We start from the raw sequence: 70,938 nt of genomic DNA, 5'->3' as shown, positions 1-70,938 counted from the left end.
TTGCCTTGGCCTTGTTAGCGATTAAAGAAAGCACAGATAATACACAACCGAGCTGAGTTCATGATCTAGACTAAGTGCTTTGACCATCAAAGCAACACTGTTCATTACTATAAACAAAACAATAAAGGGCATAGATTTCTGTTTCCTGTTGCAAGTTATAGGTGAATAACTATCCTTTGGGTTAAAGTAATCAGCATTACTAATGCTAAAAATCAATCCCTCTGTGGCAGATCTTTTGCTACAATGGATAAAAGAAAGTGTTGTGTTAAAACCTGTTTTCTTTCTTTGATTAGTCTGTGTCCTGTATTTCATCTTCCTGATTTCTTTGCTTTAGCATTGTTTAAAAAGGCAAATCCAATTCTTTGTATAAAATTTGCAATCGTTTTGTTTAGGCTGCCAAGGATTTTACATACTTTTTCTATGATCCTTTTTCACTTTAATACAAAACTAATTTTAATGTTAAAAAACTAGCTGGTTATTTAAAAAAACTGTTTTGGAAGGATTTCAAGCGTTACTTTTCTATTAGTACAGTTTCTAGATTTGCAATCCATTTCTATATAATTTGTCAAATACAAAATAAACATGCCGCAAGAGCAGACTTCCGCGGTGTAAATTGTGTACCTGATTTGGGTAGAGAAATGTATTTGGAACTTGGAACTAAGGGTCACATTTCATTTTATTTAGATCTGGATTTATAACGCTAAGCCTATTGATAATAACCTTTCTGTATACTAGCCAATAAACTGGTTCCTTATATGGTATTAATTTTGCGAGCAGTGATATGGCCCTCACAGGAATCTGATAAGGGTTTGTCTATCACACATTAACACATTGTGGGGTAAGTCGCGTTTGGGAAATACACACAATATTACAGCAGGAAAAGAAAAAAATAGAGGGGTTCCGATAGGCTGTTTGATGTCCCCAGATCACTGCATTCGATCATTACGTCCTGCTTGGCAGTCGTATGTAAGCAATGATATAACGCTCATTAGATACAATTTGAAAAATAAGCAGCATTTCCATAAAGATTTTATGGGCACTGGAAAGTTGTAACAACCTCTACCAGCTCACAGCGTTTCCAGCTGACAGGGAAAGAACCTTGGGAGGGCCTCTTCAGCTTAATTTGCCCATGGAAACTAACGTTTGTGTCCTGCTGTTTTCTGTACTCTTCAAAATAACTTGTCTAGGGGAATGTCAAAATGTGGAAAGGAATTTCCGCGTTGTAGGCAAACGCTAAAATATTAAACCACGTGAGGCTCGACAGATCAATAGATCGAGGGGAAATGTACAGAGTACAGTTGACACTGTTATTCTTGTAATATTCTACTAGATGCTTTGAACGCCAAGGGTATGCGCTGCAGGAGTGTATGGCTGAACGCCTGCCTGTTCTGACTGACACAGTCAAGCGTGGTCAGAAAGGAAGCCAAATGACCACTTTAACTGTTTCCTTGGCATTCTTATTGGTTACGGCTGGCTTTATGGCAGAACTGGGTGCCAGAATGAGGCAAGCATTAAGATTTAATGAGCAATATTTATTTTTCAAACGGTTATTTGTACTCATCGGAAAGCCAAAGACAACCGATCCTTTGCTCCTAGGATCTGAGGATCAGCTTTGTGTTTTAAACGAAGACCCATATGCTAAGCGGGAATATAACACCGAATGCTTTAAAAATATTTAAAAATCCCACGCAGCCATAGACCTTGCACAAAAGACCATCATTTCTCCAAGTCAGTTGTATGATTTTAAAATAGCATAAATGAGAGATGATATAAGTGAACCATCATCCAGCTATTTCATTACAAAGTCTATCCAACGCTAGGTCTGCGTGCCTGTCTGTCTGCGCTCTGCCTAGGAGCTCCGCTACAATTACACGACTGTACAGCATTGTCTAATATCCCAGGATTAGTTGTTTTAGTATTTTACTGAGGAAATGGAAAGTACATTTTAACAGATTCACAGTAAATGATTCAAATGAGAAAATTTAAAACATAATTACCCTTATATAAACACAGAGGGTGGGTGGTATGTGGGAATCCATTTTCACTGTTTAGATTTGGATTCTTTGCTGTGACTTCTATCTTTTCATTTGAAATGTTAACCAGATTTAGGGACAAATCCAAGGTGAACCATAGTATTAGCAGAGGCAATCACAATCTTCTGCCACAATGGTATTAGTTATTAATTGATTCTTCGGTGCTCTAGCCAACAACTGTTCATCTCTAGTACATTTCAGACTAGTTTACAGTAATTCACATTTGGTGGTGATGGTAGTCTGGGAATAGCCAATTTCTTAATAATTTAAGGGGACAGGAGCCAGAATCCTTTATAGCGTCAAATGGTGCGTGATAAATAATAACAATTTTTAAAAAGTAGGCAATCAAATTAAATGCCACAGTCCCCAGCCGTAAAAAACAGAGGATTCCTGGCTTTATAAATATCATCACAAACACAGGCAGTGCAACAAGGCGAGCACGTCTTACTTCCGGAAAGCCCAACTGTAGGAAAAGTAGTGATAATAAAAGGTTTATTTATATCCGGCTTCATTTTAGGCAATAATAAACATCAGACTGCCCTGCCACTTTATAACAGTGAATGTGATAATAGAAGAGTATAACGTTTGATAACCCTAAAATAAGGTAGGAAATTGTTTTATACTTGTCAGTGTGCGACTGTATCTCCGCATGCACGTATACCCTATATCTACCTGTAGAGATAGATATGGGTAGATGTAGGTGTGCGTCTATATGGAAATAGATATTACACATTAATATACATATATATTCTAAATACAGAAGTCGACCTGAGACCAGCTCTCTGCATACGAAACCAAACTGGGAGGGGTTGCTGGTAGGGCTTGGGCTTCCATTGGCTGTAAGCATTTGCCGTGGTGCGGGGGTATCTCTAATCATATTCAGCATGTTTTGCACAAGAAATGTCAGCCAGAAAGGGCTATCGGCTCCCTTCGCCAAATTATTCCACAACAATGTCATGCTCAGAGAGCCCGGCTGCAAACTCTTTTTTGGTAGACTCCTTGATCAGCTCAGGCAGAGGGGAAGGAGGAGGAGGAGGCGGAGGAGGAGGAGGCGGCGGCTACTATCCCAACAGTAGTGTCTTTTTGCCACAGGCGGCCGATTTGTCCTATGGGTTGCAAAGCTGCGGACTTTTCCCAGTTTTGAGCAAACGCAATGAAGGTGCTGCTCAAAACATGGTCCCCACTTCTCATGCTTACATGTCAGGGATGGAGGTCTGGCTAGAGCCCCCAAGATCCTGTCGCCTGGAAGAGCCTGAAACCCAGCAGGCTACCTCCTGCTCTTTCTCTCAAAACATTAAAGAGGAGAACTCCTACTGCCTCTATGATTCAGACAAATGTCCTAAAGGTGCAGCTGCCACAGACCTATCTACTTTTCCAAGGCTAAACGCTGAGGTCTGTCCCATGAACAACGCTAGTGGGGTGCCTGTCCCAGGCTACTTCCGCTTGTCTCAAGCTTATGGCACTTCCAAGAGCTACAATGCTGGGCAAGTTGTTGCTTCCCAGTTCACACCGCAGCCCCAAGTTCGTTTTGACGCGGCTCCATCTTTGCCTTCAGTCCCAACAGAAGCGGGGAGGACAGAGACCGAGGAGGCTTCCCCCAACACCTTGGCTTGCGTCTCCCAAAGGGAGGAAGACGCTCAGGCTTCGTCTTCGACCGCAGAAGAACTCTCCCCAGCTCCGTCAGAAAGCAGCAAACACTCTCCTGAGAAAGAACCCATAGGTAAGCAAATAAAACCCGTGCGAGGATGATAGTTACATCACAAATGGAAAGAAGGATTCGAGCAGCCTGCAGAGCTGGCAAGAAGCGCCGCTCAGACTGACCTTCTGAACTTTTTAATATTTGGGCGTGGGGATGTAGTAAAAAATAATGTCCATCCTACAGTTTAAATGTTAAAGACTCCTCTCTGGGCAAACCTTAACCTGCATGCGGTTTAAACATATAGAAAAGGAGAGATCCATCTTCCCAGTTGATGTGAGGGTGCCTAAGAGATAACATAGATGTTTGTAAAGCATCCAAAATAAGCAATAGGCAGTGCCAATAAATAAACCCATTAACGGGGTAAGTTATATTTTACGATCCAGAATGCTTTTCAAAATAACTGGCGCGTTGAAATGTTCTTTCTATGAACTGCTATCAAATTAGACTGATGAATGCTCCACGAATATCCTTCAGCGACTTCAATAGATAACAGGGCTGTTATTATTTATTATTGTGATCCCATAGGCAAAAATAAAACCCTAGTGGGCGATATTGTCAGACTTTTAAGTTGCTGATCATTTTACAATTGATTTTTTTAGATCTAATGCAGTTGGTCTATTAAACAAAAAAAGAAAACCAAACCCATCACCCACTCCACTAACAAATCAATATCTGAATAATAGCAGCAAACACCTACAAAGGGATCTTAGTTTGTTTTTAAAACTGGGTAGAAGCTTCCTAGTTAAGCGGGAAATAAGGCGAAATAGCTCATCTTGTCTTCCAGCTGCAAAGCTCGCTTCTAAAGTTTAAACCCGCAGTTTTGAAAAACAGAAAGAATAAACTAAACTGCAACACAAGGATTGGACGGGGGAGCCATTCAAAAAGCCACTTCCATTAAATTAACTGACCTCTGACGTATCTCTATCACTGTAGGAGCCAACAATTCTTTTCATTAGGAAAACGGAAACACAGAGATTCAGTTTTAATGATCTCCCGGGGCTTTTGGAGGCTAGATTTTTTAAAGGAAACGCCAGCTACTCTAAACAAGAGGCTGAGGTGCCCGCAAAGACTCCCCAAATTAGAACCGTGACCAGGGGGCGCAACTTGAGGAACCCTTTTGCCACTGTCATCTGGTAATGTCCCTTTTTTTACTTCCTTAAAACTAGGCAATTCAAAAGGAGAAAATGCAGCAAACTGGCTAACCGCAAAAAGTGGCAGAAAGAAACGATGCCCCTATACCAAGCACCAAACTCTCGAGCTGGAAAAGGAGTTTCTATTCAATATGTACCTGACTCGTGAGCGTCGCCTAGAGATCAGCCGCACAGTCCACCTAACAGACAGACAAGTTAAAATCTGGTTTCAGAACCGCAGAATGAAACTGAAGAAAATGAACAGAGAGAATAGAATTCGGGAGCTCACAGCCAACTTTAATTTTTCTTGATAAACCTATAAACACATTTTTTTTATGGTTTAAAGAGCCAGTATCATTTTCCTAGGCTTTAGTAATCTGCACCTGTATGGATTAAGGATTTTATACATTCTCAGTATGTCCATAACTTCTTTATAGCTATTTTGGGGGGGAGAGGGGGCAGCCATAATGATGCATAAAATTCCGTGTGTGCCGCCTTTGTTCCTTTATGATTGCCTTGATGTTATTTGCTTCTTTAACCTTGAAACACAGACATGATATCAAGAGCTGCAAATATATTTTTTTCCTCTTGAAAAAGTAAGCAAACCCGGTTAAAGGCGCTTTGCAATTTTAAACGATAAAAGGTGTATGTGGACCGTGTAGAGCTTAATAATGAATAATTGAAGCCTTAACATAGTTCTATGGAATGGGAGTTCAGCTTTTTTACTCCCAAATGGCAAGAGTTCCAATAATTAAATGCAGGCATGCTTTAAAAGACAGGCTTCAAGGGAACCGGTGTTAGGCTCTCTTTTCTTTTCCTTTAACATAACAACCAATATCTGAAGCTTTAAAATTGGCCAGGAAAATGAGACCTCTTCTCTTTAAGGATATAAAAGATCTCGTGTTGCTTATGGACTAAATTATTACACTTACCTCTGAATTTCACCCACTCTGTCTGGTTGTAGATATTGACCATACTGTAGTTTTGCTTAAATATGTGGAATTATTGGATTTTTGTCTATACATGACGTTACCGCTGGTAACGCATGACAAGCACACAACAATCCCCCCGTCTTGAGAAAAAAAAACAGTCCCTTTTGCTAGCTAAGTTCATTGAACATCAGAAGGACTTGCTGAGCCAAAGAGCGAGGGAGAATGTGTCCGTCTATCCTATATACTGTGAAGTTACATGCATTAAAAAGGTCAAACGTGTAGGTGCAAAGAAAAAAAAGAAAAAAAGGGGGAAATATAAATACAGATATGTATAAATGTCTATTATTATAAAAATGACGATACTGGTTTAAGCAAATGCATTCTATCATTATTATAAATGCTAGTTCTAGCTCTATCTAGTACTTACCTTAAATCGAAATAAATTAATATTGTAATGCTGCTGTGAGTGAAAAGACGATGTTTATGTTCTCATAGAAGAATAAAAGACGTGGAATGAATCCTTTTAATTTTACCTCTTTTTGTGACTGTTTATCCTCAGGTTCTACTTTATGTCTTCAAGAACTTTTACAACAGGAATAGTTGCCTAAACACCCTGCAATTACTTTAGGAATCTATTTAAATATTACCTAGACGGTCGTAATTTGTCTGGGCCATATAGCAATGGTGCAGTAAGGTTTGTCGGCTTTTGTTCAGTTTTATGACTTGCTAGTATATCTGGATTGTTGCTGTCTTGGACGAGTGGTTTCAGTTGAGTGAGGAGCTGCATAGACAGAGGAAGCAAATTACTATTTCTTGAGTGTAGCATATTGATTTATTTTTTTATTTTTTTTTGAAAAATAAAACACCTTGAAAAGTGCTGAAGTCTTTCACTCCAAAGGACAGTGAAAAATCTAGCTTTAGCAGATGGCTCAGAAGAAAATCATAAAGGTGAGCACATGTAAATCAGGATATTAAGGTCTTGCTCTTCTTATCAAACAGGTCCTAGCCACTTTTACCCATCAGTATCCTTTGCCTTTCTACCTGTCTGCATGTCGTCAGGCTTATTTAATATGTTTTTTCTTTCCTTGCTGCATGTTAAGTAATAAAGAGTTTGGCACTGGGGGAAACAAAATATAGGGCCTGAATAACGGCTTCCTTCTTTCGGGGGGAGGGGCGGCGGAGATAGACTTAACCCGGGCTTATGGCGAGTCTTTAGCTTTTTATGATGTACCATTACCGCGCACGGCTTTTCTTCATTTTTTCATGTGCATGGAGAATTAGAAGAAAAACTCACAAGAGAATATCCCCTCCCACGCACACATTTTAAAAAATCCTAGCCAGACTGGAGTCGGTGACCAGTGTGGGCTGTGGGAGAGCGACGGGAGGTGGAATGTTTTGGTCACATTTCTGGTTTTATTTTTATAGCGGGATCCTTGCGTAAGGAACACGGCTATGGGGAGCGTAATAATTAGAGCGCTGAGAACTGTTCTGTGGTTTAGGTAGTTTCATGTTGTTGGGGCTCCACCTTTCTCTCTGCAGCACGAAACTGCCTTAATTACTTCAGTTGAAATCATCACCAGGTATGATAGTGCGAGTTGGCTTACTACGGAAAAAATCTTACAGCTGAAGCTATCTGTAGGCGTCAAGTCCCAATGCCATTGTTTCCTATCTGCAACGAAGGTTCATTCACTTCCCAATGAACATTGCAGCCAAGGGGGAAATCTTGGGGAATTCTTCAAGGTTAGCTAGTTCCTGAGTTCTTGCTTATGGATTTTTTAAATATATCTTGTCGTCTGCATTCAAGGTCAGGTGCGCTTTACATTTTGCTCAGCAATTGCTCTGGTTTTTTTTTTTTTTTTGGCTGGATTTTTTAAATGCGTTACAGTTTAATTGCGTGGCAACATTCATATACTCTGTCATCCTGAGTCCTTGCAATGTAGCCTCAATATAAGTAAGCAAAGCTAGCGATTGCAACCAGACCAGAGACGGAGTCTCATTTTTTGTTTAGATATTTTGTCGATGTGTTACTTTTTTTTTTTTTTTTTGCCTGCACACTGTTACGTTATTGTGTCCATCTGAGCCTTGAGTGTACCTAAAATCTAAGTCTGCTTCTACATATGTCCAGGGTTTGATCATACATTACACAAAAGGACTTTACCGGAGGTGAAGGGGTAACCAAAAGTGATTTAAAATCGGCCCAAACCCATTTCCCTGTGGCTCACAAGGCCTCGGTTACGATCATTATTACAGTGTGTCCAGGCGCCGACATTCCATTGAGGCTGAATGAGCAACAGCGACCTCACTGGGCCTTGTGCAGGGGATCTAGGGCTGCGGGCTATTGTGTACATAGACCAAACAGAAATAGGAGCTGCAGCCCTTGTTTAGATCACAGGCACAACATTTATCCTTAACGTACATGCTCAAGATTTCTTCTGGCTGCAAGGACTTGGGAAGTATTTGAAAATTGAATGTCCTTTTTCATCATTCGTTATTAAGCTTTTCAGGGCTCATATAGGCTACAGTTAATATAAATAGTTTGGAAACGGGATTTTCACTGATTATGTAGTTGTGTTATAATTAAATTCTCATAGGAAGGGATGCATTTACAAAGAAAGAGTCAACCTTTAAATTGCAGACATATGACTCTGAGTGTATATATATGTCTATATACATACTGTATGTATGACGATCTATCTAAGTTATAGTGTGTGTACATAGGCTTGCCTCTGCTTTATTTAAAATGTTCAGTGTATAATTCTAATTTCATGAGCACTTATCTAAAGTTCTGTACAAATTTCCATTTTAAAATTTCTGGAACTGGTCAGTTTTCAGTGGAAATAAATTCTTTAAGAGGTGATCCAGAAATTCCCATTCAGTCAAGACTGAAAATTTCTACAGACTATTTGTCCAAATGCCAAAGCCTATATGCAAGCTCTATAGTGCATTAGTAGAAAAATTGCATTTACTATTTCCCTTCAGTTAAAAATAGCAATATCCTTTCTGTTACATTGGGTTTAAAAATCGTGTTTAAACTGCAGCTTTACTGTTCTGATTATACAGGTATGGAGGACAGAACCATTTTTTAAAATTGCTATAGATAAATTGTTTCCCTTTTAAATATCCCGAGATACCATTTACGCAGACCAATTTTATATTAACTTTTCCTGGTGATGACTAGCTGTCTACGTGATTATATTTCTTATAGTTTAAAATTATTTGTGATGCAAACTATATTAAATTAATAATTTCAATACCCTGATTATTAGAACTTAAAATTGATTTTAAAAAATTCGCCATAAAAGGGGGGGGGAAAGGAGAACATACTGAGTGAGTTAATCAGAAACCTGCCTGAAAATAGTGTTATTTATTATGTATTATTATTTTAACTCTAGGTGTCTTTCAGTCTCCTAATGCTCCTTCAATCCTGCAGCGAGCAATTTTCGGAATACAGAGGGTCTTTAAGAATCTGCCATATTATTTCACATTCTGTCTATGTATATCTGTGTGAGCAATCAAAAATGAAACGCTGCAGCTTCAGAACCCAAATTCTAACACAAACATCCAGGACTCCTGGAGTTAAGATTATTTTTCTTACTGGAAAAAGGAAGTTCTGCAATCACATTTCACCCCAGTTGATTCAATAATAAATACAAATGACGTGGAGTTCCGTCTTTCAATAACAGACATAGGTTTGTTTCTCTATTGCAGTATGTCAGTACATGCATGAAAAAAAAAGCTGAAATGAGTACATAGAAATTCATTTGCATTAAAAATATGTTGTAAAAGACGGATTGCCATTCGCTTGGGCAATCTCTAGTTGTTTGGTGTTTTTTTGTTTTTTGTTTTTTGGTTTTCTGACTAATGTATTAAATAATAGTTTCATATAGCTCTTGTGATTTAAAATCAGGATAGAAACTGTTGTTAAAAATTACTTCTCTGTAAGCTTTCTGGTGCAGTTGTTGGAAAAAGTTGAAAAGAAACAAAAACAGAGCGCGCGAGAGAGGCCAAATAGTGATATAAAACTAATGAGAAACATATTTTTGCATGCAGAATATTCACACATGAATTTAATTATTACGCAGTGGCTCTACCGTTTGGTGGTCTCTATACTGAATAATATTTTTCCAATGCAAATAACAGAGATGTTTTCCCCATCCCATTGGTCTCTTTTTCCTTCCAACAACAGGAAATAAGCAGCACACACACGAACAGAAGAAGATAATTAAATCAATTGTCATACTTTCACATTTTTCAGTCATTAGTTTAATTCATAACACTGGACTTGATCTGGGATGCCTATCACTTTTTTTTTTTTGTATAGGACTGTAACCCTCCGCTTAGTTTTGATGCTGTAGTGTGTGCACAGAAGTCAAGGAACGTGCCAGCAAATACCTAGATTTGCACATAAATTTGATTAATCAGAATGCGATACAACATAATACAAGTGCCCTTTTTACAGTACAACTGACAAGAAGGGTGCCTTTCGGCGATGAGGAAGAGAATGCTTTTCCCCCTGCTGCTTTTGTGCATATTTAAGAATTAATCGTCTTGATAAACACTCCTCCCCCTCCTCTCCTTTCCCCTCTCCCCTCTCTTCCTCTCTTGTTCTGGTTTAGCTCCGTTCTAGATATAATATTAGCTACATTTCAGGAAGGCAAGTCTAAAAAGCTCTTCTGTGCAAACAGACGTAAAAGTGGAAATACATTCAAACAATTTGATGGAGAAATAAACTACTGTATTTGTTCTGTTAAAGTCGATTTTACTTCACTCGCTTTAATTATACTTTTCCTGTGATAATTGTGTGTGTGTTTGTGTGTGTGTGGGTAGGTGGGTGCGCGTGCGCGAGGTGTTTTAATATGTCATTGACAATGTTTCGGGGGTGCATATTCATTCAAATTTCCTTTTACATCTTGTAGTAAAAGACAGTTTCCAAACCCGATAAATAATAACAGTGTTCCTAGTACCATTCAAATGCATCGATTAATTCTTGTGTGTCTGGTTAAATGATTTTTTTGGAGATTCTTGTTGTGGTTTTGAATCTGGTGCATTTGGGATTTCAAACTGTTGTCTTTAAATGTGAAAAAAAACCCAGTTGTTCAGAAAAGTCCAAGATCCAAGACTAGTTGGTGGTGTCTATAAAAATACAAATTTAAATATCGATTTAAAATATTTCTATATTCCTCCTCTGGTCTGTGTGGTAAGGAGCTACTCTGTAGATCAGTTTCCGTAAGAGGCTATGATGAATTTGACTCTTCATTGCCAGCTCCAGTTAGCTCGGAACTAAACGGAACAGTATTATTTACAGTTAGTTCCCAAACTAAACACAATAGTATAATTTAACCTTTCCAAGCTCTCGTAAATTTTTACTGCTGTGAAACACAGCGATGCAAATGAATATGTTCATAGCTACTGACTTAATAACATGCCTGTGGCTCCTGAAACAATAACTCCTTATGAAATATAATAAATATATATTTAAATACAGTATACCGCAACTGCTATTTTGCTTTTTTATTACTTCAATTACTGTATAATTTTATGTGAAGGTCTCCGATCACAAGGTTTTTGTTCGAAACACGAACCACTGATGGGATGATTAATTATGATATAAAATAGTCCGCTTAAAAAGGGTAATAATACAAAATCTGATCTTTTAATCTCAGTTGGCCACAATTAAAACAAACTTTATAGTATAACTCAAATATCCCTTTGCATAAAAACATATGGCTTTGCTATAAAAATTATGACTGGAAAACACTGACCCATTAATAGCCTGCGGAGTGATTTATACTTTATTGTTCTGCTACCCTGCCATGTGACTCCGGCAACCAATGGGCTGACAGGCAGCCTTCAACTTATTAGGTGACTGTACTTCTTGCAAGGACCAAGTTGTTACATGAAATCTGCAGTTTCATAATTTCAGCAGGTCCTGCTCTGTGTTTGTTGAATGGCAATGTCGACTTCAGGGACGCTCAGCAATTATTATGTGGACTCTTTCATAATTCACGAGAGTGAAGACCTGGTGCAGTCCAGATATGCCTCTGCTCCACTGGCACCGCCAACGAGACAGCCAGCCCTGAGCGAGCACCCTGAATTCACCCCATGCAGTTTTCAGTCGAAAACTTCAGTCTTTAGCACTTCCTGGAACCCCGTTCACCCTCCGAGCGCTAATAACGTGCCCACTGTGTACCATCCATATGTGCATCACCAGGCACCAATGGCAGCGCCTGACGGCAGGTACATGCGTTCGTGGCTAGAGCCTATGCCGGGCTCATTGTCTTTCCCTGGGTTACCTTCCAGCAGGCATTACGGCATTAAACCTGAACCGCTCGCGGCCAGAAGGGGTGACTGTACCACGTTTGACACTCACACGTTGTCTCTGTCTGATTATGCTTGTGGTTCTCCTCCAGCTGATAGGGATAAGCAACCCAGCGAAGGTGCGTTCTCTGAAAACAATGGAGAAAATGAGACAAACGGAGAAAAACCACAGATTGATCCAAGTAAGTGCAACTGCAAGGGTAATGGACTTCAGGTCTCTGAGCAGGCTGCAGGGAGGTTAGCATCTTGGGCTAACTAAATGACTAGCAGTTGCCGTTGCTCGGGTGTAGTTCGATCTTAATGGGAACTGTGCATGTCTGAACTCTTACAACGTGAATTAGAATGCCTGAACGTCCAGGCACAGCTCGGCCAGGCGTGGGTTCCCCGGGTACGGACTTTTGGGAAATCCTTGGGAAGCATTGGCTTCTTTTGTCACGAGTATCTTGCAAGAAACAGCCCAGGGTGGTTACTGTAAGGATGGAAACAGAAACCTCTTCATTTACTTCATTTTCTTGCTGTAAATCTAACAGAACAATAGGCTCGATGTTAATGCACGAAATAATGAGTATGCAAATAAGGCGAATAAGCAACCGAGGCTTAATTGAGCTAGCTGTATAGTGACTCGCTATCTCCTTGAAACCTTACAGTGGTGACACGGGAGAAGGTCAGAATTAAAAACTGAAATGTTTTCCCGGTGACATTCTAAACCTACTAGTCCTCCCCGGGCGGTGAGGAGGAGGAGGAGGAGGAGGAGGGACAGTCTATTTTAAAATCACATTCTATAAACAATATCAAGGCGAGAGTAGGCGGGGGCTGGGCTTTTACCGCGTGCGATTCTATGTGACCTCTCCATGTGTCTGTATTTTGATTCCATTGTGCCTAACCATCCTGTATGTCTGCTGAAAGGAAAGGAATGTCGTAAACCCTAATGTCAGGGTACCTAGGCTTTTAAAGTCAGGGCACCAAACAGTGATGCGACGTGGCTTCCTTCCTCCCCTGAACTTCTCCTGCTCTTTTATTGTAGATAATCCAGCTGCAAATTGGCTGCACGCAAGATCCACCCGGAAAAAGCGCTGTCCCTACACCAAGCACCAAACGCTGGAACTGGAAAAGGAGTTTTTGTTCAATATGTATCTCACTAGGGACCGTAGATACGAGGTGGCTAGACTCCTTAATTTAACTGAGAGACAAGTGAAAATCTGGTTTCAAAACAGGAGGATGAAAATGAAGAAAATCAACAAAGACCGAGCAAAGGATGAATAATGAGGAAACACAGGTTACTTTTTTTTTTTAAAGAAAATCCTCCCTCCCCTTCTCCAACCCCACCACACAATGCGACTGTGCCCAGGCCTCTTTTTTTTTTTCATGACAAATTCTAATGGTTAATGTACCTTGTAACAGTAGCATTCAAATATCGGTTTGCCAGTGCTACTGCGGAGGTACCGTAATACTTTCAATTTTATAATAGGAAAGAAAAACGGGGCATTAGCGCGGAAGGCTGTTTGTGGGCTTGTATAATTCTACCTGTTCTTCACTTACAAAGAAACAAAACAAAACACAAAAAAACCTACCTTTTCGTAATGCACAACTATTTGCGGACTGTAGAGTTTAGACTGCGTAGTTAATTTAATTTGCCCTTTGCGCGGCAGAGAGAGGTCTGCTGTAATACTTGAACGCTGTGTTTTATTGTGGTAATTATGTTCGTGACTCAACTTATGTGCTTGGGTGCTGTACCAGATGTGATTGTGAAAGCTAGAATTCAATTTGAACTCAGGTTGTTTATTATAAAAGTTGCATAGAGTATAGCTCTGTAGTGTAATAAGTCTTTTCTGTATAACTAGACAGTAAATCTTTGATTGTAACAACTATCTATCCCCAACTTATATAGAGAGATATCTATATATATACCAATTTAAACAAACAAAATCATAATAAAAAATCGCTGGGATATCTAAGAATTATGGTTCTCAAACTATTACCAAGCAGGTCATTTTAGTATGAAAAGTTGATATATATAGTACTGTCTTTGTCAGCTGTATATATACTCTATATATTAAGGAAAAAGTAAATAATCAGACTAGCTTAAATATTGTTTTTGCACCAGTAAGCAGTTATCAGATTTCGGAGCTATACGTATATGTGAAAAGGGTAACTACCTATGGTTTACGTTTTAATTTTAATCAAATAATTTGAAGCTTATTGTAATGAAGTTTAATTTTATTGATGATAAATTATACACTATAGAAAGCTACATTTGGTTATTGTAGATTTGTATCGAATATAAAAATCTGGGAAGTTATGTTTATGCAGAACATACACTGTATATTTTGCAATAGTTACCTCATGGCCTACTGACCAAATTGTTGTGTTGAAATGATATTTAACTTTTTGCTAAATAAAATATATTGATTCTTTTATGTTTTGTGATGTTTCAACATTATTAAGAAGGCTCTCATCTGTATAACCCAACAAAAACAAGTAGAAACTGCATGGTTAGAACAACTGTGGTGGGAATAGAAATTTATTTGATCCAGGTTAAATGCACAGATATATGAGAGCAAACCTGTATAATAATATTTACTAATTTTCTTTGTTTAACCTACAAAGCACCTGGATAGAATTATGGAATCCAGTGCTTAGAAACATATGCAGGAAACTCTTGAAATATTATGGGGTGCATGCTTTGGAATTAACGTATTTGAATAAAGTTTTTCTAAAAGAACAAGACCGAAATAGTCAAGACTTTTTAGAGGGACAACAATGTAAATAGATTAGACATCTTAATTTTAGTTGGCACAGTACATTACCCCATTATAAAATGGGCATAGCTAAACAGGCTGCAAAAGGTTTGAGAAACGCTCGCTTTGCCAATATATTAATTTTAAATCCCCTTCCATATATAATGTAATGTGCAAAATATGTCATTTTAAAAAGTTTTGCAATCGGTTATTTTTCTTCTTTATTTGCATCTGCAAATTTTCCTCTGAAGAGGCTTATGACACGTAAAATAAGCACATTGCGTTTTACTATCTCTGAGGGTAAAGGTTTGCAGACAATAAATGATATTATTATTTATTAAGTCTACCCTGGTCGCTGTTTTAGTCCAACTGAGAAAATGTGCCTCGCAACAGGCTAGTGCAGCAAAGCCAAATGTATGAAAGAAGATTTATTAAAGAACGTTTATTTCCGCTGAAAGTTATTTTTTTTCAGCTGAGCAACAAAACCAAATAGCAAAGATCGTGAGCCAGCTAAAGTTATCCCTGCTTCAGGCCGACATCTTACCGTCCAGAGAAGGAATCTTCCAAAATACGATCCAGAATACTCGTCTGTTCAAGACCAAGCAAACCATATTTGTAAATATGCTGAACAAACGCTTTGTGAGTGTATTATTTTTAAGACAAAAGTAGCCAGAACATTTATAGTCACCGTTCTTGGCAGAAGATGTTGCTAGGAAAATTCAGAGCTATACAATGCAATAAAAGAAAATGACTGCTGTAACCATTTATGGGGTGTAAAATGCTGCAGGGTTAAACACAAAATTTAGGGCGCTCGCAAGACGCTTACAGAGGTGCAAAAGTGCGGAAGGAAAATCTTTCAGCCTCACTTCTTCTTCGTCTTCTTTAAAGAAATCTCTGGTAAGTTTTGATGGGTTATAATTAGTAAACGGGAAATAGTTTTGTTGCACACTCACACACACAAAAAAGACCTTAATTGATCCCTGTTCCAGTGTTTTGGGATGTTCGGGACGCCCTCTGTTGTTGCAGACAGAGGAAACTTCAAAGAATCAGCATTCTGGGTGTGTAATAAATGACGGGTCTGCAAACTGTCTGGAATTCGGCTCTTAATGAGTTTACAACTGTCCAGCCACAATTAAGATTTTCCACCAAAGCCTTTTCATTTGTTTTGTCTGGCTGCTTTAGATAAAGCGGGGGTGCGGAAATAACTACCTTTTATTTGCCTTCCTCTTCTGAAATCTAAGCTCGAAGGCGAACGTTTATCTTTAATGTATTTGTGACCGGAACCTTTTGTATGATTGCTACTCTTTTGCCGAGCAGATTATTGAAGTATTCTCTGTCGGAAACGTAAACTGTTAGCAAACTGAAAGGTTCTTGCATCGTTTATTATTTGCAATGTTCCAAATAGAACAGCAGATGGCAGTATTATTCCATGAAAACATTCACAAACCCGCCATGAAGCATACTGCGAGATTACTTGAAAGCTCCTAAAATGTCGACTTTATAGGAGAATAACTGGATTTGAAACAACTGATCTGATGTTAACCAAGGTCAACAGTTCTTACTCTGGCCTTATTATCAATGATGCTTCATTGAAAAATAATATAGTTAGTATGAGACTTGCTGCGTTGCTTACCTTAAAGGCAGTAATTGAAAAGGTAGTTTCAGTCTCCGATTTTATCAGACGATTTATTTATTTTTAATTTTCAAAGCATTAAAGCGTTTCTAATTATTTAACATAAACCACTGACGCCTTTATAGACTATTCAATTCCCTTTTCACCTTTTCTTTTTTCAAAAATATTAGACATTAGACATATTAACTCCTTAATGTACAAGCAAATTATTCTGATTTCATTCAGGGCTCATGAGCGCTTTAATATTTCGGAGAAGCGGGGATTTAAAAAATAGGAACATAATGATTCGAATGTCATTTAGCGTTCTGTGGACTGCGGTGATGTTTTTCACAATCAAGTCCATAACGCGATTCCGCAAGACGTGGGCTTTTCTATGGGGAACGAACAAAGAGTCAAACTAATTCCCAAATGGAACTCTTCTTGCTGAGCATATGATCTAACCGCGTTCACTGAAGAAGCTGCAAGGTTGCAAATTTTAATTTGAAAATTATTTACTGGAAACTGAAATTCTTCTACAGCTGTCTTTGATACAGTTAAAACCCTGCTTGTGTTCCTAGCAATTTCAGCTCTGTGGGACCCGTTTAATTATATCTTACATATGCCAGCCATCTGATGAGATGTCTCTACATATTCATTCTTAAACTCTCCGTGCCTCTTATTTTCATTTCCCTTCTTAATTTTAGTATTTATCCGTTTTGGTTTTGTTGACTGCCCTCGCTAACTGCTTTCAGGGCACAGATTAGTGGAATTATGTTATCTTTTGTCAAATCAGTCGTGAAAACGAAAGAAAACTAACAGAAAGAAAAATAAAGAAAGAGACCTTCTAAACATGGTCGAAAATATTAGTGTTATATCTTTCAAGTTAAAGAAAACAAAGAAAACGAACCTCACCTTAGGAGTCACCTTACTTAACTATTTTTATCTATCTGATTAATAGTTCTTTAAATTAAAGGTAATTTCTTGAAATCAATTCTCAGAATGAGCAAGGGATGTGAGGATTATGTTATTTTTTCCACATCACTTTTAAGTATGTTAGTATTTTTAGGGTAAAATATAATTGAAATAGAACCATCGCTTTCTCGGGTTTCTAATAAGTATATTCATATCGAAAGTCTTCATATATTCGTATTTTTAAATAATTATTTGATTACTTATTTTTCTTGCGCAGTAAAATTATACTTAAATGAACACGTGCTTATATATTTCAAAGTAAGTAATAATTTGGCACGGTGTGTCCCATTATCATATTGGATAAATTATAGTGGTAACATATTTTGAAACTACAGAGTAGTGTCCAGGGTCACAGTTACATCAAAATATTGCTTAACACACAACCGATAATCTTGCAGTGTTCCCAGGTTGCGTATAACTTCTGCTCACCATGTTACCACTATCTTTTCCATTCTGGGAAAAGCCCAGAATGCAATAAGACATAGTCCGAGTCTTTATTAGTAAAAAAGAAATACATTCTAATTAAAAAAACACATAGGAGGCTATTGTGATAGTTGAAAGCTTGCGATTGACTTGTCCACTATTTTTTTCTTGAATGTAATAATTCACTAAAATGTAAAGTTGCAATTTCAGAAATATGCTAAAGCACTGTCCAGTGCAGTATTGAATGCGGCAGATTGACCTTTTAGAGTCTATTCCAGAGGTAATATTTTAAGGAGGCTTTTGTCGAATAGATGCAGGAAAAATACTTTCCTGGAATTCCTGATGTGTCTTATTCAGTGCGAACTTGGTGTGAAATATTAATATTGTTTACAAGCGGTGACATTGGAAAGATGAAAGGGAAGTAATCAAAGGTGGCGGTATCCATGTTTAATATCCTGATTACTTTTAAATACGTTTTAAGAAGCAAGACACACTTAAATGTTCTTTTTAAGGCTCCTCTATAAAATCCTGTCTTGCATTATCAATACCCAAGTCTAGACATTGGTTATGTTTGCTGTTTCTTTCTTCTTGCATCTTGGTATGTTGTCACCAGAGGAGCAATTTATTGGTCTAATGCCGTCTAATTCAGCCTCTTTGATCTTCTTAGTAGTCTTCTTGGTTGCTTCGCATTCGTTTAACTTCTTGGGCCTTTATTTCTTTCCAGAAAGTCAGTTGGGACTGTGATTCTTCGTTTTTTGTAACTAACTGTAATGCTGAGTAATATTTCTGAATCAAAATTAAGAGAAAGCTATTTATTCAGATGCTGGCTTTAGATTGCGAATAATAACCTGGATTGTACATGTTTATCTGTTGACAAATATCTGGATGTAGTCACAACGTTTGCATACTTTTAACCACAAATATCTCGATGACTTCGCTTTAGTCAATTTCACTTGTTTTTCTTCTTACCCTACATGGGACCATTGCAATATTCGCACATAAACAGTCCTCGAGCATTCTTTTTTCCTTAGGTTTTCAAAACGTGAACTCTAGGGTCCGTGCGAAAATATCGCCAAGAACAATTTTAACTGGTGAGAAGTTCTTTGTACACAGGGCATTAAACTCTATAATTTAAAGGAGAATTTCCGGGGCAATTCCATTGTGCTTCTTCCAGTTTATGATGTGCAATATAGCAGGGCAGTAAAAGCTGTCTTTACTAGGACTCCCTGTCTGAGAGAAGGAAACCCATTTTATGATCCGTTTAAAGGAAGGGTACGGTGCAGCATCCTCAATGGAAAGTCATTCTTATTGTTGGAAAGCGGAGTGTTTAGAAAATGAGGAACGTTACCCGTGATCTAAATGTAATGTTGCTATCTCCGTCTTCGGATACTAGGTATGTACATTGAAAGGCAAGGAAGGCATCAAACAATTAGTTAAGATCTGAAGCCCTACATGTGTGACTCCAGGACTTATCGCTTTTTAAAAGGTGTTCAGACGAGAGGTGTCCTCTTTTTGTTTCAAGGGAACGGGGGAAAGTGGAATTATTCTGCTATTAGACGTAATGAATCCGTCAGGAATACAGTCGTAACAATACAGATTTAGCAACGGAGTATTATAAATAAAAATGTGATCGATATATTAATTCACCTTTGAAATCGGAAGAGATGGACTAAGTTTCACACGCAAGGTTCGGTAATGTATGCTTGTCATTATTATAAGAGCCAAGGAGTATCAATATTCTTTCAGAATTGTTAGCGATCACTCGCTTCGTCCTTTGAGACATACTAGTTTGCAAAAAAGTTAAAAGCGGATTTCTGGAGCAACCGCATCCTGATCCATCTAGCCGAAAGCGATTAGTAGAATGTAATATAGCAATATCTTAATACATCTGTTAGCAAATTAGGAAACGCAATATATACATATTTCACCGCTGCAGAAAAATCATGCATGCGTGAGGAATAGAATTATTTAAACTTGTGTGTATGTGTGTGAGAGAGAGACACATGGTTTCAGTTTACTGCGGAGGCTTTTTAATGTGCAAGATGTGCTTTCCCTCCAAACACTAAATATTGATCAGCTGAGCACTGTAGCTTTTATTAAATAGAAAACCCTCCAACACATATTATAATATAGTCCAATGCTATGCGATCTCCACTTGGATTAAAAAAAACAGAAAGGAGAAGAAGAAAAAAAAGGCAGAAAATGAGGAGTAAACTGAAAGGTAGGGAGCACTATGTGCGCAGCCATACCTTATTTTTCTGAACCAAAACAGCTCGAGAATAGAGAGATCTGCGTGGCACAGATCTGCGGTTTAAGTTTCATAACAGAACCAAATAAATCTCTGTTTATTTTACTTACTATACTTTATAGGGATCTTACAAAATATCATTTACCATGTGGCACCCTTAATCAAAAGCCCCCTTATCTTTAATTTGTTAGACATATATTTGATCCTCTTCCCCTTCCATTATAGGATATTGTGAGACACCCTGATCCATACCACCTGTGATGCAGGAGGAGATTGGAGGATGGGGTCATATGACTGGTCACGTGCTGGAGGCAGCTCAGTCCAAAAGAAAATGGGGTTTGGTGTAAATCTGGGGGTGTAATGTTATCATATATCACGCTACCTCGTAAAACCGACACTGAAGCCTACCGGACAACAAATCACAGGTCAAAATTATGAGTTCTTCGTATTATGTGAACGCTCTTTTTAGCAAATATACGACGGGGGCTTCTCTCTTCCAAAATGCAGAGCCTACTTCTTGCTCCTTTGCAACCAACTCTCAGAGAAGCGGCTATGGACCAGGGGCTAGTGCTTTCACCTCCTCCATGCCTGGCTTGTACAATGTGAACAGTACCATATATCAAAACCCGTTCTCTTCCGGATACAGCCTGGGCTCAGATGCCTACAACCTGCATTGTTCCTCTTTTGATCAGAACATTCCCGTCCTCTGCAATGATCTAACCAAATCCAGCTGTGAGAAAGCGGAGGAAAGCAACCTGCACAGCCAGGCTGAGGCTAATTTCCGGATATACCCCTGGATGAGGTCTTCAGGTATGGGGAATGGAGAGGGCAAAGCTATGGCAGCCAGGCAAATGTGTAGCCGAAATTACTGTCAGCACAGCCTTTATGGTTTTAATTATAGCAGAGGCGCCATTGCGTAGAAAGCCCGTGGCATTGTATGTAAATGAGTATCATAAAACTTTTTATTGCTCAATTAATGGGTTCTATCCTCGTAAATTTATTTGAGTCAATTTGCTATGGAATTTTAGTATAACGTTTATTTGTGCGGTTTGATGTAGAAATGTGGAGAGCTGGCTATGTACTCTGGAAGCCCACATGGGTAAGTGGTCCCCACCCCCACCCTCACCCCGACAAAATGTACAAAAAATCCTATGTGGCGGAAAACGCAGAGGAAAAAGAAAAAAGAGGGGCTCGAAAGAAGGGAGGCTAGACTATTTCAGAGGGGCAGGGGTGCTCTAGCTCACTGTTAGTGTGAAATGTGTCATTTGCCTTTCCTGGGGATCAGGGTCTGTATACGTGTGTAAAAAGGAAAGAGATCTGGAAAATGTGAGCTCCGTTCTTGAGTCCAATACTAGTATGTGTCTGTAATCTGATAAAAAGACCCTGGGATCAATAAATACATGGAAATTCCAGACCCTGCTTTTCTTTTCCTTTGTGAAACACAGAAGTCTGGAGGACGCTTGAGAAACAGAGCCGAGTGTAAAGTCCATCCTTTAGGAAGTAACTGTTTTGCTCTTTAATGCTTTTTCTCCACCTTGGTATATTTCAGAGAACTTAATTTGCCATGTTTGAGCTGGGCATGCAGTCTGAGAGAAATGCCTTTGTTAGGGGCTGAGGAATAAAGGAAGAGGATTTACTCCAGTTGCTTGGATGGCTGTTTGTAAATACCAACTTTCCATCGAACTGATTATCTTCAGGTTTCTGGCTAACTTCTGTGTCTGTTTGCCTGCTTTCAGGTCCAGATAGGAAGCGAGGTCGGCAGACGTACACCCGCTACCAGACCCTGGAGCTGGAGAAGGAGTTTCACTTTAACCGCTATCTGACTCGCAGGAGGAGAATAGAGATCGCCCATGCTCTGTGCCTAACTGAAAGGCAGATCAAAATCTGGTTCCAAAACAGGAGGATGAAATGGAAGAAAGAGCATAAAGAAGAGAGCTCCAGCACTCCAGCGACCAACGAGAACACGTCAGCAACAGCTTCTGTGGAGAAAGTGGAAGAAGAGGAGGAAGAAGACGAGTAAAGCTCTCATTTGATGAAGCAATCTCCAGTGTTATGTATGCACGTGACAGTTGTAAAAGCTCTCTTTAAAAAAAGACTTACTGTTTTATTTTAAAAATTCTGTGCCCTTTAATGAACATCTTGAAACCGAGCATTTTCAAACATTAAAAGGTCCCGTGATTTGTCTTCCAGTCCCCACCTCCCCAAACCTCGCACATTTCCTGTCCAACTGATTTGGAATCTCTCATAAGATCACCCTAATCATTTATTTTCGTTTGCCCAAACCTTGGTGTGTTTTGTGTGGGTACATTTGCGGGAGAGAACTGCTACTTGCACATGCAGAAAAACGTTAACTTCCAGCATAACTACCTGACTCAATTAGTCCCAATCAGTTGTTAAGGGGTAAGTGCATTAGGGTCACATAAAAAACTACCTAATTTAGAAGAATAAATAGTTCTGCACTTCCTGTTTCCTTTTATTTCAGAAGATCACAACAAACAGGCAACTTTAAACAGCAAGTGAAAAAAAATCCTGTAAAAATAATGAAACAGAAACCACTACACCCTACAACAATGATTTGTACTACCTATTTTCCAGACTACCTATTTCTCGCTCCGCCTACCTACCTTCTAAGCTATACTGTATTTTATTAATCAAAAGAAGATAACATACTAATGTGAATTGCAGAATGCTTTTAGAAACTTAAGTGTGCTCCTTCGCAAAGCAGGCATCAATAGCTTTGGTATGTAATTTGGTATCGAAAATGCTGAATATATTTAAATTGAAAAAATAATATATTTATTCCAACGCAATTATAAATGAAAACCATATGCTGCAATATATCTTTCTTCTCAATCCTTTACTATTCCGAGTGAAGAAGAAAACACATACTAATATTGTACAAAGCGCTTTAATATCTTCTGTTGGCTTCTACCTTTTGAAGTACATTGTTACAGGCCGTTGTGTTTTCTAAGCTCATCCTACTTAATATCGCTGAAAATGTTCTTTAAAAAGTGAATTAAGACGACCAGGTTAGCGCCTCTCAAAAATCTTTTTGTCCTGATTTCAGAAAGTGTTAATATGTAATACCGTGAATTTTCCTACAATAGCAAATACTGTATATTTAAACGAATTTTTTGTCATTTATATTGTCTTGAAATCATTTGTAAGATCACGTCATAAACTAGGAAGTCTGTATTTAAATTGGTAACTTTGTAGCATGGTGTATTGTTAAGAACTCTGTATAAATCCTTCTTGAAGGTTTGGCTAAAGTTTATTCATAAATTGTATGTTACAATGTGTTTCGATGTGTTCATTGTGAACATTTGGATATACCGTGTAAGTATTGGCAGTGGAGAAAAAATGTATATGAGCTCTCTGGAAGTGATACCGTGTTCAAATATCTCCCACGATAAATGTGTTTTATGTTACACAGGAAATAAATATGCTTGTTGACAATGAATTGTGTTTTTTTATTAGGGAACAGTTCAAAAGAAGCATAAAATTTACAAGGCCAAATAAAGAAATTAGGTCAAATATATCATTTTTATCCGCAATCAAAACCAAAAATTCATAGGTGATGAATTGTTAGAAATCAATCAATTTCTCTATCTAGATTTTTCACCTGAGTTGATTAATTAAGCAGAGATCATTCCTTAAACAAGAAGCTCTTACGTGCTTCAGTGAAATTTTACAATCACAGTAGACATGAAACCTGCCTATACGCAGGCGGAAATCCGCGTTAGCGGGATAATATTTGATTATAGACGCAAACTGCAGTGCGAAAGTTTAAAATGTTGAAGATCAAGTCAGGTGTGTGTCTGCGTATCAGTTATATTAGGGCAATAGTAAATATGTAAAATCAAGACAAATAACCTAACCGAACCGCCTATATTTAAAAATATTCTCCCATTATTCTAACACGTAAAGCAGATACCGTATTTTAATGTGGAATTTAAAAAGATCATGCATGAAATTCTCTTTAGAGGGCAAGAAAAATATAGAGATAATGATACCATCATCTGCAGAGTAGTTCCCTAGCTCTGCTGTGTTCAGTTGCTGGTAAATGCACTAATTGCAATTTTAATAAAATTAGAACAATCTCTAGGTCTTTTAAAACTCCAGGGCTGCCTCTCTGGTAAGATGGCGCCTCTCTAAGACCTGCCTCTTCTTAGTGATGAGGAAAAGGCCATAAATCCGTTGTTGTTTATGAAAATTTACAACTTTGCAATACAACTTTATGAGTTGCTCGGTTTTTCCATTGGTCGCTGTCGGTCATGTGGATGGTAACCGTGAACATGAACTTTTTTATAATTTCCCTTGCGAGAATAGAGCTGCATTCTTTTGCTCAGCTCTGTCCTGCTTCGGATCTCTCTGGCTTTCAATCCCCCATTTCATTTGTTCTTTGTAAGGCAATAGTGAACAAAGTGTATGGAGGTTCAGCATAAGCAGCCGCCTAGAACACAGATCCTGGATGGCAATTTCCAATTCCTCCGCTGGAAGGTGTGGCATATTGGATTCAAAGCACTGGAGTGGCAGATTTTCAACTTGCAACCTGGCTAATTTCCTGCTTCTTCTGGCACCAAAAGGAGGGCGATTCGTCTCCTGTGCAGCCAAAGCGACAGCTGTCAAAGTAGCAGGGGCTCCTACGAGCCAGAACCTAAAGGTGAGAAACGTATATAACACTACCATAAGCAGAGTAATATTATTTTAATACTGATATATACCTATGTGGGACCCAACTATATATAATAGATACAGTAGCATGAATTGATACCAATTGAAGGATTATCAGTCGAATATTTAGCTTATTTAGATTTAACCAGTGCATGCAAAAATACAAGCATTTGTTATTAGCAAGGCTGAGGTGTAATTTTAATAAAGATATGTTTAACAGATTTTCTATCACATTCAGATTTGTATTATTATTATTTTAGAATTCAAATTTATAAAATCATATCGAGTTTCAAGAAAATATATTAAATTTATATATATTTAATATTATATATTAAATATATTAAATTAGATTAAATATATCAAGAAAATATATTAAATTTGTTTCCCAGCATTAGCAAATTCATTTGTGTTAATTGCAACTTAAAATTTAAAAAAAAATACACTTACAATTTCAGAAAGAGACCAATCGGCATAATATCTTCTCATTCCGTAAAATTTCCACGAGAGAGAAAGGATATTTCTGTAACAGCAGAACACAGGAAATATGTGCATAGGTTGCTTTATCAAATGAATCATTGTATACAGTATAACTGTGTCACGTCATGTGTTGATCGGTGCTTGAACAATATTACAGACATTTTTCTAAATACGTAGTTTATGGATGAATGATGTCTAAAGCTCGGTCTTAAGCAGTCTTACATCAGATTCTGAAATGACGCTTTTTCGATGTCAATTGAAGAAAATAAGAGATATTGTGCCAATTTAATTATGATTTTGAAAAAATGGAACACGGGTTGTGTGTGAAGGGGGGACGGAAACAGATCTGGACGCGGAGTATTTTAGTAAGGTATTGGCATCATAACGTGTCTTTCACCGAGCTGGCGTTGCTTTCTATGTTTGTGTTCTGGAAACCGCAGCATTGGTTCAGGGTTTTGCTTCTGTAATATCTTTATATTCATTACAGTAATTAAGAATGAGCTGTGAGTGCTTTAGATGTTAACACCGGTGTTGTTTGTGTTCTCTGGGCTGATAAAGAATTACATTTGCATTGCATTGCAGTATCTGCTTGACTGCAACTGCAGTGAGAGTCGGATTATTTATGGCGGAGCGATAGACTCTCAGTGCTGCCACTGTGTGGCGGAAACCAGGCGACCCAAAGGCAGCAGCAAGTAAAAGGCTAATTGTCTGCAATCCTCTTGGAGAAATCCTAAAAATTCGGCCTACCTAGGGAAACCGTTCAAACTCCGCCAAGAACGGACTATTTCTACAAAGCTAGGTTTTATATATATATATTTTAAACTTTGATGTGTATCGAATGTAAAATGTCTCAATGTGAATTGGCTTGATGGGATAAGATTGAGGCTGCCCAGTGAGGTTACTACTACGAGTTCAATCTAAACAATGGTTTGGATTGCAAGAACTGTTTGGATTACAGGCTATTAGTTAAAGGTTGTTTTCTATTAACGCCTCTGAACATGAGAAGGATTTGTAAGTGGATTTAGATAGTATGTGAAGGAGGGAGGGTTAAACTCAAGAGGGTAACTGCTCCTGCACCTGTACTCTGGCGTTGTTTGAGTTATGGAGTCTGTTGACTGAAAGAAAGAAAGCAAGGAAAAATAACCCGCGTCTTGTTAAAGTGCTAATCATGTTTTTCTCAACTGTGTGCTGACATTTTTTCATAATTTAAAGAAAATGGAGGAGCAAGACTACTTTGTTACAGTTGCAGAAGCGCACTGGGGAATTTTTCAATATTCATCTTTCGAAGATGAGTGTTATAGTGCTGCTATTAAACCTATCTGGCTGGGAACGCTCACGGTAAAAGCTTTATGGTGGCAGGGTTTTCTTTTTATTTTGTTTCATTTCTTGAATAATGAATGTAACTGAAACCACGATTGCCATGCAAATTGCTTAGCTGTTACTACAAATGTTCTAACCATAACAAATGTGTACTTTCATTTATTTTGTGGTTTAGTGCGGCGGAAGCAACTAAGAAATGTTTTATTTTGTTATGCTGAGACATTAGAGATTTTGACTTTGGCTAGAACAAGAACCGCAGATAAAGATTCCTGGGCAAATCATTTCCCTCCCACTCCTTTAAACAAAGATAATATCAATCTGAAACCGACATAATAAAACCTAAATATTTATAAACCTCTCATTTTTTTTCGAGATGAATCTAATGCGTCTTCAAAAAAAGACCTTCTGACCACAACTTTTTTAAAGTATGGACGTTGGATTTTTGTATTCACCGAATCTTAATTTTCATGGCACGTTTCCGGTCTAGCCTCTGCTGAAAATTTTCACATTTTAAAAAAACTCATTTGTATTCGTCATTTCCACCCCCCCCCCACACACACACACATAGTACAAATTCTTCAGGACAGGGATTCTTTTGAGTAGCTACGCATAATGTTCAGCTGTTCTCTCAATGCATATAATTTTTAGTCTACCAGATGTGTATATAACTTAGAGTCGGAGAAAAGAATAGGGGGACAAAATAAAAAAGGAAGGTAATCAACGTCTCAGCGTGAAAATCCAACTGAGAACGCTAACAATACCAACTATTGTGGAGAGATGTTTTAACTCACTACTGTTTTATAGGTACCTTAATCATCCTCCGGAAATGAGACACGGAACCTTGCAACCACAACAAAACTCACGTTTCCAAAGCTAGTTTAGGTGCTATAGGAAACAGAGTTAGTACAAACTCCAGCACCTTTAAAAAGCGGCTGTTCAGTCTGTTGTCATAGTCACGTATTATGAGTAAACACAGCTTGGAAGGAATGATCTCCTTGTTATTTTTAGGAACTGCTGGAGTATGCTGAATTAAAAGCCTTTCTGTGCATTTCATCAGCGCTGCTACTGCTTCTGCCCTGGGCCAAGAACTGTATGTCCGTCCTGGGGTAACTGCCAAGTTGAACAGTACACGTTAAGATGTTTGTTAAAACATCAGTGGATAATTAAATGATTAGAAACAACAGCGAAACCATTTTGCCTCTGCACACACGTTAGCGTGGCTCTTTTCATTAGGCATAATTCTACCGCTACAATTTTAAAATCGTCGTTTCAGATACAACAAAATACACTTTTTGGATGTAAAGAAAACAAACACGTGTAACTTTCTCTGAACACATCTTTTCCGGGAGCTCTGGAAACCTGTTCCAACCTCTACCAGCGACTCCCTTTGAAACACGCATCTAAATAAATAAATAAATAAATCTTTCCTATCCGATCCATAATCTCCACTTTCATTATCTGAGTGTTCATTAATGCACGAGACCATTTTCAATAAACAACGGAGAACACAAAGGCTGGATTCTGAACTGGGCGAAGAAGATGCTTGGTGCTCAAGCTCGGGAGGGAAATATTCTTTGGCGGCTTTCAGTATATTTAGTTGAACAAAATTATTTGCTTTTCACGGTGTTAAGAACAGATATTTGTTTACAAAGTCGGCCAGCTCTGATGCCATCGCTGATTCCTTCCCCGTCCACGGATTTTAATTGCTCCAAAGTTTTCAGTTCTAACATCAATCATCCTCTACCTTTCATATAGGAATATAGAAGGACCGGGGTAGTCCAACCCCCGAGGTGGGGAGCGAGGGGGAGGGGAGTTCGCTATGTGATGATTTACATAGCTTCCGGAGTGGAGATCTTAACTTTAGAGAGCTGCCCCTTTTTTTTCAGCTGCCACAGGGCACTGCCCTGGGGGCGCTCGCGGCCGCCGCTTAACGCATTCTTTTCCGCCTTGCAGTTTATTTTTTTACAGTAACACCCCCTGGCCCTTCCCCTCCCCCCAGCATGTCCCACCTCCCACGTTCCCTTAGCCACGTTAAAGGTGGTGTGTGTGTGTGCGTTGCCGTCCATCTGTCGGGTGTGCGGGCTCGGGGCTGTTTGTAACTTTGCTGGCTCGGTCGCTGCGGGTCCCAAGGGAGCGGGCTCCACGTTGCTCTCCCATTGGCCGCCGAGCCGTCAGCTGGTGCTATTTGCTGCTGTCGCTTTTGGCGCTCGGCCATCCAGAAACAAACCAGTTCGATGACTACTAATAGTTATAGCCAGATGCACTAATATACAACAAATCACGGTCCTGCAGAGGGGAGAGCAAATGAGTTCCTATTTTGTGAATCCCACTTTCCCTGGGAGCCTGCCTAATGGCCAGGACTCTTTTCTCGGGCAAATCCCCCTTTATCCAGCTGGCTATGATACTCTGAGGCATTTCCCAGCTTCTTATGGGGCAACAAGCCTGCAGGACAAGACCTACACCTCACCTTGTTTTTATCAACAGTCCAACACGGTCATTACTTGCAATCGGGCATCCTATGAGTATGGAGCCTCTTGTTTTTATTCTGACAAGGACATAAGTAGCGCCTCTCCCTCCGGCAGTGGCAAGCAGAGGGGACACGGGGACTATCTGCACTTTTCTCCTGATCAACCATACAAATCCGACAGTGTGCAAAGCAAAATTTTAAATGAGGAAGGCAGCGACCGGAAGTACACGAGCCCTGTTTATCCCTGGATGCAGCGGATGAACTCCTGCGCTGGTAAGTCATTTGAATGCAATAAAGAGTGGGGTGAGGGGGAGTTTCTTTGAGAAAGACTTTCAGAAAGGGAGTCCAAACTGTCGAAGAGGAATGACTCCTGCGAGGTAATGTGTAACACGAAACCTTTCCAGGTTATTCCAGCCCTGGCACATTGGCAGCCTTAAAGCAGTTTAGGAACAATCTGCTCCAAACTTGTCTGGCTTGGTGCCGTTCCTTAGTAATAACTGAAAAACAGGCATTCACAAATTACTAATAACCATCCCTCCTCGAAGAAACCTCTTCGCTTCTTCAGCGTCAAAGACTGATGTACGGAACATGCCCCCTGTACTGCCTACCCTCATTTATTTGTAGGACCCTCCCAAGCCCATTAGGATACAGATATTGGTTATCGAAAGCATGCTTTCGGACAATGTGTGCACATATACAAATCACCTCGAATTTTGTAAAGTGAAGTTTACACAACAGGACTGTTTGGATGGGAGCAAATGGCACTTGTTTTGAATAAGCACACTGCCTTGTTTACTTCAACTGTTTCGAAAAATAAAATCTCGTCTTACCTTCCCCCGGGTTATCTCTTGAAAGGTGGGATTATGATTTATATTTCTTTGAAAAGTGTAACTTTTAAAGACATTTTGAAGAGTGCCTTTGCATTTGAATGCACCATATTTGGGAGCAAAGGCCAGGGGCTGTTCTAGGAACTTTAGTTGCTTCTATGAGTTTTAATTATGATCATACTTAATTATAGTTCTGCTATATTTATAGTAATTATTATAGTTGTATACATACGCACACATATTTGTATATTTCACACACATATGTATATATAAAAGTTTTAAATATTTCTCGTTCATGGGTAAATGCTTGTCCCAGTAAATATCTGTGTATCAGAATTATACCTTCAAATATGATAATGATGCTCTTCTTCATTTAGAAATGTTTAATCAAGAAAACTTCTGACAGAGTAGACACTTCTTATGTGATTGCCTCTGCAAGAGGAGGCGCAATGCAACTGACCACTATTTCTTAACTTGAGATCATTGGGCCTTGTTCAATGCGACAATTTTTTCTTTACTTTTACAGGTACAGTGTATGGAACACATGGGAGACGGGGGAGGCAAACTTACACCAGATACCAAACGCTAGAGTTAGAAAAGGAATTTCATTCTAACAGATACTTAACCAGAAGACGACGGATTGAGATTGCAAACGCTCTCTGCCTTACTGAACGACAAATTAAAATATGGTTTCAAAACAGGCGAATGAAATGGAAAAAGGAAAACAAACTCATACATTCCACACAGCCCAGCAGCGAAGAAACAGAGGAAAAGTCAGGGGAGTAAAGTTATGCTTAATAAAAGTTACCAGGCCTTTTCCTTTTTAGCGCTTTTTTTTTCTTGTGTTCCTTCTGCTACTAAAATCCTATAGGTTTTTCACAGTCTGTTGACTCCCAAAGGCTTGATTAAAATATATACATTTGCAATCAACTGTGAATTTATTTAAAAATAGAAGTATTTGATTTACAGCTATGTAGTGTTTATGGTCACCTTTTCAAAGCCTAGAGAACCTTGCTTAAAATAATTCAGAAAAAAACCCAGATTGTAAGTATAAATATTTTAAATTGAGCATCTATGTCTGTATGAATGTCTCTGATACGACAGTATGGCTGTAGGCAGCAGAGAAGTGAGTAGATTTTTGTAATTGGAAACGTTCATATTGTGGAATAACGCCTGATTTAGAAAATCCTGGTTTTCTGTCTTTACTAATCCTGGGCGTCTTGTTCTACTGTGTTTGGGATTTTAGGGTCTCTATAAAAAAAAGTTTTACACGTGTATAAGAGATTTAATTAGCACAGAGAAGATCACGGCATTTTAAAAAAAATCGATTTACTATTAACTTCCATGAAAATCGAGGATGAATTGCAGGGAGATTTTAAAACGCCCAGAGCTGATTCCACTAAATTGAACAAAATCTGCGCTAGTATTAAAGAAAAAACTATGCGTTGAACTTTAGAACGGGGAAAGAAAAGGTTTTGAGGCGGGCAGATTTCTGCGGCTCCTGTCGTGGCGCTGATAGTAAAGAAAGCTTTCATTGAGCAACGAGGGGGTTTTAATCATGCAGTACGATTGTGCTAGTTTCAAAAAATTCAAAATCAATGGTCTGTAATGGTAAATCGTGGCTCTTCTTTCTATCTTCATTTACTTTCGAAATTCCTAGCACAGAAGACTAAATAGATAATAGATAGAAACTAGCTTCTAAAATGATTCCAAATAGAGTTCTCTTTCACTGAGTAAAATACTTGCAGTCAAAATATTTACTAATAGATACGTATTTGTGTGTGTGAATGTGTGTACAGTACACACAAAGACCCCTTTATTCGGAAGGAGAAGCAATTTGGGCTACCGCTCTGAATAGTCCCAAATTGCGAAAATATTAATGTCAAATGACCGCCACAACACTATATTTATCTGAAAAAAAGACGCCGACCATAAAATTATATAGAATTTGATCCCAGCTGGAAAACTACTATACAGTATTTATTTTTAATAGGTACCTGGCTTTTAATATCGGCAGTGCAGCTTTTCTTTAGCGCCTGCAAAACAGGACTGTAATTGTTGCCAGTGTGTGAGGATTTATATTTTTCAGTAGGTTTAAATAAGCATCACTCTAAAAAGAGATCGAAGTTATTTCTGTATTTAAAAATCTATAGCAGGACAGAAGAGGAAGGAATTAAAGAATAAAAGAAAGCTATTGAAAATAAAAGCAAATGTTTTTTTCCCAAACTCCTGCATTATTGCTGCCTTTGTGATCTGCAGCCGATAGCCCGTTACAATTGGTACATACTGATGGAACTGTGAGAGAAATGCAATAATTTTGCTATAATGGGCTGTAACCTCGAGTCGACCCCAGCCCTGCAGACCCTGGCTGGAAGCGTGAAGATCTAACTAGTCTCCAGAGGGTGGCGCAAGAGTCCGACTGACAGTCAGGAGCTGGAAGCGGGAGCGCGCCTTGGGCGCGCGCGCCAACCCTCCAGCATCCACCCAACTCCCCCATTAGTGCACGAGTTTACCTCTAGAGGTCATCAGGCAGGATTTACGACTGGACAACAAAAGCACGTGATTTGAAGTCGTACCCCATATTTGGGTGCCTACGTAGGAGGGAACCAAGTACATGTCCCAGTCATTTCCATAATTCATCATAAATTGTGCAAGGGTGCTATAGACGCACAAAACGACCAAGAGCCACAAATCAAGCACACATATCAAAAAACAAATGAGCTCTTATTTTGTAAACTCATTTTGCGGTCGCTATCCAAATGGCCCGGACTACCAGTTACATAATTATGGAGATCATAGTTCCGTGAGCGAGCAATACAGGGATTCAGCGAGCATGCATTCCAGCAGGTACGGGTACGGCTACAATGGCATGGATCTCAGCGTTGGGCGCTCAGCCTCCAACCACTTTGGTGCCAATGAAAGATCTCGCAATTACCCAGCCACTACCACCTCTGCGTCGACAGAGCCCAGGTATAACCAACCTGCAACGTCTTCACATTCGCCTCCACCTGACCCTCTGCCCTGTACCGCCGTGGCCACTTCGCCTGTCAGCGACAGTCATCACGGGGTGAAAAACTCCATAGCTAACTCTACCAGCACTTCGTCCAATTCCAGCAGCAGCACTCACATAAGCAGAGAGGGGGTTGGCACGTCGTCTGGCACTGAGGATGACACCCCAGCAAGCAGCGACCAGGCAAGTGCCCAGAATGACCAAAGCACAGCTCAGCCTTCACAACCCCAGATCTACCCCTGGATGCGAAAACTGCACATAAGTCATGGTAAAGCGTACCCTGCTTTTCTTTAAAGAGGCTTTAATGTAAAATGCGTGGTGGCTGGGTGGATGTGAGTGTGTAGCCTGATCAGACCCCTGTGCTTGCACGGTGGGGAAAGACAGTTTCGTAGGCACGTTAAAAATGTAAATGTAGGAACTCTAACTCAACAAAGTCTGCACAACTCGGGGAGCAGAGATGTAGCTGAAGTGGGAAAATGTGAATAGTGCTTGTCACCGTGTGTAATTTATTATGAGGACTGTCCAGCAGAACAGCGTTACTAATTATATGTAAAAAAGACAATTTAGCAAAATAGTGAGTGAGGATGGGAGTTTGCACTGGTAGGAAGTCAGAAAAAATCCTTAGGGTGAGGTCCAGGGGGTATGGGAAGGCTATGTGGTTGCCTTCTGCTCTGTAATTTTAAATAAAAAATACCTGCCATGCCCCTTCTCATTATGAAACAGAAATGATTTTGTTAGTTCCAAAGCATTCTAAAACTAAATCCCGTGACAGATCTGAATGTCCTTGCTTTGCTCTCCTATCTCTGAAATCCCATCTAGCCTCAGATCCACAATGCATTGATCAGCTTAGCTCAGGAGTCTGTTGGTTTACTCTTCCAAAAATGTCTACAGAAAAGGGGGTACTTGTTGAGCATTTATCCAAAACAAAAACAGGACCAAGAATAACGGTACTACTGATGTTCTGGGCTTTTTTAGAAAATACAGGAGCAGGTCGCTGGGAGAGACTAAATCATTCACTTTTCTGTTACAGACAACATAGGGGGACCAGAAGGAAAAAGGGCTCGGACTGCTTATACCCGATATCAGACCCTGGAGCTGGAAAAAGAATTTCACTTCAATAGATACCTGACCCGCAGAAGAAGGATTGAAATAGCACATGCTCTTTGCCTCTCAGAGAGACAAATAAAGATCTGGTTTCAAAACAGGAGAATGAAATGGAAAAAGGATAATAAGCTGAAAAGCATGAGCATGGCAGCTGCAGGAGGGGCTTTTCGTCCTTAAGAAATTGATCAATTAAAAAGTACTGAGCAGTATTAGTTGACCCTTCGCATAATGTCAGTACTAAGTTGACTTTCTAAAACTTCCTTGTGTTACTTCTGTGAAGAAACCTTGTTCTTGTCGCCCTGATTCATCTTTTAATCATGAGCCTGTTTCTTACCATTATATCGCGTGTATAAGTAGATCTGCTTCCCCTACATTTCTTTGTCTTGAATGGCTTTGTCTTGAAAATTTAGATGTTTTAACTTATTTATATGAAGCGAGCTGTGTTACTTGAAGTAACTGTAAAAAAGAGAGAGAATCCCCCTCCCTTAGTACAAATGTTATGTGTTGCACTCAATTTGCTTAACTGTGCATGTGTGTGTAAGTGTTAATAACTGTATAGCTCCAAGCTGTTAAAATATTTTTATTCAAACTACCTATATAATTCTCGTGTAATTAATGCTGTTGTAGAGGTGAAATGATGAAATACAACTGAACTTGTCCTACGTGTAGTGAATAGTGAATCTGTGACGAAAACTGTGATTCCAAGCAGTATGTCCTTGCTGTGCCTTTGTATGACTCTTTGCACGAACTCCTAGAAGTGGCTCTTATTAAGCGCAGCATCAGTAATGTATGTTTTTGTGAACAAAGTTACAAATATAGTCAAAGTCTGGCTGTTTGAGCAAACTGTGATCAGATTTTTTTTTGTATTTGTTTTTTAAAAAAACTGACTGGAAACAAACAGATAAAAATAAATAAATAAACTTTCTATTGTAAGTTTTCGTGATCTGATTTTGAAGCCGTACTTCCTGATTTGCTGCTTTTTTTTCTTAAACGGTGCAGATTTTTGTAACATTTTACCTGGATAGGACCTTATGCTACGCTTTGCAAATGATACAAGTGCAATTATCCGACACCAATCCTTTTAACTGAAAGTTTGACCATAAGTTCCTCCTTAATGGTTTCTCGTTAGGTGGAAAGCTGCATTGCAGAACCACAATCAACACTGCCTGTGGGTGAACAAACTGATAGCTGGTTGGTGATTGCTGAAAAACATGTGCTTTGTTAAAATACACTCCCAACGCTAGAGTGTGTTTACCTTGCTATATAATTACTTGTGTGGTTTAATTAAGTATATTTGCAGGACAGCCACATCAGAGATCTTTGAGTCTATAAGCAACACCCTATAACCACCCTCTCGCTTTTCACCCTTTAAAGATATTTGTTTTTTTCTCTACAATTAGTTTTCTATAAATGTAATGTTACTTACCCCATCAGAGCTTGAATGGTTAACTCTTCTGCGCTTCTAAGAGCAACTAGAGATTTGCACATTTACTGACTGGTTACACTGATGCCTTCCCTTAAAAGTTATAAAACAGTAAACTTTATAAGCCCCAGTTCCGGCTATATGACATTTGGGTGCCAAATGAATAGGGTTTTGTCTATGAATTAGATCGTAAAATCATCCATAGCACAGACAGATAGGCTTACTGGCTATAAAAAGTCACGTGGTGCCATTAAAGTAAGTTTTATGGTTTTGGGGAGTTGACATCCAACATTATATACCACATAACATATAATCTCGCTGACGCTGGACTTCATTTGACTCTTTTGCAGGCTACGTGTGCCTCCTGGTCATTCAAATTGTCAGTTTTAGGTACAGAAGTATCCAAATCACAAGTTCTCAGTGTTCTATGAAAAATGGCTCCTTGCAAGTCAAGGTAAGTTTTATGCACAAGTTCCTTTAAAGTTTATTTGTACAGTGGAGAACTGGACTTTTTCTGGCTCGATCATTTCAGGACTGTCACACTGAATTCAGAAATACAGAGTATTCTGCTAAGGATACAGGTTTCGTTGAAAAGTTTTCCCCTCTCTGATTCTAACGTTCAGCAGCTAGCTCTATATTTTAACAATCAAATCAAAGTAAACCACAATCAGCGTCTTTGGCAGAGATGGATTTTGAGGCCTAACTTTAATTATTTTGACTACTGCAGAAGATAATTACTTCCTTTGGTCCATAGACTTTCCAGTTTGGAAAGGTTTTTGTTTAGCAAAGAGTAGATACTGCAGCGAATTTTTTAAAGGGAATTACATGGGTTGATATTATTTGAGAAGTGTCTTACAGAGGCATGATAACCTATAAGCGTGCCGATGTGGTAGTAATCTTTGGACTGGAAAATATTTTGCACACCAAAGCAAGCATTAAAATGGCATAAATTGAATTTTTGTGTTTAGGATTCCTCTTTACTGCTCTATGTTATATAGATAGCTATATCTATATGACTGTGTATCCATATGTGTATACGTGGTATGTGCGGTCACTCATAGCCACTTAAAACTTTGTTATACCTTTTTCCAGAGACAGTATACATTTTGTGTATTTCCGCTGTTCTTGCTAAGGAAACACAGTGACTGTAACTTGTAACGTTTATACAAGCTACTACAGGTCAGAATGCTGTAAATTATGAAATACTGACCAGGTTATAGACAATTGTAAATAATCCCCTCTTTATATAGCTACAGATATTACTGGCTAGCAATTGTGAGGTAGGCCCCAGCTGCGTGTTTACTTCAACATTCTTTTTATTTAAGTAGACTATTCTCACCAGAGTGTGATTACTCAGCAGTAAACTTTATGGCCGGATTTAACTTAGTCTTTGAATTTTCAGGGCTGAATGAAAGGGCGAAAGAAACTTTCACTTTCTCTCCGTCTTCTCCTTCATTGTAGAACAAGAGACAGACCCAGAAAATCCTTACTCACAAGATCATTGTTAGGTGAGTAGTCTCACTGAACCCATTAGGACTATTGGGGTGAGGACTACTCAGTTGAGTAAAGATTTGAAGGGTTAGGCCCACAGAAATGTAAATACAAATTTTGACATCTATCTATCTATCTATCTATCTATCTAAGGTTTGATCATTTTGGAGTACACCAGACGCAACAGAGTTCTTTAAAGCTGCAGTGCAATGATGTTAGTTTTTCCTGACACGTCATAAATTCTAGATTAAAGAAGATCGAGGTTGTTTGTCACTAGATGATTTCTGGCTTTATTTTGTTAGATTCCTTTCTCTTTGAGTATTGTTAATTTTCGTCATGTAAGATAGCTGAAACTATTATAAAAATGGCAGAAAGGTGTTAGAGTTCAGAGAATTATGAAGATTGTTATTTGCACCTTTATAACAAAATACCTCCGCAAGGTCTACGAACGAAATAGAAAATTCATTCTACCTTTTTTTTGTCCAAATAATCAAGGGTATATACATTGATAAAACACTATCATATATTCAAGGTTAACCCCTCGAGCTACTCCAAAAGATATGGTAGGTTTACAAACTTTTAATATTTTGAGTTAATTCCCAACATAAGATAAAAAGTTTTAGATACTTTTGTGTTTTAGTATTTTCTATGAACACTAGATAATGACATTTGCTTATTATTCCCATAATAAAATGGAAAAGAGGTAGACTTTAAAAGTGCATTCTTTATTGCACTTTATAGCCAAAGTACAAACTAGAATAATCCTCATAACAAACAGTTATGGCAGTTTCATGGTACACAAATATAACAGATTCAATATTAGGAATACAGCAAAGTTGTATTTGATAGGAATACATTTAATTACATGTCATAATACCCGGGCAGCGTTTAATGGCAAAAATCATACATAGGCTAGTTTCAAAGTTTTGATTTCATATGTTGGTGGTTTTCTGAAGAAAAAGCCCTTATTTCTGCTATTTCATAGATGAAAACTAAAGATAAGCGTTTGAATATCTCATTGTGAGAACTAGATATTCACCATAAGGCAAACGTACTTAAAGTCTTTTTAAGGGACCTTAATGTCATCTGAGTTTGTGAATTGTCAGTGAAGGAAGTAAATAATTTACTACCAACATGAAATTCTTTGAATTTTAGCTTCTCAAGCATGCTATATATAAGATACAGTGTGGACATGTTTGGGTATTGTGGAAATATTCCAATATTTACAGATACATTCCGTAAGGAACTACGAGACTCACTCTTGAGACACAAAATAAAGTTGATTGAAAAATTGCTACAACTTTAAAGTATTTCTAGTCTTGAGTAACCCTCTCAAAGTTATGACAGCTTGAATCCTCTTAAAACAAAAATGCGTTAAGATTTTATAATCCACACTGGAACGGAAAACTCAGATACCTTCAAAAGGCAAAATTTTAAAAACCTTTCACAGATCCTAGCTGTCTTCTGAGGGGAAGTGGCTGGTTCCTTCGTAGAGAATGATCATTTGGAATCAAGATTTAGTTCTTTTCTGTGCATATTATTTTTCTACAGTATTTTTGGACTCAGTGCACCTGAGTTTATTTTACTGAAATCATCGCAAGTGGTGATCTACTTGGTATTAAAATGCAATTTACTAACTCCTTTGAAAGAAATACTTTAATGTAGTGTGGCGTGTCTCAGCGTAAGGCCAATTAAAGTTTAGGCAACCCGTTTGCGCGTACACCTAGTAATTTGGAAGTCTTGACTTTCACTAAACTTTAACATGTCTTGTGAAAGGCAAGTAATTTTAGGGTGGTAGATTTGTCTGAGCCCTACGCACGTACTAATTATTAAACATAGCGAAATTACTATTCTCCCATTTCCTTACATTTAGTAAGGGTGTGTCTGTAGAAGGGTGAGAATACAAATGTTTTCTCTCTGCTCTATGGGAAATTGACTGTAACAGATTCATATGGGCTGATCGTGATTTTCGATTTCAAATCGTACGTACTGGAGGAATGTCTTTTCCCGTCACAGCTAATACAGATATAATAAATTAAATATATAAATAAATAAACCTTCTGACCAAGATAAGAAATCTCTTCCCCTCTTATCTTTTTCTCTCTTTTAGGCATCAGATAGACACAATTCAGTACTTGGGTTTTTTTGAATAGTACAAAGATATGACTCCTACACTAGCCTGCTTACATTTGAAAGCATTCTCCTTTATAAATGAAAGCATCCTCACTAATATTTCTGAGGAAAACAAACACTCGTGTACCATCTTAGTCATATGTATATATAGCTGCATATGTACATCATACCACATAAGACATACAGAATGTGCAAGATTTGCAGAGGTTCCCCTTTACGGTGCACTTACGGAATCTGTTCTATATCCAAAAAAATGTCTTTTCAATAATAATATTTGTTATGAAGGTTATTGGGTAATTATTGCAATTTTGTGAAACAGTCCTTGCTTGAGGTGAAGTCTGTCTCTGGATAACAAATGGCAGCCCTTGCAGTTCACTGCCAGGTTAAATAAATGCAGAAAAGATAAATCTGCACACCCTAGGAATCACCAGCAGAGCTCGCTTTAGACCAAGTTCACAGTCAACTCGTTTGCCTAGACAAGGCTTCGCAAATAATTAGAGTTTCTTTATTTTTAAATAAAGGCGAAATGACAAAGTACTTTAGCAACATATAGCTCCATCTTCCCCCCAGTGCTATACGGTACATTCTTTCCGACTCCATGTCCAGAACTTACCAGACTTTCACCTGCAATTGTAACCATATAGCGTCTTTCAGTTAATCTAGTCCCTCCAACGCTGGCGAATGAGTTTGCAAACTGATTTAACAGCACTTTACAATGGTGAGAGATTTTTTTTTTTAAAATCCAGTTTTCTCAAATCAAACAAACAACAACAAAAACCCTAACAATAATAACACACACACACACAAAAAGTCCCACACTTAAAAAGCAGGGTGGAAAACAGCAGAACCATTGAAACAAACAGTCCAAGTCTCTTGCTCCTAAAAGAAACTGCATAGCTTTTGTATATCTTTGTGGTTAGGGCGTTACAACTGCAGGTCAAAAAGTTGAGGGTCAAAAGTTTACGTTTTGCACCACTCTTAGTCATCCACCCAGACAGAGTTTGATGTCAATGTTATAGTCGAGATCTTGACTATCAGCACAAAAGATAAAATAGCTTTGAGTTAAGCGTGTATCACAGTATGGACTCCAGGTGAACTCCAGTGGTTGAATGACCTCAATTACCGAGGAAAGGATAGAAAATTCCTCTTTTCAAGAGTAATACATGTTGTATTTCATCTTGACTTATCAGCCACCTTTGAGTCTGAATATCTGTGGCTCAGATGCACCAGGTAAACGTGCATGTTACTCCAGAACACCAAAACGCGTTCATAGCTGTATTCTTCAATACCATGGTCAGGTAACAAAATGTTTCACACTCCTTAATATAATAACCTCCCTAAGAGGCTTCATGTAAAGACTTTTCACTTTCCAAACTGTCAGGAAGATAAGACATGAGCAGATCTATTAACATGTGTATCGATCCTAGCAGCGTCTTGTTTTTACTGTCATTTCTGTAGTGAGCACTAAACTGTACTTAATAAAGAAATATTGTAGGTAATACTTTCAGATTATATTTTTAGTCCGAAGGTGAAAATCTAAAATTCAGAATTCCGGGGCGATTTGTGGTACTAACAGAGATTATTCCGCAGAAAAACAAACAAGCAAGCAAGCAAACAGACAGACAAACAAACAAACAAACCAAACCCTGACGGCTCTATACAGTTCTACAATTTCAGGGCATTCAAAGCTGTCTGGAATTACTCTCAGACATAAATTGATAGTTAAACAAGTATCAGGATATTTTTAAGCTGAATTTTTTTGGGTAAAGAACACTTTCCAAGTTTTTGAGAATTGTTCTTGTCTTTAAGACTGTGACAGTCTTGAAGATTTAGCTCTGATGTTAAATATGTTAATAAAAAGCAACACACAGTATTACACAAAGAAATTGGGAAGGTAATTATAAACCAAATATACAGCGTAGCACATAAATACAGGTCGAAATGATATTGAAGCAGTTCTTTGTTTAAGAGGGAAAGTTTATCCAAAATATTCAGATGTAAAAGGTCTGGGGACTCGGGGGGCAGGGGGTTATATGAGGAAGTCAGTTGGGAAAAAGTACCTCATCTATATCCATGTTTAGCTGAATTAAGAACAAACAGGAATGGATTATACGATATTCCTAATTATTTGGATACAAATTAGTTATTTGTCAGTAATACTGGTGGATTATTGCTGAAAGCAGGAGTTGTTGAAAATAAATTGTGAGCTGTTTGATTTCAAGTCATTGAGAGATATTATTGGAGATTATGCCTACATCGTTTGTATATGACAACAGTGTGGAAACATATAAATATCATTACACAACGCGTATACATTGTTCATCAAATACTGATGTTGCCAACTTGCAATAAGATAGTCAGACTGCATATTTTGGGTTAAAAAGAACGTTTCCCTCACTTGAGATTACTTTATACTGTTAGATCATTTGTTTGTCGAGAAAAGGAAAGTCTTGGTAGTAACCTGAAGTATATAACCATTTATATATATCGTTAAGGAGTGCTAGGCAGATTGTTTCCAAGAATAACAAGTCTTTGATACTCCCTGACCGAAAAGCTGTTAGTATAACTAAATTACACAAAAAGAGGGAACTGAAATCTAGTTTCTTACTTACCAAAACAATTATTTTGATGCAAATCCATGTATTCAATAGTTTGAAATAAAAATATCAATGAGAATATTTTCAGAGTTCAACTGCAACTTCAATAAGTATTGACTTATCTCAATTATTGTTTAAATGATTCCTTTTAAAGAAGGGAAACAGAGCAGTTATTAATTTGAGATGAACGATTCCTTGCCTTTGTACGTTCATTCTTTGAATGCAGCACACACTGGTCCGTGGTGTAGAATGTCTGGTCAAAAGACCATTCATTTAAAATTCTAACACAAATCACATTTTGTGTGTGTTTATTTAACCATGCCGGTATAGAGCAAGCAAATCACTCCAAACATCCAGTTGTTAGAACATATACAGTGGCAGTGAAGTACTCGCTTTATAAAATAATGAACTTGGGGGCCAAAATTCAACCATTGCTCCAATCTTGACTATTTAAAGCAACCGTTTAGCATGTTAGTTTCATTGCTAACAAATGTTAAACTGTGAGTAACTGTCTTGAGGGCTTTATGATTCCCAAAGAAGAAAGGAGAGATACAGTCGATACATTCCATAACGTTTACATTTTCCCGCTATTTTTTTCTTAATTTTCCTTTAGAAGTAGTGACCTGAGCAAAGCACCCTGCTATCTAAAAGACACTGTTATAGACCTTTTAGAAAAACTAAGTCCAAGGCCGAGGTGAACTTCAGGTCACCGCGTCTAACAAATATGAAAATGTCGGCTGGTGAAGGGCACGCCTTGTTGTTTAACAAAGACTGTCAATGTGTAAGATTAATAAGAAACAAAATGCACACGGTGTCACTTTTGGGTCACTTTGAAACTTGGGACAGGGTTGCATTCAAGAGGGAAAGCTGGGGCTAAATATATTCAAAATGGTTCAAATCAGATTCAAACGAGGCTGCTCGCGAGTCTCGCTCTGTCCACCCTCTCTAGTGCATGCACACGTTAAAAAGTTAAATTGAATTATTATTTTTTAATTCTTTGGTTGTAAAACTATTTTATCCGCACGCATGGAAGTCAGCAGATGTGCTTGTATGTTTCACAAGAACTCTTTTAGACTGTTTGGGTATGCATGAGATTGGAGGCTGTTGGTGCATGAAGATTAGATATCGCACTATCAACTTCGTTTCAGTGAATTCCCAATCTCGTCTATCGCAAGATTCAGCTGGTAAAATCTGGGTCCTATGTTAATTGCTTAAGCGTGTGAAATATGGTCTTATTTCTTAAATAAAAAATAATTTTTTTGTTTTGTTTTTTGTTTGTTTGTTTGTTTGTTTTTAAAGCTGGGATGGTGCTAGAAGTTCGGTAACGGGAAATATCCGAGGATGGTTCTGAGATTGTTTATTACATCCATAAATCTTGCAGTAAAATGTCGAAATGGCCGTGTGTAAGATAACACTTGGTGGTCTTGGCTGGGTTCTTGTTTATGATAACAAAACCACAAAGACAAGGAACAGGCCTTTGGAGATCCTGCATAAGCACATCTTCACAGGCTGCTAGAACCACAGGAAAAACAGGCTTCATCTGAACAGCTGAGGTCACCTTGTAGATTTACAATCGCATGCAAAATTGTATTATTTTCTGTTTCACTGAGAAACGCAGCTCCACAGTAGCAAGAAGTACAGTTGAACAAGTATACTTTGAAATCTAATCACGGTAGATATTATTAATCAGAACCTGGGAAGTTCTCCGAATACAACACTCAGCATACAAAAAAAGGTACCAGCTTTCGTTGTATTTTACTGAGACTTTGAAGTATGGTAGTTACTAGAGTATTCTGGCCATCATAACTAAGGAGTTTCCTTATATTAGGAGGATAATATTTAGGGTAACCCAGTTTAATGCAATTATGCGCTCTTACGTATATTTGTATGAATGTATCTCTGTATGAATGTACAGCTGTGCGCCGAAAACGACGTGCTGTGTGTCTCTAGCAATCTTATCTTCTTGCCACGCTTAGATATTTGGGTTTCGCCGAAAAATAGTCCGAGCAATCTAGTTCTTCCTGTGTATACTACAATTTGTAGTGTTGAATAGTTGTGGATGTTAGACGCGTATGGCGTGTGTGTAACCCTATTTTCTTCTACATGCAAAGTAAATAGAAAAAGATATGTTTCACACCAGTTAAAGAGTTGCATAGACTTTCAGTAGGAAATGAGTTGAACAAGAATACTTTGAAGTCTAATAATGGTAAATAGTAAGTGCTTTAACTCTCTTTGCAAATTAGACATTAGATATTAGCAAAAATGAGTAATTGTTTATGTAAGTAAGTTGGAAATGTTCAAACATACACCAAATGGTCTGCAATATATGTGTAGTTATATGTTTATCATATAAATTAATGCAGTATACGTGTGCCAGTAACTAGTTAGACCTAACATATATTAAATTATAATTTTATATTTATATAATGTTATCTATACAACTGTAAAAGACAACAATCTGAATTTAAGCCATGATAGCTACTATGAGGAAAAAAGATCGAAATTGTATCAACATTTTTGCTTTATATATTCAGTTAGATACATTTTCCTGTTCTCGAAGGTGAGACTATCCATTCAGGAACAATGCTGCTGAAGAGGGTGGCAAATATTTGTATTCGATTTTCTATAAACCGGCCAACCAACAAAAATATAAAATAAATTCTAAAAAGTTCAATATAAACTCCAAACATACAGCAGCAGATGGAATTCATAAGTAATTTATTATTTTAAAATAATGGTGTAATTAGTTTAACTATCAAATTCCAATTGTCCAAGGTCAGGCGGTTGCCTCTTTTCCTTCCTGAGCTGCAAATATTGTTAGCAGACTAATTTTTAGCAATTTAGAAGTCATAGAGTTTTTTCTGCATTCTAATTTCAGTATTGTAGGCTACTTTCTGAAGTCAGTGAATTCTCCTATAATAAAATCCAAACCAAACCAAAACCAAAACTCAAAAAGGAAATTTGTAGTTTGGGAAATGCTCTCACTCGGAAAGAAATATTCCCAGTTAGTCCTTTCATTTTATTGGAAACTAACTAACTTTCTTTCTTTTTCTTTCTTTCTTTCTTTCTTTCTTTCTTTCTTTCTTCGCTAACTATATCGTTAATGGCACACAGCACCGCTAACTAATCTATTTGGTCCTTCCTCCCTTTTATATCAACTTCCGAATCTAGTTAAGTTATCGCAGCTCGCAATCTACAAAGGATAAAAGATTCTCTAATAACTAAATTATCATACAATAACAACGTTTAAAAGCCCTGGGGACAGATTATAGAGAAACAAATACTGATTTGCAATTAGTTGGCCTCTATTTCACAGGACCTAGCAGTCTCATTTCCACCTTGATATATAATGTATGCCCAATCCTAAATCAAGTGATTTTGAAATGGAGAGTTGTAAACGATTGTCATTTTATTTAATATATTATGCAATGTCAATTTCCTTTTCTGTATACTACATTTTAGTTTCTCGTTGATTTCTGATCCGCCCCCACCTCTCCTCCCCTCACCCTCTTCTCCGCCCCCCCTCCAAAAAATGCTAGAGAAATAAAATATTTGTGCCCAAGATGAATTTGCGACTGGTAGCGCCGAATTTAGGTCTCTCTCGCTCTCTCTCTCTCGGTTCCACAGAGAAGAGGGGGAAATAATTGGCCACAATAAGCAGCAATCACAGTGTAGCAAAGCTCAAACTCGCGTGGCTTTGAGCAAAATCTTGTTCTCCTGTTTTAAGAGTCCGAGACCACCCATTTGAGAAGTATCTGGTCGAACTGAGGGTTTAGGGGAGGTGGTTGGTGCGATGGATACTAAGATGCGCCTCGGATTTCGCTCCCCTTTGGCTGCACAGTTTTTTACCGTTGCTGGGACCTGTCTCCCCAACTCGGTAAGAGACGGTTTGGGCTGCTCCTGCTCTTGCCCGGGCTCCTCCGGCGCTCACAATCTTTCCATTTCCTGATCCGGGGTCCGCAAACAGCGCAGCAATTGGCCCTGCCGGTCAGGTGGTGATGTGTGTGTGTGTGTGTGTGTGTGTGTGTGTGTTGTGCGCTCGGGCTGGGGGGGGGAGGCCCAAACTTTGGCAGCCGGCACTTGACAGCGGCGAGAGAAGGGGGGGAGGGAGGGAGGGAGGGAGGAAGGGCAGGGGAGGGGGAGAAGGAGGAGGGGCCTCGCCGAGCCCAGAAAAACGACAACGCGAGAAAAATTAGTATTTTTGCACTTCAACAAATTAATGACCATGAGTTCGTTTTTGATAAACTCCAACTACATCGAGCCCAAATTCCCGCCCTGCGAGGAGTATTCGCAGCACAGCAGCGCCAGCAGCAGCAGCAGCACCTACCACCACCACCAGCAGCAGCAGCACCTGCACCAGCACCCCGCGCACCCGGGCCAGTCTCTCCCCGACTACTACCAGCGGCCCAGCAGAGACCCTGGATACCAGCCACCGCCACCTCCTCCTCCTCCCGAGGCGCTCTACCCCGCGCAGCCACCCGGCTACCCCGAGGCACCCTACAGCTACAGCAGCGCCAGCGCCACCCCGGGCCAGGAGCAGCCACCCCCGGGCGCCTCTCCTCCACCGCCTCCACCACCACCACCACCGAAGGGGCACCATGTCCAGTCCCAGCCCCTGCTCCAAAGCCACGTCCTGCAGCACCAGCGTCACTGCGAAGCAGCCCCCACCGCAGGGGCCGGGGCCAGCCCAGGCTGCCCCCTCCTGCCTGACAAGAGCCTGCTTGGCCTCAAAGGCAAAGAGCCCGTGGTCTACCCCTGGATGAAGAAGATCCATGTGAGCACTGGTGAGTGGGACTGCCTGGGGAGGAGGAAGAGGAGGAGGAGGAGAGGACGCTGAAGGTGCTGCAGGGTTGGGTTGGGTTTTTATGTGCGCGCGTTTCCTAATACAAACGTGAGAAACCTTTTGTATCCGGGGCCCTTTATCGAGAGATTTACGAGACGCCAAACCGTTAGGGCAGTAATTATAGCCCCCATAAATTTAATTGCCCTGCCAGTGGCTCTGGGCCATGTGTCTTTGAAGCTTTTCTTCCACCCAAATGCCCATCACCATTTTTTATTGCTCTTCAATTGTTTCCTTTTGTCAATAGCCTGTGAAACATTTTCTTGCAGTTATGTCTCTGATTTGAACCTGGTGTCAAGTTATTATATAATGATTATGTTCAATTGCTTTTTGTGTGTGTGTGTTCAGTCAATCCCAATTACACTGGAGGGGAACCCAAGAGGTCTCGAACTGCCTACACCAGACAACAAGTCTTAGAGCTGGAGAAGGAGTTCCATTTTAACCGTTACCTGACCAGGAGGCGACGCATTGAGATAGCACACACACTTTGTCTCTCGGAGCGCCAGGTCAAGATCTGGTTTCAGAACAGGAGGATGAAATGGAAGAAAGATCACAAACTACCTAACACTAAGATGCGCTCCTCAAACCCATCCACTGCTAGTCAGCAAGCCAAAGCACAGACACAGGGCCACCACCATCAACTCGATGGGTCAACCCCCAACTCATCATCCCTATCATGATTTTTATATTTGTTTTTTCGGTTGCCTATGTTTGTTGTTGACCATTTGGACCAAAACAACAGTATACAGAATCAGAAGAAACGTGCCCTGTACAGGGTACATGTTGAAACCAAAACCTGGACAAATTGTCTACATTGTACAGACATAATGGTTCCATTCCCATCATTCTTTTGTATTTATGAAAATACGCTGTACCTTCAGTGTCACAGGGTGCTGGATGCTGTAATGGATGAATTATGTACTCAAGAAGGACTCTTTTGTACATAACACTTTAAAAATAAAATACAGTTAAAATAATAACTCATGAGACACTTGGTGTAAGACATTGACTTGAGTTGTGTTGTTTCGTGCAATGTTCGTGGATTCTCCAGTATATGCAGACAGAAGAAACCAAATTTTATGTCATGGAGATTTTTTGAAAACTGTCCCATTACAGTCTGACAGGCAATGTTTAATGTAACAAGAATTATTTAATTGTTTTCAAGCGTATCCACTGCGGTAGTTGTGATATAATCGTTTCCCCCATGTCTCCTATTGCATTTATTTAAAAATATTAAAGGCTGTTGCTGTCTTCATATCTGGCACGTCTAACTGTTTCGGTTTGTGTACAATTTGTGAATTTTGGTGTGATGTATATATTGCCAATACTGGTAATAAAGAATACGCTGTACAAAAAAAAAAAAAAATTAAAGGCTTCAAACACAAATTCATGTAATGCTGTTTCCTAAACGTTACGCTTTGCTGATATAACTACAATTATTTAAAAATAACGGCTTATCACATTGTTTTAACTGGAATTAATCTTGTCAATACTCTTGTTTGCCTTCAAATTTAGTTAAAGAGATGCTGATGTTAATTGCCTGCCCTCACAAAAAGTAGATCCTGCTTGAACAAGCATATGTATTATTTATTGCCTCGATCACTTGTGTCCTGTAGCAACCTTGCCAGAGGTTCAGTCTGTCTATTCATTTATATGTACATGGCTATTCCCACCCTATGCACAGAAAAACAGAACTTTCACACTGACTCAATGAACTGAAATGAACTAATTTACTTTAGTAGAACTAAGACAGCTAACCATGATACACTTTAAAAATATCTGGCCAGTCATTATTTATTCGTTCACTTGGTATTTATTGTGACTTGTCAATTCACTATGAAGAATTAAGGGGATGTATGGGTGATAAAAGTTTCTTTATTTCAAAGGCATCTATTTTGAAAAGTGTTTGGTGTAAACAGAAATAACATTAATAATTAAATTAAATCTCGTACAACCCAGAGGTTTAATCTGGTAGATGTGTTCAGAACGATTCTGGAAAACAGTATTCAGGTGTTTCAAACTCATACTAACCTTCTCATTGTCAAGGATGTTGAGAAATATACCAAAGGTGGAATTATTACAATAAAATGTATACAAGTTATAAGGATTTTCATACCACTTTGTCGAAAGTATCATTGACATTGAAACGTATTAATTGAGCAGAATAACTTGTAGGCGGAAACTCTATCACTGTTTTTCTGCCAGAAAAAGATTAAGGGCCACATTTTATTCGCCATAGTCACGAACGTGTTTCCAGGTACTAAACTGGAGTTCGACGAGTCTTCTCACGTGAGTAAGGCGAGCAAGATTTAGTTCCTTTACTTAAATATATCACAATTCACTCAGTAAGAAAGCACACTGGCACAAGAATATTGTGAGCATCACTTCCTGTTCCAGGAACACATACCATTTCAATGAAAAATTTAGCATGTCACTGGAAGAGTATATTCAGCATCAAAGCTATGACCGTTGTAAATACGTTTAGCAAACAGTGTTGTCTTCACATCGAACAACTAACCACCCTGAAAAGTATGTTTTCGTTACCATGCTGCTGTTTACTAAATCCTAAAACGTTTTCCATGTTAGCTGCCCCCAAAATCAAGGAAACTAAATATATCTGAAGGTGGGGTAACTGCTGGTATCTCTCACTCTCTGTAACGTACAGCTCTCTGTTTTGTTTCTTGTGTGGAACATTTCCTCCCAATTTATTTCAAAACCAAATTAGCAGAAATGATCAAAATCCCAAATCAAACATTTTAATTGAGAATAATTTATTACTGAAGACTATGCTTATAAACCTATTCTCCCTTCGTAAAACTAAATGAAAACACGCGCTGAAAATAGCAATTTTACTGAGTATCATTAATCACCTCTTACAATAAATACTTCTTTGTAATTCAACAGCCGTTCTGAAAGGCATTCTCTTGGAAAAAGTCTGTGAAGACGCAAAGGATTTTCCTGGGGAAAAAAAAAAACGGTCACGTGTAAAGACACAGCATCTTTGCTGTCTGCTAAAAAAAATGTATCCTGTCTTGGTGGAGAATCAGGCCCGGACTGCAAAATATCACATGGCAGATTATCATCATTTAAGGTAAATTTTCATTTGTCCCCCCCCCGTTTTTAAAGCTGAATAGTGTTTGATATGTGAGTGTTACTGTGCTTCTCGTGTGATATAATCAGTGTTACAATCACTTAGAACATTAAATCGCAGACTTAAAACTCTGGCATTGTCCAGCCTTTGCTAGGGCAACCAGAAGAGTTCACTGAAAGGACAAATTTTCTATCCCATTAATTGTTTTTTTAGAGAAGCAGACTGACCCTTCAAACCCTTGACCTTTAAAGACAGTATCCTTTTAAATCCAGCTCTTGGACCTAAATATCTCTCTTTGGCTGTCTCTCTCTCTCTATCACACACACGTATTTATCTGTTCTCGCCACAAAGGAAAGCGGCACAAAATGCTAAAGGTGGAAGTTTGTCAATATTTCAAATAAAGACAAAATCAGGTCTGAGTCACTTTAATTGTCACAGTTAGAGCCAAGCCGTTAACCCCCGCCCCTTCCCACCAAGAAAAATGGTAGTTTTTCAAGGTCTGCCTTCCAGTTTCTCCTGCAATCTCTAATATACCTGGTGTTTTATTACAAGAGGAACTCATCTGTGACAAGCAGCGCAGTATTTAATAACTATAACCATTCTCCATTGAATGTTTAGCCAGGGCTCTGACATTTTTTTGGTATACTCTGCGCCCTATGGACTGCTTCTTGGGTTTTGTAAATAGGTGGGGGATGGGTGTGGGAGGAAGGAAGGTGGAGGTCTTGACAAGCTTGTCAGGAGACTCCATCTTTCTTCTCCCCTCCCTAGCCCGAGCCTCCATCCCAACCCTGAAGTCTGATCATGGGCCCGATCCTTCATTCCTTTTCTCACGAGTCACGCCAGCAGCGCTTACTCATGCCAGTAGACCCACTGAAACCAACAGACTGCGGGCGCCAGGAAAGCTTGGCAGCATCGCTGCGTTAGCATCTCTACTTTAGGACACTCTGTCATATCATTCCGTGACAGCCATGACGTGAATCGACTTGAAGAGTAAGATGCAAAAAGACTGGGGGTTCTTTCTGTGATTTTTTGAAGCACATATACCCGGATTTCCCTTTTGTATTCATGCTCCATCCTATTGCGGAATTTGTGAGATTGTTGAAAACAGTACTCCAATACATCTACAATTATATGTATCCTTTCAGATGTGTTGGTGTTGTATGAGAAATATGATATTCGATACGTATATCATGAATAGAACACAGAGCATTAAGAGCTTGAGTCTTATTTTTGTTTTAACCCCAGTTACTGCACTAGAAGGTGTTACGTTCACTCCATTGTAGACACACTGGGACCGATTCTGACACAGTATATACTACTTTACACCAATGTAGTTCCATTGAGTTCACTAGAGTCACTAATGTAAGCGAGACCTGAATGAGGCCCACTGGTTCAAATGAAGCCTGGGTTAATATATCTGAAGTCAAATTAATTATGCCAGGCATTCATTTAGCTTACTAACTGTGTATTTTCCAAGTACAGAAAGGAAACCTCTCTTTTAACTCTTTCCCACAAGATGTGCAAATGGCAGAGCAAAAGAATTCTTCCCAGACCTCCCATACCACATGAATATTGATAAACTGTGGTGAGCCAATTCTTTGTCATATTTGCCCTTATGATGCCTTTAAAACTATTTAGTATCAGTATTGTCATCATATTATCATGTGTAATAACTCTTAGAAGAGGAATGGACTATAATCATGCATGTTAACACAGTCTGCTGTAGACAATAAAAATCCGGAATCAAATGGCTAATTTAAAGCTAAGGTCTGTGGAACTGCCTGATCCTACAATAGCAGACAAGCACATGTTATTAATGTTCAAATGATCTCCCAAGAAACTGAAAAGCTGTCAAAACCAACAGAGATTATGGGATCTAAATAAGCAAAACAGAAACCCTGCACTAGTAGATAAAGGTGTTGCGTCTTTTCTTGTGTAGATATTGAAATTTTAATCTTTAAGGTCACGTGACTCATTAAATAATTAATGCAGATAGTCAGGAATGGATCCGTGGCCGTCAGTTCTCACTAGGAGTGATTCTCTCTGAAGTGAAACTCAACTTCCTATTTGAGTTTTTTAAAAAGCCCCGATTTGTCTTGAAAGATTCTAAACTTCTTAAGAAAGCAGTAGGGACTATGTTGGTAAGTATTTAGTGTGTACTTATAGCTTGATGATTGTAATTGTTTGTGCTAACTTTGTTGAAGTCTGCTGAGTATTTACTTACCAAGTTTAATATTTAGAAATGTTAATCTTTGTTTTAGCTGCTTTGTGGTCACATCATGGCTTTTTGTGATTAAGTGTTACCGAGTCAAACACATTTGATAATGTTCTAATTCACACTGTGGAAGGCTGGATACCACAGTGCAGGAAGACTGCTTTGTTCAATTTTCCTGGCGTTAATAAATCACCAGCTTCTAATGCAGGGCCAGAAAAGCAATGGAAAGGCAGCAAGCATTGTAAAGGAAAAGTCATGGGCAAATTTCTCTATGACTCATTAGTCTGAACGATTTATGCACGAAGTTAAAGGGCCGCAATGAATATTAGAATTTGGGATAACAACAAATTAAAAAAAAAAGTCACAGCGTTTGTAAAGTGCTTTATTGCTACTTAGCAACTTTTTCAAGAAGAAGTATAGTTTAAAGGACTGTGGCACTATAAGATATTGTGGTGGAACTTAATAGCTCCAAAATAAATAGCAGAAAGTCGTTGGCACCATTTTCAGATGCACATTCCATATTTTAAAGGAGGGGGGTAACCCCAATCAAGACATTCGGATCAATTTTATTGTAGTTGATAACATGATTATTGATTATGGATCAAAATGGTTAAAGAATGAGTTTTAACATAAAATACAAGTACTCTATGCCCCCACTGTAGTTTTTGGAATGATGTGAATATCAGAGCTAAGAAAACAGCAGGCAACCGAATTAAAGCTGGTGATTGCTATTTGAAAAAATTAACTTTCAATTTGTTTATAGATTTTGTCAGTGAGCCCTCTAAATTTATGAGAGGGAAATAAACAGCCCAGTAAGCTACTATTGCATTATTTTTATAGACTGTAATTCTACACCAAATTTCAAATTATTATAGCTATATCAAATTATGGAGCTACTAAATTAGCAAAGCAAAATCTCTCCTCGAAAAGTTCTCCCAAGACAGACTTAATATTTTCCAAGGCTCAGATGACACTCTTCCAAGAAATCCTGTTAGTTAACTATTAACATTTACATTTGCTGGCAATCTTAAGAAACAATACATAGGATTTTATTAAGAATAATGAATGCATGGGGTACGTTATTATATCTGATAAATACCTTTGTAAATGTGATCCAAAAATATTTGAGGAGTATTATTATTGGCTTCTTGGGGTCTGTAATATTATAAACCGACAAAAAATTACAACATCGAAGTGCTAAATTTTTCTGCTTCGTCTTCTTCTTTTTCCACAACAGCTTTTTGTAAAGAGTTGAAGGATTCGATCCTGCTTTCATTGAAGTCAACGGCAGAACTCTCATAGAATTTAATGGGAATAGATTCGGGCTGGAGTCCTCAAGTATTTGAATAAAAATCCTAGTAAACTGTACATTTAAACTGGAACCTCTTCCTCGATTTATTCAACAGAGATGAACATCGCTAGTTGTGTTTAATGTCTGCTCTTGATTAAATGATCCTAAACAAAGGTTTCCCAGAGGAAAATAAAGCATACATTCATGTAACAAGAGTTTGGAATGACAATATTTCCAAACACTTGGAGACAGAAGGCACATCAGTCTACCACAAAAGGCATGTTCAGATACCAGTATTCTTTACTGTCGTATAAAATAATCTTTTACACATTGCACTAATCAATGGTTTCCCTTCAGTAGTTCTATGCACATCCACGACTTTTGTCTTTTAAAATAATGAAGCAAACCAAATACTTCTTGTATGAATAAAAATCTTCCTTTCTGATTCTCATTTAGGCATTGCTTGTTGCTTATTTACAGAACCCCACTGCACCGAAAAAGACGATTTACTGAGCGATAACAGCAATAAACAATTCAGTCCACTGTTAGAAATTTTAGGAGGTAAGGACTTTGGAAAATAAAATCTGTTGTGGGATAGTTTTGTGTAGAGTTCATATTTCCTAGTGCTTGCATATGGGGGGAAATGCTGTTACAATGAGATTTTATTGTGATAAATATTTAACCTAGTTGGAATGTTCCTGATTGAATCCATTCATTTTCTATGGCTGGTGAATGCGAATGTCTCGACAGACAAAGAAATATATGGAACAGTATTAATAGCAGTCCTCATAGAGGCATTCGAAACAGGAAAGATGCAAAGTAATTTAAAGAGCGAAAGAGGTTGGTAATTTCTTTGTCCGTTCTTAGTTCTTTCCAAAATCGAAGTCTCAAAGCAAGAGACAGGTAGTGGAAGCAGTTTTAGTGTAGAGTGGCTTTCGTAGTTTTTTTACTTGGTTCCCTTGAGTAGCTTTGCAGTGACTCCTGTGTAATTTGGAATTAGGAACATAAAAATAAATGTTCTTTGATTTTAGAAACGCTGGCTTTTGCTTCAGAAAATACACCAGAGGAGCATAGGTGTTTTTTTTTTGTATTTTATATATTGTTGGACTTCTCTGCATTGTGTACATGTTTCTTTCATGATTCAGTTGTTTTTTAAACAACGAAATGTAGTGCTCTTTGTGGTGACAATATTATTCTGGCAGTGGTAGAAGAGAGGGGATTATATAGAACTATTTCAAATCCTTGCCAGATTTACCTGCTTATTTTTTATGCTGATACATAATTAGTGTAGTTTACTACCTTTTAAAGACGGACATAAATTATAGGGTTACGAGGGCTACATGTGTTGATTTAATAGCCTGTTGAAATCCTTCCTACAAAGAGACACGGCAAATATCCATTTATTCCCCTCTTAAGAAAAGAAAAAGAAAGCATAATTTAGTAGAATAATGATTTTATCCCGCATGCCCCACATATATACCTTTGTCCAGAAGTAATTGTGATTTGTAAATTAACCATATATTCTCAAGTTTCACTCGATTTCAGTAAAAATGTCTTTAAATAGGTTGTATCGTTTTAAAATACACTTTTTCTTTTAACATGAAAAGGAATTGTCAAAATTCAGGTGAACTAACTTCATCGGTAACAAATACATATTCATAGGTAAACAACTTTGCCCTGTGAATTTCAACTGGGAGAGAACGGAAATAAAAAAATATATATCAAGTAGTGTTTCCATTTCTTCATTCACACAAGGGGATAGTCTTACCTTTTAACTAGTGACATAGGCATAACAATGAAAGGTAGACAGAGAGCAAGAATATTTCGAAATCTACTTATGTAGCCACTTAAAAGGACTATTAATACTAATATTTGCTTTCAAATCTATCACAAAGGGACTCTCTTTATTAGCACACATTTTAAAACTGCTGTTTGTTGATATTGCTGCTTGGAATCTCAACGCAAAGCCATGTGCACAAAGCATAAAAATATCAATAGTAAATCTTCGGAGAAAGTAAGGTTTTCAGGTCTTAAAACAAACTTTTCAGGGCTCCAAATCATTGAGGTAATAAAACAAAGTTGAGTCTCCAGGAATAAAGCAATATGTTGGATGGCAAGGCAAACCAAACCTCTGCTGCTTTCAAGTCCATTTGAATTTGTGTTTGAAAACTCATAATCTTGATACTTGATCAAAGAAATTGAATTCCAGAACCGGTGAAAGGGAATTATTTTCAGCTGCGGTCCAGGACCCGGTAAAGTTAGAAAGTCTCCCAGTTCTTCTAAAGCACATCCTGAAGAAGTAATTCATATCAAGAAGTTACTTTTCTTAATAATTACTTAATTTATCCACTACATACAATAAATTAATTGTTAAACTGTAGTTTTAACATTAGCTTGATCATTAAAACTAATAAAGATGTTCATAGAAATAGGTTTTGAAAGCCAATAGTCATAGCTAGCGTTAAGGCATTTAAGTTTAAGCTGTACCTCTGACTTATGATTGTGATTTATTGCTTTTGTAGTTTCTATTTGCTCAGGACTGCAAGTTCTAAAGCCATCCTTCTGCTTTTGATGCAAAGCAGTCGATAACTTTTTACAACAGACCGAAGGAAGACTTGATGTGCTTTTTCAGCATCTGCTCCATTATCCATTACTTCCAGCTGCATTGTTGCAGGATAACTTTTTTTATGTGTTTCTTTTATGGAATCTAAAATCACTTTATTTAAAATAGCCATGAATCCATCCCTAGTAAATTCCACTATTGGTTTAAATGTAGTTCTCTGCTATAGAGTTAAAAATAGTGGTAGAGTTCTGGAGCTGCATTTACTATGTGTGTCTAAAATGCTATATTTCCCAGGATTTTTTAAATTGAAGCTTCTTAGTGACGATACTATATAAATGTTCTACTGCTATCAAAGTCACTTCCATTAGAAATATTGCAAATTTTTCTTCTGTTTTAATGTCACGCTGACTTTGTTGGAATGTCTACTAATCTATACTATTACTGATGGTTTAAATTCCAATAACCGTTGGTGTTCCACTTTACAATCAAAGCGAGATTATTATATACAGTTTGGCCATAAAGTCTGTAGATGATAAAATTAATCTTTTTTACAATTTTTTTATCGCCAATAAAGTATTGGTGAAGTGATAAAAGAATATAAAAAGTAAGCTAAAAGTTTTATGTAAAAATGCTAGAGTGGGGAAAGGCTTGAGGCAGATGATATATTGTAAAATGCACAATGGTGGTAAGAAATTCAGAGTGTGAAAGTCATCACAGTGGCACAGTAGCACAATACAAGTGTGAAATATGTTATTTACCCCAACTATCTTTATAAGAGCTCTTTGATTTTGTGATTTCTTCTATCTGTGGTGGGATTGTGTAAATAGGAAAAACTAAGTTTTAGAGGGAAGACTTCATTCAGATTAGAAAATTGTTCACTTCACAGGTTAACTCAGGAGACGTATATGAGGGCTGTTCCTTTTTTTCCTGGACAGTTAGATCGTTTTGTTTCTAAATTTTTCAACGTTAGAAGCCTACAATTTTGTGCATCACTCAAATAGTTGTATAGGAAATGCGTAAGCGCAGGTTTAACAGGAAGGTCCCAAAAGATTTTGCAAAATTCAGATCCTCCACTCCGAAGCCAGGCGCATTCTTCACAGAGTGTTACAACGACAAAAATCAACCACATTCTTAGAGGAGACTCTTTTTGCCTTTGTCAGGTAATTTCAGGTCTTTTTAGTTTCTATAGCTGCCCTGTTGTAAAGTGTGGGTGTTAAGCAAGCGCCATACAATAGCAATACAGAGACGCCTGTAGGGAAGACTGGTAATCAGAGTAGTCGTTAAGGAGGTCCTTACTGAAATAATAGTGTCAAGAGTTGATTTTATTATTGGATTGCAAAACACACCATTATTAAATGTAGATCAGTGTGGCGGGTGTTTTGGGGGGAATGCCAGTTAATTAGGTTTAATATAAAAGTTCATTGTAATCATATAATATGAAAATAATTTCTCTTACCTTGCATGTGATTTTGTGTAAAGAAATATTAAGTATGGGGAAAAAATAATCATCTCCGGCTGTTGATTTTTTTCTTTAAATTCTTCTTAATGTATTGGGTTAAGGCTTTAAAAATCAGAGGATTGCGCTTAGAAACCTTGTTCCTTCAATGATTCCCTATTTCAAATAAAAGGATTTAAGTTGACGTATGACCACGTGAGCACATAATACAGCGCATTATTGTGGCATTTGGAGTGGAGACCCGGGCTGGCTTCGTCTGTGATTACGCTTTTCCAGTTTCTGTTCAGAGCAAGCACTGCTTTCTATTATTTTTTCCCTCCCTCTCCCTTGCAAGAGCTTTCCATTTCGGTTGCAGCTTTCGTTCCTTATGGAAAGGTTATTGTCGAGCTGATAGGACGAAATGCTTCGTTATAAAGGATGGATTTTATTTTAAGGTATTTCCGTTGATTGTTCATTTATGTGGTGAGTTATTGCTGGTCGAGGCAAAGGTCAGTAGAAAAGGCTTAAGGGTGTGCGTGGATCCAAATCAAGCTTCGTGTCCCCCTTTGTTTCAATTTGCTGCGGAAAATATTCAAGTATCTCTTCGCAGCAAAGAAACCAGAGAGTTTCTTATTTTTGCCCCTAGAGATTCTGTGTTTCTTTTATGAGGATCTCCCTCTGTTAAATCTCTGTTACAGCTACATTACTGTTATCTTTTAAGATCAAGTGGAGACTGGGAGGATCTTATTTTTCTTGAAATATATACAGATCTGTGTGTAAAAGAGTATTTTAGGAGATTGAGAAACACCCCTGGAATGGAGTCGAGGTTCGATTTGTGGCTGCTGTTATTGTTTTGTTTTCTGTGTGCTGCTTTTGCCGATTCCGGCTCCGAAAATCGATGAGTATGCAATTGTGCTGCCATTTTATTTATGATGCTTAGCGGTACTTTGTTTACTATGCGAGCAGGGCTGGATTAGCTCTCTATCGTATCGAGGTTAACAATTCCAGTTGAGAAGGGATTGCCTTTCTTTCCTTAGTGAAACCAAACCTGGATTTAGCTAAGAATTATCTGGCTATGAACAAATGTCCATCCACCGATTCTAACAATAAATCAGCCTCTGGAAATTTGTTTTACTCTGAATAGGCGATCTGGATAGCGAAGGGGGAGGGGACAATCTCCTTTCTGTAAGGATTTACATGATCACTAAATTTCCTATCTCTACCACTATGTCGTAACCTGCGCTATATAACTACATTTATCGTGTAGAGGGAAATGCACCTCAAATAAGCCAAAAAATGAAGGGATTCCTTGTGTTCTACAAGGGGACAAATGTTATATAAAATTACATCCACCAGTGAGTTCCAGCTTTGGGAAAGGTCAGAGTGCTGAGGTTTGATTTATGTTTCCAGTGAGTTGGGGCAGCATGCTCGCCTAGATGCGGCTGTGTCATTTTGTCCCAAATTACTGGGCACTTGTAATTACTCAATTTATGAACGGGTCATGGAAAAAAATCGAACTATTAGAAACAAAACGTTCTTTACTGAAACACAAAGGCAGAGTTTAATTTAGAACGACTCGCGGCCATTCTCCATGGTGCCAGAAAGCGGAAATGTAGAATTTGGGTTTAGCTGCCAACAGATACACTCAGAACAGAACTGACCCAAAGAAATGCCAATTTCATCACACATATCGAAGCATGTTCCCCTTTATTAGCCATAGTGTTTTTCTTACGCAATTAAAGCAGGGCTATTTCACTCCCAACAGTATGTTTAAAGCTAAAGCAGGTCAAACCATATTTTAAACTGGCCAAAAACGCGTCGGGAAAATAAAATGTAAGCTTTAATAGCAGCCTTATTGCTTGTCATCGTTTCTGATGATTTACGACCCAGTTCTGGTGCATTTTTGACCCAGTTAAAACACTCATAAATAAAAAAAAAGTCCCAATATAAAACGTGCAGATCAAGAACAGTTGTGTAGACGGATATTTCGAAAGCCTTTCTGCTTGTGTAAATAATCAGAGTGTTGAGTAAATACAAAATGAAGTGTCAATTGCGATTTTATGGTGTTCGATAACACACACGGTAATGCAGATTAAACAGGCTTATTTGCAATATTTGATAATGCACTCATTTTCTAAGGCAACTCACAGCCTTGCTCATCTGTGTAATTACTCGAATGTACATTTTATAAGTAATTTCTTCAATTCTCTCTTTTCCCCAATTTGAAGCAGGTAGAATATTCTTCCCACTAATTATTTTCCCCTAAAATATGCGGAAATAATAAATCGTTTATAATGTTAGGCGTTTCTGCCAGAATGGATTCAATAAAGATTTATATTAGCTATTTTACACCGAGACTGACAACATTTCAGTGAATGGAGAGAACTCCGATACAATGGAAACTGTCCAGAAACACATTACATTTCAAATCTCACATGTTTAACCAAAATATAGAGGAAATTCTTCCCTCAAATTAAACCCATGCAGTCCCATTGGCTTCTGTGGGGTATTAGGGAAGGAGAGAATTTTGGCCCTCTGTTAGTGAAAGATACATGCATTTATCTTTGTATAACGTGCAGTGCAAATATGCACATTTTTATATGTTACATCAAATTCAAATCCAGTCACACAAAGAACAATCACCTGCGCACCTTAAAATTACATCTTTGGGTAGCGAGAAAGACAGGACTAGAGTTATTGTAAAGTAACTTTCTTTTCTTGTACAGTAAAATGTATCAAGGAAAAACATACCTCAGTAGCTCAATAAACCATTTAATTTCTTTAATTAAAATACCTTAACAATTCCCACTATTTAGAACAAAGAATCTTCCCCTTTTTCCTCCCCCTTCCAAAACAACATACATATTTCAGTCCAAACTTTAAACGCTCTAATATTAAAACACCAAATATTCCAGAGGTATTCTGGAGAGCTCCCAAAATCGGCACAGTTTCCTGAGTCCGGAGGTTTTTGAAGATGTATAAGTAACCATCTTCCAGTTTCCCCTGTTTGCTCTAGGAGGGTTCTGTAGGGGTCTCTTTGATTGCAGCTTGCAATTTTAGCTGGAAACGGAGAAAGACAAATCAGCAGTTTCAGAAAAAAGAAGTGTGGGGTTGATTATTGACCAAAGAAGCTTTTCTTCAAATGCGATATTCAAGGGGCTGTTTGAAGCAAAATGCATACGAGTGAATTTTTGCCTCTTCTCCCCTCCTACGCTGCCCGACTTCTCCTTTCATGTTGTGCCATCGCAATATGCCATAAGGAGCAAGTGTTTTCTGTTTTAGTGCTCTGTTTACAGCTTTGGTGCATGAAGCCATAAATCTTGTATAGCCATAAATGACAAAAACCATTGGTATGCATAAGAGGCCACCCTGGCCTTAGAGTGCTTTTTATTTGTCGTTTGCTTTGTTTTTGCTTTAAGGTGACACTGTGCTCCCTTGCGGTTTTAAGCACACTATTTATATTTTTAACACCTTAATTAACGAAGGAACGACAAATTTACACCTCCTAATTATTCTAAATCTCCACTTAACGTGTTTTACCCAAACCGGCTCCTTTATGCGTGGTTATAGTCTTAAACTTGATTTGAACTGGAATGTAACCGAAAGGAATTCCATGGTTGTTGCTGACGCGCGTACATTTGTGTTGTCAAATTTGGGTTATTTTTTTAAAAGCACTGAAGTTTAAAACATAAACCCTCCAGATACACCTCAGCAATCTATACAGATAGGTGTGCCAACATAGGCATAGCATGTGTCAAATGTATGTGTGTGAATGCGTGAAAGTATATACATGCACATATAGGTGGATAGCTCTATAGGTATATCGATGTGTATGTATGCGTAGATCTATCTCCGCACATAGGTGAATATATCAGTATGTGCATATGTGTGTGGATATCAATATGGGTGTATGTGCATGTGTACATCTCTATTTGCGTGTGTATATGTTTAAGTGCTAACTGTAATTATTTCATTCGTTCCACTAAAAGCATTGCCCAGAGCACAGAGCTGATTGGAGTTGCTTGGATGAAAGACATAAACCACAGATTAATTATTATTATTGTTAGTATTACTGACTACCTTTCCCACAACTTTCAGCATTCATGAGCTCGGGTAGATAATATTCCATATCTACCAAAAACCGATTCACACAAAAAACTGGTCAGAGTGACCCTTTGTGAGTGCCGTTTGTCTTCATTAGCATAATTTTCCTGGACTTTAGTGACGCCTCGGTGCAGGGGGAGCTGCACTCCTTCACTCCCCTCTCTTCTCTCACTCCTTCATTCCTTCTCCGCAACCCCCACCCTGCCCCAGACTTCCCGAGGCGGCTGCGGTTTCCCCCCCCCCACCAGACGTCTTTTGCGTGTAATATTCATAAGAAACATACCCATTTTCTGTGGCACTACATGAAGGAAGCCCTGAGACTTGATAGCTCTTATCTTTGGGACCCGCTTGCTGCCCTAAGGGCTGAGCAGGGAGAGGAAGGGGGTCCAAGCCGAACCAACAATCCCTTGCGAGTCCTGAGCAGTGCGTGCTCCTCCAGTCTGGGCTGGTGGGTTCCTGGTGCAGATGACTTGAGCTGGTGCCCATCTCGGAGCCGAAGGGACTTGGCTGGGGGAAAGTCCTGCTCCCTGGGTTGCGTGTCGCAGAGCCTCCAAAGAGCATGTTGGCTTCCGCCTCAGTCGTCAGAAGTTAAGGTAAGCAGGCCACAAATACGCTGCTATCAGTTGTGAACGGCGGAGTTTATGTCCCAGTGATTTATGACCATAGACTTAAATCTCGGTTCAAGAAGAGTTCACAAGCAGGAGCTTCCTCCCAGGCAGTGACTGATACCCTTACACTTCGCATGCAGGCAGTTTCTCCCTCTTCCCTGAACTTTTCTTTATCTGTCAGGAAATCTTTAGAGGCTGCCTGCTTTTCTCTCCTGGATCAGAGTTCGGGCTGGGGGGAAGGCGGGTTGGAAGGAAGGAATTTTGTTAGATGTACCAGGGTGGGGGGAATAATTGGGAAATGGGGAACAAGTAAGGGACCTGCTCGGACCCCCTCCCTCTCCCTGCTCAGCCCCTGGTAAGGTAACTTTCCTCCGTGTCTTCTTTATCTTTCGGAAAGCTTGTTAAAGTGGCACTTGTTTAATTCACAAATATTGATCTTGTCGGGGGAAGGGCCACTCCAAGATTTTGGGGCCCAATTTTGCTTTCACTCCTTTGCGACCCCATTGAAGTTAGTGGGGTCGCCCTGGTATAACCGAGGACAGAGTCAGGGCCGTTGTTTTCAATGTGTAAAAGAGAAACATTTTTCCCAGCCCAGGTAGCAGTTTCAGTGACAAACTTTTGTCCTCCTCTGTTTTTTAGTATCTCTGGCACTTTTAAAAAAAGTTGTTGTACCCACAGTTTCCCAGTTTTCTATAACTTTGCAGAAGCTGCTTTACTCTGGAAAACAAAACCTGAGTTGCTCTGTCTGCAAATAGATTTTCCAGAACGTAAAATTTTTCTCTCTCAAAATCAAGTTGCTTTTTGCTTTTGTTTTAGCTCGGTGCAGAGCTCTGGGAATATTCTTCACCAGACTTTCTACTTAGCATTACCCCCTTGGACGTGTTAGTCACTGTAACAAACTTTAAAATGTCAAAAATAAAGTGAAGCATTTTAAATGGGCGACCAAGACTCTAAGATCACTATTATTTAATTAATGTTTTGTTTTCCTGAGACTGAGTCCCATTTCTCTGAGTGTTTCAAGGGAACTAAATGAAACCTGCTTTAGGGCCTAAGAATCAGGCACAGTAACGGCGGGGTAGGGGGAAGGTTGTGCTTTATAATTGAGGAACTGGAAATTAATAAGTTTATATATATATACTTTACCTTGACCAGCTTATTAGTTCAATAACATCCATGGGTCTTAATAAAAAATCAAATGGTAACGCTTTTGGGGGGTTTATTACATTAGTCTATAATAAAAGAAAGGGACCATTCCTTTCTAAGTAACTTGTATCACTTTAAATACATATATTTGTAACTATTGGCGTACATTATGTAACACTTTGTCCTCAGAGGCTCATGCGGTTTTAAGTGCCTTGGAAAAAATCAAGCAACATGAGACTGTAGCGCACTATTTTTGACCTGGTGTAGCTGTTTATCAGCAACACAGAGGTGGGTGCGGGTAGAGAAAAGGATTTTAATGTCTGAAAATAGTGTGTGTGTGTGTAAGAGTTCCTAGATTGGAGATAACATTCTGATCTCCTTTCCCATTACTGAGGACACATCTTTAACTGGTTATTCTCAGGCAGGTAAACAGCATGAGTTAACAAAAAAGATTCGCACGGGCTGTAGGAGCATTTTATGGTTTGTGTGTCCATCCCCTCTCTCCAGCCAAATGACCCTCATACATCAAATTACATAGCAGTTTCAAAGACAGAACCTATTATCGTTAAGTTGGAAGGAAAGTTCAAGCCGTGGTCATGGAGATGAACGCTGGTTTTTCAGGTTCCTGGTGTTTTTTCCAATCCATCATGTTTTAACAGGTAGAATTTGGTAGCTTCCATGAAAAGAAGTAGCTCCAAAACAACTTCAAAAGTCCCTTGATTCCTTACGAACTTTTGATTATAATTGTCATTCCTAGAGAACAACATTCCATTTCTGGGATTTTTTTTTTTAAAGTGAAAGATATAAGAGATGGAAATTCCAAACAGGCCGATTCTACCAGGCTCACTTAAGCGAAAACTCCCAAGTGACAACTGGAGAACAGTCCCCAAATTATTTACTTTGATGGCTTTGTAAAACTGTTTGGTCCTGGTTGCCAAATCTGTGTCCAAGTTTAAAAATTTACTGCAGTTAAAACTGATTTATGTGCATGAGGTGGGTTTGGTATTAAATATCGAAGTTAGTACCAGCTTGATCTTCAAGTACTGCTTCTTCCATTTGTTTTTGTCAAGTATTTTATAGGAAAACAAAATATGCATTAGACTGCGTGCATGTGGATCTTCTTGAATAGAAAGGCTTTAAATAGTTTTTTCTTTCCCACGTAATGTGTGTGTGTGTGTGTGTGTGTGTAAAATTAAAAAGTCTTATCCAAACTGTGACCACAATATAAATATTAAAAATAAGATGGCAGTGGTTACTGTGAAGTACAGGAGAAAGGTTTATTACTCTCCTACAGCAGTGAAAGCGAACGAGAGAACCACTCCCCTAGTGCAACATACGTTTTCCTTGATTACCCTTATCTGGAAGCGTTGTATTTAAATAATTCTCGGGTTCCTTGTGTGATAAATGATAAAACAATTCACGGTGTTATAAACCCTGGAAAAGCCTTCTACTGGTGCAGTAAACCACATATCTGTAGCTGCCAGTAAATTCAGGCAGCTTGTTATATCGAAATTCTCTTAGCCTAAGGCCAAGTCATGCTGCTAAATATTGCTGACCACTTTTTCTTTTATGGCTTTCATGTCACTTAGCTATTGAAAGTAAGATGGATTTGTACCATTTCTTCACTCTAGTGTGCTTTCGCTACACCCTAGGTCTACCAGGAGAGGCCATTGGAGGAAGAACGTCACGTGACAGAGGGGTGCCAATGTTATTCTTTAAGGGTGTCAAGACCCTGTCAGTTTGTGAAATAAATATTGGGAAACAACGAAATGCAAAAAGCGACCTACTACGACAGCTCTGCAATCTATGGTGGCTACCCCTACCAAGGAGCAAATGGTTTCACTTATAATGCTAGTCAGCAGCAATATCCTCCATCTTCATCACTTGCGGAAACTGAATATCATCGACCTGCTTGCTCTTTACAGTCACCTGGCAGTTCTGTGTCCCACCATAAGGCCAATGAAATCAATGAGAGTTGCATGAGGACCATCACTAGCCAACCCATTCAGCCCCCAGTTATTTCAGAGCAGCAACAGCAACAGCCTCCAGCCCAGCAGGCACCACCTCCACCTCCACCCTCTGTCTCACCACCTCAAAATGCCAGCAGCAATTCTGCCCCATCTAACACTACCAAGAGCCCAGTTATTAACTCACCCACCATGTCCAAGCAAATATTCCCATGGATGAAAGAGTCTCGACAAAATACAAAGCAGAAAAACAGCAGCTCCAGTTCAGGTATGAAACGTATTTACGTTATAAGTGACTTACTTAACCTCGCAGGCCAAATTGTGGGATCAGGTATTTGTAGTTTGTCCTAGACATGTCATCTTTTAAAAAAATATTGTGGGAATAATCATATTTCTAATGTCACTTTTTAACCATGTATCTTCTAGAAAGTATTTTCGACTGCTTTAAAGTGACATTGGTAAAATGTTAAACTCAGCCTTGAAAATTATTTCTAAGTAATTTAGTTTCTAGGCACTTCTGTTTTCTAATGTCTAAGGTTAATATAACATTTACCTCTTAGTCTGTAACATTCCATTCCACAGGTTATGTTCCCTCTTCTATTAAATCATGTCAATATATAGAGGCCTAGGCCTCTAGCCAGAGGCACATCCTGAATATTTTGTTGGCACAGTGCTATTAGAATAATAAGACAGTGACCTAGCCCTGCTGAAGTGTAACTGGAATAAAATAGCTCATTATCATCTGCAGTCAGGATCAATGCTTTACTTATATTCAGACCCTATTCTTATTTTATCAGACTGACTGGCAAAGTTACAAGTCTACTAAACAAAGATCAGTTATGAGTAAAGTAAAGTTAGGTCCATAAAAATACTACTGGGGATTATAGTGTATATCAACACTATTATTACACAAGTACATCTAAATCAATAACTCAAGCTTCAGTTCCCAGATATTTTGTTTATATCAGCAAATTTTTCTTTCATGTCTTTCTTATGGTTTGATAATATTACCATTTACAACATTGTATGTCATATATTATTTTATTCATCAAAGCAATGTGTTTATATATATGTATACATATTACATACATATTTATATTTATGTTTATATTTACATGTATATGGTTATATTTATATTTTTGTTTGTATATATGGGACATGTGCACATGAGTGTGAGTGTGCACACACACACACAGAGTTCATGTGTGTATGATGAGATTTTCAGACCATTCTGGAGGATTCCATTGATGGAAGTATCTAAATCTTCTGGACTGCTTTGAGGAAACCAACAATAATATATAAAATATAATCAGACTTTTGCATTAAAGAGTTCATAAGACTCACTTTTAAAAAACCTTTTCTTCTTGTATAAGGATTATTTCAGGTAAACTACAATATTTAGTGTGTTTAATTGAGGCAGTTATAGTCATACAGCGACACTTCAAAGGTGAAGGAAAATAACGGTGAACCGTTCAATGCTTTTAGTCTGGCATAGTTTAGTTATAGAAAGAAATATGTACGTTTCATTAGAATATTTGTATACCAGTGAGCTGGGATCTACAGACACTAATCCTAGCCATGGCTTCTATTGTTTCTGGTTACTGTGTTCAGGTTCCACCATGCTGATTGTATTCTTTGTGTGATTTACATAGGTGAGAGCTGTGCTGGTGATAAAAGCCCTCCAGGGCAAGCCTCCTCTAAAAGAGCACGTACAGCTTATACAAGTGCCCAGCTGGTAGAACTGGAAAAGGAGTTCCACTTCAATAGATACCTTTGCAGGCCAAGAAGGGTAGAAATGGCTAATTTGCTCAATCTCACAGAAAGACAAATCAAAATATGGTTTCAGAACCGCAGAATGAAATATAAAAAGGATCAAAAGGGAAAGGGCATGATGACCTCTTCAGGAGGACAGTCCCCAAGCAGAAGTCCTGTGCCTCCAGCTCCTGGGGGGTATTTAAACTCTATGCATTCTTTAGTAAACAGTGCTCCCTATGAGCCCCAGTCACCTCCATCATTTAACAAACCTCATCAAAATGCCTATGGCATCCCTGCATCATATCCAGCTCCTCTCAGTAATTGCCCACCTCCTCAAAAGAGATACACAGGGACAGCAGCGGTTACTCCTGAATATGATACTCATCCTCTTCAAGGCAACAGTTATGGAAATCCACATATACAGGGAAGCCCCGTCTATGTGGGGGGCAACTATGTGGACACCATGACCAATTCTGGGCCTTCCATCTTTGGTCTAACTCATCTCCCTCATCCTTCCTCTGCCAACATGGACTACAGTGGGACTGGGCCAATGGGCAACAATCACCACCATGGACCTTGTGATCCACACCCAACATACACAGACCTTACTTCTCACCATCCTTCTCAGGGAAGAATTCAGGAAGCGCCCAAACTCACCCATCTGTAACAGACATGAGTTACTAAGTGGTATGAAGTCCCCAACTTTTTAAAACGTACTTTCCACCCTACCCTCCCATCTCCCTCTATTTTTTTTTTGTTTTTTGTTTTGTTTTGTTTGGTAAAACGTTCTATAGTTTATGTGACGTAGCAATATTTGTTGCTTGAATTGCTCTATAGTTTCAATAGTCGATATTTATCTTCTTGAACTGTAGCCTTGTGTCTCGCTTTGGGAGTATACATAGGCTTTATACTTTACTTCTACACTTTTATCAAAACAGGGTATATGAACAAATTTTCTATAACAATGATTCTGAAATGTGAATTTGTTCCTACATGATTGATCCCACGGGGAAGCAATTTTTTATTGCACTTCTTTTAAATAGCGAGAAAGAAATCAAAGGCGCTTGAACAGGGGCTCCCTGGACAATTATTAATACGTGTTAAGTCTTTCAATGTGTGTATGCTGGTGAACATTCAGATTAATTTATATTTTTTTTGAAAACATTGAATAATCTAAGTGTTTAAAATTTTATTTATCCCAATCTGTTCATATTTATATATATATAAAAAATTCTGTACCCTGAATATTCAGGAGGTATTTACCTGGCCGTATGTTAGATGACATATTGGCATAAGTAGGAAATATCATTTGAAAGGAAACTATTACTCCTTTATTTAAAAATATAATAATGCAATAAAATCTGAAAAAAATGGATCACAAATTGAATAATTTATGCTTGTAACATCCAGCTAAATGGAAAATGTGTAAACCTGAAAAGAATAGATTTGTTTTGAAAGCTATACATTCCTTGCTGCTCACATTCTGAAAAAAATAAAGTTTTTATTCTGAATAATAAAGAGTTAAGAAACGATTATTTGTTTAAAAAGACCCAAGCCATGTGATCACTAAGTGAACAGATACACATACACATATACACAAACATCCGATACCCACGTAGCCTCCAGCCCCTTCTATTTTCCTTATCAAGATTTTAAAACCTGCAGTGAACTGGCAAATCCCAATATGTCTTATGAGCTGTGACAGTTTCAGCGTTGAAATACCAAAGATGCAAACGATCCGCCTTTTGTGTCCATAACGTTAGGTGCTGAGCTTCAGGCATGCTTACAGACACTGCTGTGGGGAGGATATTTTTGTCTGAAAAATATTTATTTGGGTCAGAAACAAAACCAGGTTTATTTCGCAAACAACACTGCTCCACTTAAAGCTCAGGTGCCGGCGCCGAACAGAGTGATTCCCGAAACAGTGCTCGGAAGGGTAAGCTGGTCCTTGCTCCAGGAATGTTGGACTTCGCCATGTTTGGCTCTTTTTTCCTCCTGCAGGAACCCACTTCACCAACAGCCGTCCGTATGGAAAAGGCTCTTCTCGCCTCTGCACTGAAGGGACCTCTGGAAAGCCGGGCGCTTTCTACTCCCACACTTTTCCTCCCAGGGTCAAAACAGACAATTCATCGACTGTTACATTGTGCTGGGACGGGCGGGAGGGGAGGAATTAAATAAAGCAAAGAGAGCTAAGAATAAAAATAAGCTCATATGTATGGATATTTTGAAGGCACAAATTAAAAACAAAATGTAATAGTGAGAAATACAGTTCATCACCCCATTAGGGAAGAAACCAGAATAAACCCGCTGTTTAGGCTTGTTTACACTTTTTGAAAGCAAAGCTAGTTGTTCAGGCTCATAAACAGGATTACAGTGTAGTTCGGGATATTTTCCTCTCAATAGGTTGTTTCTTATTCGTCTATGATTTAAAAAAAATCACCCGATTTTGCATTTTTTCGATTTTGTTAATCTGACTTCCTACCAGAATTCATCTCCTCCTTTTTCTGGCTCTGGTGGGGGAGGGGAGAAAAGAGCGCTCTAGCTTTCGGTTAAAAAATGCAATATTGTCAAATACTTACTCTCTGCATGGCTTTCGATAATAAATTAGCAAGCTGGTCACATGCAAGGCTATTCCAATAGGAATCTGTATTAACTAGAAACCAGAGAAGCGAATTAACATACTAAAATAAGATTTTTCTTTCATAATACTATGTGACCTTATTTTTAAAATTCAGACTATAAATCAGGTTGAACCTTAATAGACTTGGGTGAAATATACTCATGTATGTATACAGAGACATAAACATATGCCATGTATATATTAACCCATGCTTTTCAGTATCTGTACCTTTTAATGCACAGGAAAAATGTCGCCATTTTGGTCTCACTCTAAAATATTATTAATCGTGACTCTTTATCTTGTTCTGAGAATCATCCTTGCTTGAAGTTTGTTGAAAATATTATAATGTATCCATGAATCTATATATAGGTGTTCTGCAAAAATATATATAACATTTCAGTCAAAGAAAGCGATTTTGTATGTAGTTATTTTAAGCGTATATATATATTGAAGCAACTGAAGAAGAGGTTGCTTAGAATCTGTCTGACATTTTTCGTTGAAACATAATATATATTCAAAACTGACCTAGGATAGAACATTAATCTGAAGAGGAAGAAAATATCTTTTGGCAATTGATGAATCCAGAAAGGATTATTTTGGAAATGTTTCTGTTTTATTTAAACAACTCTTGTTTTAGGAAAGTTAAATAAAATCAAAGGAAATGTCAGAAGCTATGAATTCTTCATGTGTTGCTTCTTTTAGCACAGATAATTAAATCTATAAAAATATTCGAAAGAATTTGGCTCTCCACCCCCTCCCCCTCATTACATATATATATGAGCGCAATTTCCATTACTTTTTCCAGAAAAAAATATATCATACATCTGGTTTGTTTTAATTTTTAGATCTTGTTTTTAAAAAAATCTATTGATTAACACATATTTATAAAAGCAGAGTAATAGATTTTTTTTCACAAGTATTTTACGTTCATTGTCCGAAGAGAAAAACCTTTTGTTCCAGGTGGTTTTTGTATTACACCGACCACAAGAAAATAAATAGAATAAATAAATAAATAAATGCACAGGATACCTACACCCACACAGTTTTTACTTACAAAGCCTGGTTACACTCCAAATCTCCCTCTTTCTCTCCCTTTATTGTCTTTTTATCCTACTGTTAATTCCAATATTTTCAAGGAAAAATAACCCCCAGCACTAAGCCAAATAGAACCGTACTGTTCCCACAGTACTGAGAATAACCCTGTAACAGTACATTTTTAAAAGGAGCCCTTTTCCTTGTTTACTTGCGTTTCTTGCTCTCCTTCTTTGCTCGGTCACATTTGATCTTGGAAAGAGCAAGAAGGTTTAAATGTGTTCTTAAGGGCCAGTAGCTGTCAAACCTTTTGGCGGACAAGATTGATCACGCGCAGGCATCACCAGAGCTTTGTTTGGAGTAAAAGCAAGAAAATTAAACCCCCAGTATTTTCCAACAGCATCTATATTTATAAGGCATCCCTTCTGAGGTATTAAATGACAAGTCTTGTTCTGTATTTTATTTAAACAACCCAACAAAACAACCCCCCTTTAAAATGCCCCAACTCCATCCCTCCTCCCGAGCCTTTCCCAGATATACTTCATCTTGTGGATTTATTAGCTTCAAACCTAAGGGTTTTGGTCAGCCTCGGATAGAGTGGAGGTCTAACGATCAGTTTGTTATTTGAACCGCTTACAAAGATTCT

At 38.4% G+C, this 70,938-nt stretch overlaps 7 protein-coding genes across 9 annotated transcripts; all 7 read left to right on the top strand.

The window, feature by feature from the left end:
* The first annotated feature begins 2,933 nt into the window (after nt 1-2,933).
* On the top strand, nt 2,934-5,173 carry HOXA10 (homeobox A10). Its single transcript, XM_032773892.2, has 2 exons — nt 2,934-3,753; nt 4,899-5,173. Exons 1-2 carry the CDS (start codon nt 2,934-2,936, stop codon nt 5,171-5,173), a joined length of 1,095 nt encoding a protein of 364 aa, XP_032629783.1.
* A 6,568-nt stretch (nt 5,174-11,741) lies between these two features.
* Nucleotides 11,742-13,375, top strand: HOXA9 (homeobox A9). The gene is made up of 2 exons (XM_032773893.1): nt 11,742-12,294; nt 13,137-13,375. The coding sequence occupies exons 1-2, from the start codon at nt 11,742-11,744 to the stop codon at nt 13,373-13,375; spliced, it is 792 nt and encodes a 263-aa protein (XP_032629784.1).
* Nucleotides 13,376-20,452: 7,077 nt separating this feature from the next.
* HOXA7 (homeobox A7) lies at nt 20,453-23,535 on the top strand. Its single transcript, XM_032773802.2, has 2 exons — nt 20,453-20,915; nt 21,842-23,535. Exons 1-2 carry the CDS (start codon nt 20,540-20,542, stop codon nt 22,123-22,125), a joined length of 660 nt encoding a protein of 219 aa, XP_032629693.1. The 5' UTR covers nt 20,453-20,539; the 3' UTR covers nt 22,126-23,535.
* Nucleotides 23,536-28,857: 5,322 nt separating this feature from the next.
* On the top strand, nt 28,858-31,117 carry HOXA6 (homeobox A6). Its single transcript, XM_032773810.2, has 2 exons — nt 28,858-29,316; nt 30,397-31,117. Exons 1-2 carry the CDS (start codon nt 28,881-28,883, stop codon nt 30,654-30,656), a joined length of 696 nt encoding a protein of 231 aa, XP_032629701.1. The 5' UTR covers nt 28,858-28,880; the 3' UTR covers nt 30,657-31,117.
* Nucleotides 31,118-31,237: 120 nt separating this feature from the next.
* On the top strand, nt 31,238-34,880 carry HOXA5 (homeobox A5). Its single transcript, XM_032773808.2, has 2 exons — nt 31,238-33,148; nt 33,911-34,880. The coding sequence occupies exons 1-2, from the start codon at nt 32,587-32,589 to the stop codon at nt 34,159-34,161; spliced, it is 813 nt and encodes a 270-aa protein (XP_032629699.1). The 5' UTR covers nt 31,238-32,586; the 3' UTR covers nt 34,162-34,880.
* Nucleotides 34,881-45,806: 10,926 nt separating this feature from the next.
* On the top strand, nt 45,807-47,804 carry HOXA4 (homeobox A4). Its single transcript, XM_032773807.2, has 2 exons — nt 45,807-46,412; nt 46,817-47,804. The coding sequence occupies exons 1-2, from the start codon at nt 45,848-45,850 to the stop codon at nt 47,146-47,148; spliced, it is 897 nt and encodes a 298-aa protein (XP_032629698.1). The 5' UTR covers nt 45,807-45,847; the 3' UTR covers nt 47,149-47,804.
* A 1,574-nt stretch (nt 47,805-49,378) lies between these two features.
* Nucleotides 49,379-68,109, top strand: HOXA3 (homeobox A3). 3 transcript variants are annotated; one of them, XM_032773804.2, is made up of 4 exons: nt 49,379-49,559; nt 53,546-53,626; nt 64,571-65,153; nt 66,538-68,109. In XM_032773804.2, the coding sequence occupies exons 3-4, from the start codon at nt 64,688-64,690 to the stop codon at nt 67,305-67,307; spliced, it is 1,236 nt and encodes a 411-aa protein (XP_032629695.1). In that variant the 5' UTR covers nt 49,379-49,559; nt 53,546-53,626; nt 64,571-64,687; the 3' UTR covers nt 67,308-68,109. The 3 variants fall into 3 exon arrangements, with proteins under 3 accessions (XP_032629695.1, XP_032629694.1, XP_032629697.1); XM_032773803.2 differs by having other exon boundaries at nt 53,522-53,626; XM_032773806.2 differs by lacking the exons at nt 49,379-49,559; nt 53,546-53,626 and adding an exon at nt 57,319-57,518.
* The last annotated feature ends 2,829 nt before the right edge of the window (nt 68,110-70,938 follow it).

This window comes from Chelonoidis abingdonii, chromosome 2, assembly GCF_003597395.2.
Source record: "Chelonoidis abingdonii isolate Lonesome George chromosome 2, CheloAbing_2.0, whole genome shotgun sequence".
Taxonomy (NCBI): domain Eukaryota; kingdom Metazoa; phylum Chordata; order Testudines; family Testudinidae; genus Chelonoidis; species Chelonoidis abingdonii.
Note: the sequence above shows the minus strand (reverse complement) of the source record. Positions and strands in the feature narration are given on the sequence as shown.

Bases quoted from the DNA above. Each gene is read 5' to 3' on its own strand.
- HOXA10 (XM_032773892.2), top strand. From the start codon at position 2,934: ATGTCAGCCAGAAAGGGCTATCGGCTCCCTTCGCCAAATTATTCCACA. The intron at 3,754-4,898 runs GTAAGCAAATAA...CCTTAAAACTAG, and splicing joins TCCTGAGAAAGAACCCATAG to GCAATTCAAAAGGAGAAAAT.
- HOXA9 (XM_032773893.1), top strand. From the start codon at position 11,742: ATGGCAATGTCGACTTCAGGGACGCTCAGCAATTATTATGTGGACTCT. The intron at 12,295-13,136 runs GTAAGTGCAACT...CTTTTATTGTAG, and splicing joins AAAACCACAGATTGATCCAA to ATAATCCAGCTGCAAATTGG.
- HOXA7 (XM_032773802.2), top strand. From the start codon at position 20,540: ATGAGTTCTTCGTATTATGTGAACGCTCTTTTTAGCAAATATACGACG. The intron at 20,916-21,841 runs GTATGGGGAATG...GCCTGCTTTCAG, and splicing joins CCCCTGGATGAGGTCTTCAG to GTCCAGATAGGAAGCGAGGT.
- HOXA6 (XM_032773810.2), top strand. From the start codon at position 28,881: ATGAGTTCCTATTTTGTGAATCCCACTTTCCCTGGGAGCCTGCCTAAT. The intron at 29,317-30,396 runs GTAAGTCATTTG...TTACTTTTACAG, and splicing joins GCGGATGAACTCCTGCGCTG to GTACAGTGTATGGAACACAT.
- HOXA5 (XM_032773808.2), top strand. From the start codon at position 32,587: ATGAGCTCTTATTTTGTAAACTCATTTTGCGGTCGCTATCCAAATGGC. The intron at 33,149-33,910 runs GTAAAGCGTACC...TTTCTGTTACAG, and splicing joins AAAACTGCACATAAGTCATG to ACAACATAGGGGGACCAGAA.
- HOXA4 (XM_032773807.2), top strand. From the start codon at position 45,848: ATGACCATGAGTTCGTTTTTGATAAACTCCAACTACATCGAGCCCAAA. The intron at 46,413-46,816 runs GTGAGTGGGACT...GTGTGTGTTCAG, and splicing joins GAAGATCCATGTGAGCACTG to TCAATCCCAATTACACTGGA.
- HOXA3 (XM_032773804.2), top strand. From the start codon at position 64,688: ATGCAAAAAGCGACCTACTACGACAGCTCTGCAATCTATGGTGGCTAC. The intron at 65,154-66,537 runs GTATGAAACGTA...TGATTTACATAG, and splicing joins AAACAGCAGCTCCAGTTCAG to GTGAGAGCTGTGCTGGTGAT.